A 72,089-nucleotide genomic window follows, 5' to 3' on the forward strand; every position below is an offset into this window, starting at 1 on the left:
TTAATACAAGTTCTCAATATTTATATAAGTGGAAATTATCAATATTCTGGTAGAAGTCATCATTAATGATGTCCTCGTTGTTACCCTACTTCTCTAATTGGAGATATAAATATGTAACAGTTGTGCAACGGCAATAGATGCAGGCCTGTGCCCAGTGACAGCGTAGCACACTGAGCTATAATAAAGGCTACATTTGAACCTAGAGACCTAAGACATATGGTTCATGAAGTAAAGCCTTCAGTGACATATTGTTTTCAGTCTTCTTGCCATCAGATCCAATAATTTAGAAACAAGAATTTATTTGAAAATAACAGGGAAACAGGAACAAAATTTCTTTTTGCCATTTGGAAACAAAGTGACATTGAGCATACTTAACTATTTTTTAATATTGCTCATAAGCAGTTAGTATCCAGCAACAAACAAAAATGTGGGCTAGGTTTTATTTAACCTACACATTCCATTTATCATTTATTCATTTAATTTACCTTCTAAAAGCAGCAGTTTTATTTATCAATGAAACGATTAGGCATTAAACCACTTGATTATGTGACTTGATTAAATAGTGGACTATTTTTTCCAATGGAATTATTTTGGCTTTTGTTCCGTGATGAAGATGCGACTTCTAAACTAAGCAAGGACTGTAAAATCCTTGGCTTCCTATAAGACATTCTTTTTAGGAATGTAAGTTGATACACAAATTTCTTCCCACATCACTGAAGTCTATTACAGGAAACAATGTATGAAATATTTCACTTTATATACTTTAGGTTGGTATTTTTAAAACCCTTGTTATATAAGTAGTTTTCCAACTCTTTGCCAATTATCCCAAAGCAAGTAGCATGTGTTTCATTATAATCCATGTGATAGTAGCATGACTACTTAAATACTGATACTTGTATGAATATTACAGTCAGAAGAACCTGAAATTGCTCTTTATCCTTTTATGTCTTGTAAACAGGGTAATTTCTAGGTCAAGGTTTTTGTGGGGTGGGGGGGGGGATTAGTGTTTTCCTTCTTCCACTAGGAGTCCTGTCTGTTTAGAATGTGGCCTCTAAGGTCTCCCTGACCCTTACTACTAAGAGTCTCATCTAGAGTCATCTTCATATCCTCCCGGAAGCTTGCCCTGTTGTAGTTCTGCATCTTGTCTCAGAGATGCCCCTGCCTATGGTTTCTTTTCTCTCTGGAAGCCCTCTGTCCTCCTGCCCCTGCTTTCCCCACATCTAATCACCGCTCTCCTTTCCTTCTGCATTCTGTCTCCTACCCTGTCCTCTCTCTTCAGCCACTTCTGCTGCCTATTCAGTTTCCCTTTACAAGTGAAAGTCAAGCATCTTCCCTTGGGCTTTCCTTGTTACTTAGCTTCTTTGAGTCTGAGGATTTTAGTATGGTTATCCTGTACTTTATGGCTATTATCTACTTATAGGCAAATACATACCATGTGTGTCTTTCTGGGTCTGGGTTACTTCACACAAGAAGTTCTTTTCTAGTTCCATCTATTTGCTTGCAAAGTTCATGATTTCCTTGTTTTTAACAGCTGAGTAGTATTCCATTGTGAAAATGTTCCACATTTTCTTTATCTATTCTTTAGTTAAAGGACATCAACCTTTTTTACCAGTTTCTGCAGGGGTAAAAATAGAGCAGAGATTGAGGGAATTTCCCTTCCATGCCTGGCACAGCATGACACTCATGCCATGGGAGAGAGCCAGCTCCTGACACTATTATTAACAATACTCTGCTGTGCTTTCAGACAAAAGCCTAGCATAGCTGTCCTCTAGAAGGCTATACCCAGCAGTGAATGAAAACAGATCCTGAGCCAAGCATGAGGTGGGGTGAAAAAAAGTCTTATGAAAGAGTAGGGGGAAGGATAGAAGGAGCCAGGAGGCAGAAAAGGAGCTCCACAAGACCAAGAGAGACAACTATTGAGGTCACAAGGGGGTGGGGGCTTGTGGAGACTGAAGCACCAGCAAATGACCATGCATGGACTGGAGTTAGATCCTTTACATGTATGCAGCTTGGTCTTCATGTGTGTCTTCTAGTTAAGGGTACTGGGGGCTTTCTCTAGCATGGACTCTGTTGCCTGCTTTTACATCACTTCCCCATGGTGAGATGCTTTGCCAGACCACCATGGAAGAGGATGCCCTTAGCCCTGGTGCCACATGCTGTGTTGGGGTGGGTTGGCAGGGAGGCTCCCCTTTTATGAAGGGTATGGGCTATAAGTGGGAGAGGGAGGGAGGATCGAACCAGGAGGAGAAGAGGGCAAGATCAAGGCTAGGATTGAGATTTAAAGTTAGTAATAATAATAATAATAATAATAATAATAATAATAATAATAATGATAATAATAATAATGAGCCTGAAATTGTCAGCACTTTTTTATTAATTAAACATTTTTTATTTTTTACATATACATTTATATTATTACACATATATGCAATAAACTACCTATAGCAAGAAGAACCATGACAGAATAAGGAATTATATGAATGCTACATTCTTAATGTGTTGGCTATTGGTATTTGACAGCCTTGAAAAAAACATCTTTCCTATCTTGGTGCACCTAAAATTCTGAATGTAAATCAATCTCCATCACATCTTGTCATTATCAACTTAAAACACCTATCTGGACCTAAAAACATCTTAACCCCTAAACAGCTAAGCTTCATTGTAAAACTAAGCTACTTGGTCTTCAACTCTATGAGAGATTGACAAAGAATAAACTTGTTTACCTGAGTGTGCCGGGAGTGCAGTTTAGTAGATTTCCAAATGAGAAGATGACAGAGACAGTTCTACCTAAATAGTCACCCAAAGGTCAGCACTTTCAATAGTTATACCTCAGTCATGTTACATTTAGCATTAGGCCAAGCTATAAGCAATGCACCTCATCTTTGCTCTCCGTGTCTTCTCATTTGGGAATCAAAACAAGCAAGAGCAGTCTGGGATATGAAGTTTTATCTAGAAGGGGACAGTGCCTGAGATGGATGATACAGTCATATTTAAAGTTCTCTTGTAAGATAAATCTCAATTTCTTTTTCTTTTCCTTGATCAAGTGGGGCTTCACATTAAAAAGCTAAAATCCAGTGATGTAAGTGTATAAAAAGTCCTACAATAATGAATGTGTGTGTAGAAAGCTATTATGATAAAGACTAGGTAGGATAATAAGCTCTTTTGCAGCCATTTGCTTCCACAATCTTTTTCATCATGTTCTACATTTCATACTCTCTTCAGCTACAAACTGTAATTGTAGGTAGTAAATATTAGTTTTTGAAAAATATTCAATTTTAACTGTATCTCTCTCAGCTTATACTACCTTCTTGAGGACAGAACTCATATTGACCATGAGAATTTATCAGTCTTCATTGGGGCATGTTTTGGGGGTGAAATGGGTCCCCCAACTGTATTTCTTTTTACACATTGAAGCCACATATGTTTATAAAAAATTTATCTTGTTAGTTCTATAGGAGTGGGGGTGAAGTAAATGATTTTACTCTGTGTGTAATTTTATATATATATAAAATCAATCTCTATCTATTTACCATATATCTATGCATTATTAAGAAAATTATGTATAACTAAAGATAGGTTTTTTAATTAGGAAACTTAAAACACATGTAGTAATGAAATTTAAAATGTTAATATCAGGAAAAATAAGCACAAAAAGTATGAAGATAAACATAAAATGCATCTTGTGCCCCAGATATTTTCTAATCATGCCAACTTTTTACATTCCTGAGGGAACTTTACATCAAGGGATGATAAGTTCAAAATTAAAGAAAAACTTAGAGAAAGCAATGCCTTTGGCAATTTCTTGAACTCCTGAAATTTCTGTTTGGAATGTTGCATAGATCTTTTTTATACAACATAACTTTGCTCTAGTTCCATAAATATATAGATTTTTCAATCGCTGTAAGTTCTTATGGTTCAATTGTACTTGTGGCACAGAGAACTTACATTTCTGTTCATGCTATAGTGCAAACCAAGTTAACTGATATCTTGATATATATGAAACTTTATCTCAGTAAAATTCTTGTCAGCTGGTAAAAATATATGTAGAATCTGAAAAGCAATCATCAAATTGCCTGCGGTTTAGATATAATTTGAAGGAGTCCCCCAAGCCCACCTGTGCTTAAAGTTCATCCTAGTGATACTGAATATATTAGAGGTGCCAAGTTCTTCAGGACCATAGAGGAATTTTAATCCAGATATGTGGCTGCTCAGCAGGGGATCACATCTGAAGACATAGTTCTATGAGTTAATTGGTTCTAAGGAAACCACCATAAAATCTTAGCTCTTTCTACAGAAGGATATTTCTGATTTCCTATCGTGATGTAATTCTTCCACTGGGTCTATTTCCAATGTCAAAATAGCAAGGCTGTCTTGTGAGCCAAACACTGACATCCCTTCATGTATTCAGATTGAATTATATCAAAATATATTTCTTATTGTTTTATTTGTTTATTGATTGATAGATTATGTAGGTTGAGGCCAGTGGCTTGCATATAAGCACTTAACACCACGCCAGCCCTAAGCACTTCTATGTCTTTGCAAAATTCTCCACATGCAATATTGAACCTGACTTACAAATGTAGTGTACAAGGTTTTTTAAAGAAGGAACACAGTGGAACCTTGATCAAGATAACCTAGTGAATTGCAATTTCTCTTGCACTTTAGATGCCTCATTTGATCTGCTTTGAAATCTAGGACAACAGATTTACATTCCTTTCAGGTAGTCTAAAATCTGCCTTATTAACTCTACCAACCTATCAACCAATCATATACTTTTTAGAAAGAGGAAGCTCATGGATTTTTGTGACAATGCATATTGAGTTTGCTAAATAATTACCTATCAATTTCACCTAGGTCTTCAAAGTGTAAAGAAGAGAAGTTGCCCAGTAAATGTTGATGCCAGAAGAATCTTTCTGTTTGTTGAATGTTACAATAGTACAGAAAGTGACTTGAATACATTAGTTCTTTGGAAGGAAGGATAACTGCTAGTTTTGGAATAGTACTTTAGAAATGTGCTCTTAACATTCCTTTCTTCATATTGGTAAAACATGTACTTTTACGTCACTTACAAAGATGATTTCTAGCTTTTAATGTAAAAATACTACCCTTCTGCACCAAGGTTATAAACCATGTTTATCTTAGTTTCTTAGTACAAAATCTTTTATTTACAGATTTGACATTTTAATTTATTTGGTAAAGTGTTGCTAGCACACCTCTGTATAAACATTTAGTAATTCAAGCTTAGAGGAACAGTCAGGTAATCAATAGAGATTTTATCTTATTAAAAGTGAAGATCCTGAAACTTACATTTTAAATTATAGGAAACAAAAACAGATAAACAAGCAAGGAAAAATGAAAAAAAAAAAAGAAAGAAGGAAGGAAAAAAGATATGTAATAAATTAAGTGGTTATTATTTTGCTATTTCCTAAAGCCATTTAGTTGGTCAGAAACCAATTGTGTCACCATCTTTTCAATAGCATTTTATTCTAATCTGTTGGTTGAATAGATCTCTTTTTTTAAAAAATAATTACCTATTCAACAATTCAGCTAGATAAAATACAAAGGCAAAAAGCTCATCAATGTAACAAATTTTTAGTAATGAAATCATATACACAATTCCAAAAATTTCTATAGCCCAATACCTAATTATGTACTTACCCATTACGTAGTTGACAGAAGTGAATGTCAGGTTCATTAGGACTTTTATTGGGCTCTCTATCTGCAATGAAAACAGCATGTTTGGGGTTTCTAGTAAAAAAAAAAAAGAGAGAGAGAGAGAGAGAGCACAGTGAATAGACTCTAAGGTTCTATAGTTTAAAGCTGCTGTTCTCATAGCACAAATCTTTCTTTAAAGAATTGTCAGGATTTTCCTAAATTTCTTTCATTTTCCTGAATTCTACTACATAGTTGGTTGGTAAAGTTGGTGCATATTAAAAGAAGACCATACTTTTTCTGCTTCTGGCATGGACCTTTTTCTTCTCTCAGAATGCCATAGCACATTCTGTGTCAGGGAGCACAAAGACAATTATCACTGCAATATTTGTATTGTTTCCAACATCTGAAGACTCTGAGAAAACCAAGGCTACACCCTCTACCTGTATGGACCTGAACATCGATTTATTTGATCATATCAGCTACTTACCATGGCTCCTAAAACCCTTCACTGTGTTATCTAAGCCACTAGAACACACCACCTTCTAGTCCCAATTATCTCTCTTCACAACTTTCATCTTTGGGTGTCGCCTTTTTGAGTGTGAGAATTGAATTTCCTTTTTTCCCCCATTCATTTATTTGTTTAATCACTTCACATCTTGATCCCAGCACATACATCCTCTCCTCCCAATACTACCTTCATGCCCTATCCCTGGCCCCATTACCCGGAATAAGAGGTCCCCCAATCGGTAGCAACCCTCTCTGGCACCTCTAGTGGCAGCAGGATTAAGCACAGCACATTAGTAGGTTTCTAGGACCCTCTGGATCCTTCTACTTGGCCATTCTCCCATGCTTCTCTCATCTAGAGTCCCAATAGAATGTCCTCCCCTCTGTCTCAGTTTCCTGGTACGTGAAGGCTTTCATGGGACACGCCCCTTGGGCTAATATGCAGGAGGACTATTCCCCTCAGGAATAGTCATAGGGGAGGGGAATAAGGGGAAAATGGGAGGGAGGGAAGAATGGGAGGATACAAGGGATGGGATAACCATTGAGATGTAACAAAGAATAAATTAATTTAAAAAAGGAAAAAAAATTAAAAAAGCACAGCACACTCCACTGAGGCCAGACAAGGAAGAGAGCCAACCCCTAGTACTTTTGATATTCCACTACACTTGCAGAGAGGCACCTAACATAACTGTGCTCTGAGAAGCTACACCCAGCAGCTTATTGAAACAGATGCAGAGACCCACAGCCAAATACTAGGCTGATTTCTGAGTTCTGCATGATTGACTTTCTTTCCTTTTAAAATTTTAATTAATTTATTCAGCTTACATCTCAATTGTTATCCCATCCCTTGTACCTTGCATCCTCCTGTTCCTCCCTCCCTCCTGCTTTCTAATCCTAAGAAAATGAACATGGTTATATTTTTTATTTATTTGCATTTTTTCAGAGTATTGGCTTTCCTCTTGTCTTGGTTTGCTTCTCACCATCATTTTTTCTATACCTCTCTGATCAAATTACACCTCCTGCTATCATCTCTTTTGTTTTCCCTAATTTACTGGTAACTGATACCCTCCACTCATTAAAACTGAGACGTATTCCACCAAGTTTCTTTTTAAAATATATTTTATTAATTTACTCATATTACATCTAAATTGTAATGCCATTCCTTGCATCCTCCCATTTCTCCCTTCCTTCCATTTCCCCTTACCTCCCTCCTCTATGACTGTGACTGAGGGGGACGTCCTCCTCCTGTATATGCTCATAGGGTATCAAGTCTCTTCTTGGTAGCCTGCTGTCCTTCCTCTGAGTGGCATGGGGGGACATGGTTAAATATGGGGCACCAGAGTTCATGTGAAAGTCAGTCCTCACTCTCCACTCAACTGTGGAGAATGTGCTGTCCATTGGCTAGATCTGGGTAGAGGTTAAGTTTACTGCATGTATTGTCCTTGGCTGGTGCCATAGTTTGAGCAGGACCCCTGGGCCCAAATCTTCCCATCATAATATTCTAGTAGATTTCTAGGACCCTCTGGATCTTTCTATTTCCACAATCTCCCTTGCTTCTCTCACCTAGAATCCCCCCTAGGAAGTCTTCCCTCTCTTCCACTTTCCAGGTAAGTGAAGACTTTCACCACCAAGCTTCTTTTATGTTTCCAGTGGACATTGCTGTATTCATAAATAATCCTTCTTCTTTTAAGAGTCAGCAAGCATCAATGTGGTTATTAAATACTTGATTTTCTCTCTATCATGGGTGAGTACAATTCTTGGTTGTTTTTCTGGGCAATAGTCATCTGTCTTGTTCTGTTATGTGCATTGTGAGTGGAAGTGATTTAATTATGACTGAAATTCCTGTGATGAATGCAGAGTCAAAATGCACCCAACATTTCCTTAAGTTTAGTAACTGGTTTTATCTAATGAGTATTACTCATTTATATCCACGTACCCCACAATATAACAAAGTTCTTTTAGTGGCTCTGGCTACTCAACTCGTGGAAAAACTATATCCTTGTAGCCTTTACCTGCTTTGTCTTAAGATATAGATCTGCTCTTTCCATTCCTCACACCTTCAAAATAAAACCTAATTTTGGCTAAAGACTATTTTCTTTTACATCTTTAAGCATGCAGTTGAACATAACTGAAAAAAAAATGCTCTGATGACAGTTGAACTTTAAAATCTGAACTGCCAACAGCATGCAGCCTCTTAGTACTGCCAAACAGCTTAGTTTTGATTTTCTAGAACATTGAACTTCCAAGTAAAATCCTGATCTATCTCCCAGCATCTTTTTTTTCTGTGTTTTATAATAATTGATGCATAGAAGTACATAACCAATTGAGGTTAGGTATTTAACTCTGCTCTACAATCTGTAATGTATTTTAGTAAACATATTTGGTATTTAAATATGTATTTTATATATTTAGCATATTCCCTGGTCCCTTCTGGAATTTGTCTAGGTACTCACACTGTATGGTTTTTAATGTAAAAAGCTCGTATTCATTAAGTATCTCTTAATGCCAAAATGTATTATATCATGTAACATACAATACTAATATGTATGACTATTATATCCATTTTTGACAAGAAAGAAAAGTTCTAAGAGCAGCCTTATCATCACACAGCCAATCATAGTAGGTGTCGGACTTGGAGAAAAATTGTTTATGGATTACAGAGATCAAGACGATGAGATACACTTTGCTCTATTCAGCGTGGTGAAGAGTATGAGCAGTTATGCTATGCGCCAGGAGTAAGGACAGTCATATCACCTCCTGGTGACCAAAAGAAGAGAGTTTTTATGTTGATTCCCACCTGGGAAAGATGTGACACCAAATGCAGTTGATAATGTTAGCCTGTATCATGAAGACGCATAGAAAATCCACTATAAACTCACAGTGTTAGTTTTGGTAAAAAAAAAAAATGAACAATTCTGATATTCCTACAGAATGTTGTATAGCAGTTTGTATTATTTATTCTTCTCTCTAAGGAGACAAAGATGTGAAAACAGCTCTTGAGGTGGGAAGGCTTTACTTTGGCTGAGATTGTGAGGGTGTGGTTTATCATATCAGGACATTTACTTTGGCAGGAGCTTGAGACATTGGTCAGATTGCAGCTTAACTCAGTTTATTTAAGCCCATTGAATGAAGCCATCTAAAGTTAGTGTAAGCCTTCGCACTTAAAGTAACCCAATTTAGAAACTTCTTCAAAGCTATTCCTGTTATGGTTTATCTTCTAGGTGACTAACGTACCACAAAATGACCATATACATGACTTTGTTACATAGGATTTAAATATAACATGTTTATTTGAAACTAAATACATTTTATTTGATTATGATTTAGCTCTCTCCATATATATAGATATAGATAGTGATAGTGAATTTAGCTACTAAGCTACAGTGAAGATTTAACAATAAATGAATTTTTTTCTTTTAAAACTTCCCTTCTATAGATTACTTTGCTCAATTTGGCAGTAATAGATCATCCTGTTTACCTGCTTCTAAGTTATCATAAAGTGTTCTCTGGACAAGTGTGAATTGCCATATTATCAATTTTGTAAAACTGTTTAAAGTTTGTGTTCACCTGTTGCTTCCTATTTACAGGTGAGGTTCCCATTAAATAAAGAAACATTCAAAATACATTTATGTAGATGAATGTTAGTACTAGAATGCCTTTAAAGTCAGGTAATGATAACAGATAATGAATAGTCTTTTATTAATTAAAAAAAAAAAAGATGCTGGTATGCTGAACCAGATTCAGCCTGAATCTACATCCAGAACAGAGCAGCCATTTAGGTTCATGGTAAGGCTGTTCATTAGTTGATCATCTTCCTCATTTGTAGTGCCCCAGAAGATTGCATGATAAGGCCTCTCAGGACTGCGTGTTGTGTGAGAAGAGCTGTATCATTAGATGGACAAAGAACTTGACCTTAAAATCTTTTATATGTTTCCTACAAGAGTTTGTAGTGACGAATGGGATTTATTTCTCATCTGCCACAGTATGGGCTCCAAACTAAATAGTTGAACGTTTCCACGAGAGCAGACACTTCTCCGCTGATTGCTGAGTTCGGCGCATCACCACCATTTCTGTTTGTTGCTGTCTCTGACACTGTACCTCTGAATTTAGTTATCTCGATTCATTTTGGAAGCCACTGGAGGATGGGTAGACAATCCACTTCTTCCTCTCAGGCCGGGGGTCCGAGGACACTCTGGATACCCCTCAGCAGGAAGTCAAATGTGGCACTCTGTCTCTGGTCCTAATGACTGCGAAACGGATGCTCTTGCCTGATAGATCTCGGTTACCGGACAGGCCACCCTCAGCATTCTGCTTTCTTTTTGGGTCCCCCAGGAGTCTAGTTCTGTCTCTGTGTCTGTGTTCTGTTTCTTTTCTGATTGTCTTTGTACTTTCTTTTGGGAAATCATCATGAGTCAGATGGCATGCTCTAAGCTCTAAAAGGCCTGATTGCTCTGTGCAAGCCACCTTGGGCTCTTGAGGCCCATACTGGCTTTAGTCTGCTCAGCACAGCCTACAAAGATTTATTTATGGGCCCACTGTCCACCTTGGTGGCTGCTGGGGCCACATATGTGCTAGGGGGCTCCTTACTGTGCCACTGCCTTCCCTGACACCGATGGGTTGGCTCCTGGCCGCTGGCTTTAGTTAGTTTTCAGGCTCTGCTCTGTGCAGCTCCAAGCTAAGAGCTGCGGCAAGGGCATCAAAAGGCAGTTGCAGGATTGTGGAGCCCCGGGTTTGGCTCCACTCCACTGCTGTGGTCCCCTGTACCTACTGCTGGGAAAAAACACTGCTGGGAAGCAAGCCTTAGTTCCTGCTTGGAGTCAGCAGGTAGCAAGGTATGACAGCTTTTGTTCATTTGTTTTGAGTGTATGGATGGATGTGTGGCCACTATATGTTTATTTCTGACTGGTCTTATAGGTATAGGTTTACAATGTTCTGTAGGTCTTTGTTATAGATTATTGGTTATTGGGTATACTTAAAATATGTAACATACGTAGCAAAATTCTAGCTTAAAACAAGTAACTCAGGGTAGGAGCTACTCTAGGCAATAACACATGCATGAGGGGACCAAGAAAACAGGTCTCTAAAGATACTTTAGAGTGTGATAAGATTTTCATGTATTTCCTTTCCTGTGTTGAAAACTAGACTTATAAAAGATAGGATTTAAAGCAATGTTTCTTTAATGAGGTAGTAAAGCTGTACCTCCGGTTTATATATCTTAAGATATGTGTGCATATGTGTTTGCAACATCTATAGAAACACAGATATTTTTAAATAGCAACTATGTGGACCATCTGGTCTGTAGTCTGCCATGCTCTGAAGCCACTATCTTGAGATAGCCACATGGAATAAGTAAACAATTATAGAGCCTCTTGGTCCTAATGAGCCCTCTGCTTGCTGGTTTATCCCATTGTGGACTAAGGAAATAAACAGTCTCATTTAAATTGTTGTGGATTTTAAAATTCAGTTATATTCTTACAACATATTGTATATATGAATCAATCCTGGTTTAAAGTATTCTTTATATGATGGTAAAGTCATAAGGTTACAAAAGTTGATTCAGAATAAGAAACTTCTGTATTGTTGACCCTGGAAAGGGTTGGTTCAAAAGATACATTTAATTTTGGATACAGTGTTAGAGCTTGGTTATTATGCTGTACCTTCACTCTGAAAAAGGTTAAAAATCCTTGCCTTAGGAATATTTTAACCTTGTTTTCTGAATATGGGTATCTTTTTAAGGTATCCCCCATAGCCTCCAACAAAAATGACTGGCCACCATGTTGATAAAAAGGGTGGATCCATAGCTTCAGGACCAGTTAGACTAAAGAGAATCACATGACTAGCCACCATATTTGTATGGGAAAATCATGGCTCTGCTGCCATCTTTACTGCGGGCTGCCAGGCCCGTTCAAATCCTGTCTAAACTCCAAATGCAACTTATGTCTTTTAAGCTTTTGCTGTTCAGTTGGTAAAGATCAGTAGGATTGCCACTCTCTTAACTGTACCTATGATTGAGAGTTTTGATTTGATATTAGTTCAGAAATATATTTAAAGTTATGCTAAGAACTGATACAGTTAATTACAAGATTAGGCTTTATGTAGCATCCTGCATATGTTTTCAAAGTTAAACAAATAGTGACTATAAGCAAAGTTGGCCTATTATATCTACTTGAGATAGATGTAGTCCTCAAATGCTTATTTGCAGAATATAGATTCATAACATTCTGTTTTATGTTTTCAAGGTGTGGTTTAGAGCAGATAACTAAAGACAGACAAAGATTAATTCAGATATGCTGGCTCTCAAGCATGTCAGAGATCTGCTAATATGGCATTTAACATGTATAAATTTATTGTCATAGAAAGGGTCCCAGATCCTGATAGTTTATCCTTAAGGTCTCCAAGAAGACTTGGGCATAACAGATGACATTAACTCTGGATTGTGGAATTCTAACTACTGGGCAAGATTGCTCCCAAAGCTTTGCCTGCTGCTAGGGTCCTATGTGAACTCTGGACAAACTGTATACCCAGAGAGTTACTGTCTCACATTCCTGAGAAAAAGAAAGGTAGCTCTACCTCATGGTCTTCTTCCACAGTCATCAGCCCCACATCTTCTGTGTCTGATGGCCACACTGCTTCTGCCCATGTTGCCATGGAAACCATAGGAGCCTGAGACAGCTCTCTAGGTTGTCAAATAGTCATCTATGTCATTTTAATTGATACACAAATGATAAATTAATCTAGGTTAAAATTTATCCTTTCGCTGGTCTCTCATCACACCTAGGATAATGGTAGATTGGCAGCTAGATGACAATTAGATCCACTGTTAATTCATTACTTAAGTAATTAGCTAGTTAAAATTACTAGGTACTATGTCTCTTATTTAAAAAGGCAAACAGGTTTGCCTTGCAAGCAGACTTCATGTAAAAGACAAACAGACTGCAATATAACGTTTTACTATTCCTTAATTTCAGCCAATGTTCCCAGCAATCATTTGCATGTGTCTTCTGGTGAATAACTGGATAGAAAATAATGTAAAGTTTATATAAGGTCTGAAGATATTAAATTTTAAATTATGAGGATCTTATGAAATGTTTGAGGATCTAAGAACATGTTTGAAGATTGGTAAATACTAGTTAATAAGATTGGAGGATCTAAGAAGATGATGTAACGTATATAAATGCAAGTTATAGAGCTATAAGAAAATGATATAAGACATATGAGAAAATGTTTCAAATTTCTTTCCCTGTTATATACTAGTGTTATACTTTTATAAGATTTCCAAAAGTTCAGAATTTTAATGTTTATTAATAAAGTTCTGATAACCTGGAGGATCACTGACTGCTTATTGTTCAGTCACAAGTTCAAGATTTTAATTTCCCTTTGGTTGTCTTCTAAATACAGACTTAAGGGTGCTTCTCATCATGCAGAAACCAAACATGTTTGGCCAATATGTGTATCTAGCCTTCTGGACTGAGGGAAAAAAATCTCATTCTTTTTAACCCAAAGCTATAGCTTTTACTAGATCTCAAAGGTGTCTTAGAGTCAATTTTAACTCTATTCCCTAGTCTATATTTGTCCTAGCAGATGTTCACCTGGCTAACAAACTCTATCAAAAGATCACCAATGGACTGAAAGCTGCTGAGATCTGGAGTTGCTGAGAGCTTATGTAAACCAGTCTAGATCATGTGATAGCTCTCTGTCTCTTGAACTGGATTGGCTAATCAGATGCTTCTGATAAGTGCCACATTGCCTAGACTGACTAGCTTTTCAGCCTTCCTGGCTCTGATAACATCCTAATGTCAGCTAGAAGTAGTTACAGAAGAGACTACATCACCCATCATCCATTGTCCCACCTAACAAGGTGTTATGCTAAGTCAAAACAACCAACCAACCAACCAAACAAACAACCCAACCTCTCTGGCATAGGGTCAACTGCTACCAATTGATATACCAGAAAATAGGCCCTTACTTCTTTTTCTCCTAATCATGATTTATGTATGCTCTGTACATGACAGACTTTATTTCATGTTTGTCCAAGATACCATCAATGCTGTCAAACTTATAGTTTTAAGGGCACAATGCAATACCTTGTATACTGGATAGAAGTTACAACTTCAAAGATTAGATTCACGTACATAAAGACACGGAGGAATGAAGGGTCAGAGTGAGCCTGATTGAATCTCTCATGTTCATCTCATGGTATTAAAATCCCAAAACCAGCCCTTAGACCTCACTCAAGAATTTGAGATGATATAGTAGTTGAGGTAAGAATGTGAGGACTGAACATTGCTAAAAGGCTCCTGCCTAGAATCGTATAGCCTCCACTAGCTCTGGCCAATCCCAGTTATTTAGAGTCATGTAGCCACAGATAGGATTCCCCTATAAGCCTTTAAAAGAGCCTGTGAACTTTGCCTCCTGTTTGCCATCATTTTTTTATGGATGGTTGACCCTTGCAAGCAAGCTACTCTTGCAGAATGAGTGCTTTATGTTTTTATATTCTATTTGAGTCTGGGGTCTTCCTTCAGTGATTTTCAGCCAACCCTTACACAACAAAAAGAGGATCAGAGAGGAACTTAGGTTCAAGAGAATCCTTGCTCAAAAGGGCAGATGTTTAAAGGGAAGAGAAGCTAAGGAAAGGAAAGTGACCCCACCCCTCCTGAGCTGGGGAAGTTTAGGGTAGAGGGCTAAGAGAAGCCACACTTATTGAGTCTTGTTTAGGATTTCATTGTGACCTGAATGATGCAAGGTAGAGCATGTTGTACAGATGTTTTTTAAGGCAAGAGTTGCTATACTATCTGTAATTTCGCTCTTATATTTTTGGATCCAGATTAAATATGGGTGCTTACTGAAAGCTTTAGCTCTTTTTTCTCCCCTAAAATCCAACTAAGTTAGTTAAGTGCTCATAATCCTTTTGTAAATTGTTTTTGCTTATAGTTATCTAAAATATTATTTAAAAATAACTGCCAGCTTCCCACCTTCTATGGTAGCAAGTGAATTTTTTTTCTTAGAAAGTGAATTTAAAGATTATTCTACTTTTTTGTTTATTTTTTATTCCTGGCTGTTTGTGTAAACCTTTCTAGATTCTCAAAATAAAGACTTTGTTGAAGGACTGTGAAATGGAAAGGAACTAAAAAAAAAAATACACTTTATGGATTACCTCAGTATTTCCCAGCAGAATATTTTAGTCTCTTCTGTTTCATCCTTTCTTATCTCAGTGGACTACACCTTCAGTTTTTATCAATTACCTCCGGGCACTTCTCTACAAATGCTTGCAATTCTATGGACTGTTCTGGCTGACCTTGCCTTTACCTTTGGCTCTTTATCTTTGAAGTCTATCAGAAGCTTTCTAGGGAACTATTGTGCTGCCAGCTCTGGGAACCTGAGCACCAGAGTGTTTCAGATCTTCTTCATTCCCCTGCTGATCTTAGGATAGCTATTTTCAAAGCAAGGACTATTTTGTGAAGGAAGAAAAGACTCTTTGACTCATGCAAGAGAAGGAAGGTACTCTAGACAATTAGTTTAGATTTATTTATATTCTTCTGTACAGTTGATAGAACTATACAGTGTAAACACGCAATGAATTTTACACATATATATCATAGAAACTATTACTGACGTAATTGTGATGATGATGGTATTTTTTAGTATTACACATAAATATCATTTGAAAGATATTTGTTTTATTTCAGTCCAGGGTCTCAATTAAGGATTTCATGGACTTTAGTGAATAAATTTATGCTTTTGCTTTTCTAGCCTGTATCAACCATGTTTCCAGCCACAAAGCAGGTTCATTTACTCATCAAAGCTGACCCATTGAATAGAAGTTTAGGATTCTGAACCACTAGAATGTTAGAAATCCAGAGTGAAGTTATCTTTGCCTCTTTTATTCCCTTTAAAAGCCATTCATTATATTTTTCAGTGCTTCATTTACCATCCTTTCAGCATCTAGAAAACTTTTGGAATATACTCCATTTTGTTTTGTTTTGTTTTTTGTTTTTTGAGGCAGAGTTTATTTGTGTAACAGCCCCAGCTGTCCTGGACTCATTTTGTAGACCCGGCTGGCCTCACTGAGATCCTCCTGTTTCTGCCTCCCAAGTGCTGGGATTAAAGACATGTGCCATGCCCAGCTTAGACTATTCCCCACACATACTTTGTAGCTACCTACATTATTCTTTCTCTAGGGAAAAAAAAGATAAAATGTCTTTTCTTATGCTTTTCTTTTTTTCTGTGGCTTTATAAATTCTATGTCTTTGCTTCCATGTTGGGCTGGTACATTTTCACTAAAATTTAACTAAGAGTAAACCTCTAATTCCCTTTGAAATAAGAGTTATGTTTGTATAGACACTTCTACTGAAATTTAGCCCTTTTCCTTATAGTAATTATGAATGACAAATCACAAAAATATGCTATGTTTTATACATATACATGTGAAAAGCATATATTATATATATATTCACTTTTTATTCGGTTAGAGATCTTGTATATATGTTGAATTTTGCTTGTATTCTTATTATACTTATACACATATTCAGCTCCTGTTTAAGCAAAACTGCCTGTGGATTTCCTTTACCACACACCTTCTCGTTTTAACATAGATCAGGTGTCTTACTGTTGTATAAGCCCCAGTCATTGGTTTATACTCTTTGTACACTACTAGAAAGAGAAATACCTCAGCGTAAGGCTTCAGCCCCTATTACATTTTATTAATTAATTTGTTTGTTTATTTTTGTTTTTCAAGACAGAGTTTTTTTGTGTAGCTTTGGCTATCCCAGAAGCACTTTTTAGGCCAGGCTGGTTTTGAACTCACAGTTGTCCACCTGCCTCTGCCTCCCTGAGGGCTGGGATCCTCTCTAACTTTTAAAAAGCATTGGCCAGATGTCGTGTAGGCTGTCGCCTACACATGTTCTAAAGTTTAAAATTTACGAAAGGTTAAATGAATTAAGATATGAACAAAAAAGTTTTGAAAGATAGCATATTTTATAAAGTCATTGCCACAGAGTCTGTAAACCAGAATTTGATTCTCTAAGCCTGCATAGAAAAACTAACATAGTTCCATGAAAGCAATTCTCATACAAGAAATCAGAGATTATGTGGGAGTAAGAAAATAAGCAGCATACTGCACACCCTACAGGCTGATCAACAGATTACACAGTGTTCTTTCCAGGTAGTTTAATTGGCTGGAGCCTTTTCTGAGCACCTCAGTGATTTCTGCTTTCTCAAGACACTTTGGTTGGTCTGAGTATTTTAGCTGTCTTCACTGTCCTTAAAGAGTTTTGTTCTTCCTTCAGTTTCAGTACTTTCTGAAGTAAACAGGTTGTTTATTTATTTAATTTAATAGTTTGCGTGCAGCCTTGAATGTTTTCACTTTCCCTTAGAACAGTGGATCTCAACCTCCCTAATCTTATGACCCTGTAATAAAGTTTTTCATGCTGTTGAGATCCTGAACTGTAGAGGAGTTTTAATCAAGCACCATGCAGCTCTAGCAAGGGATCACATCAAAAGACCTTCTAGGTCTCTGAGATCTGTCCTAAAACAGATTCTGGATTACAGCATGATCTGGCTGGAATACAGAAACATCCTTAGTACACACATTTAATATTCAACAATGTAGGTAAGCTTGTTTGTAGAAGGAAGCAGCTATGTTTGAAAGTGATGTCTAATTAAGACACAGACAAAGTAAGAAATGTGAGTAAATTTGATAGAACAGGATATGCCCAACTATCAGGAGAACAGATAAAGAAAAGTGACTTAAGAGAGAGCAATACAGAGGGAGAGCGACACGAGGCAGTTTTATGGGGAGAGCTTTATAGAGAAAGGTTGAAGAGAGAACAAGCTAGACACAGATGAAGAAGACAGAGAATGAGAGGGAGCCAGATGATTATAACGGATTGCTAGAATTAATTTGAGGCCATGCTAAACAATTCAGTAAGATGTTGAAAAAGCCAGATTGAATCAGTCAGGTTGGAAAGGAGTTTGATCCAGAACAGCTGAGTTGAGACAGTTAGCCAGAGTTCAGAACGAGCTCTTTTTATAGGATTCTAGAAAAGATAAACTTACTCAGCATGCAGTCTCAGAGGATAAAAACATTCAGGGCCTATATTAGATTGTATTGATGTTAGAAATGTCTGGCCTAAATCTAGAGCCTACTGGAGGCAGTAAGGCTCTGAAACAACCATTACATCTGGTGATTAAGAGTTAATTTTAAACCTAACCATAAATAATGTTGTTGTTACTTCATAACTGCAATTTATGTACAGGTATGAGTTATAACATAAATATTCTGGGGGATAGAGGTTTGCCAAAGTGGTTGCCACCCACATGTTGAGAAAGACTGCCTTAGAACAACTGAGTTTTCACAAGATTATCATCTCTCCTAGACTGAAGATTTTATCTTGGAGGAAATTGCTATAGAACATCTCTTTTTCCTGCCTTTCTCTCCTTTGGAATTTATATTGCATGGATGCATACATGTACTGTGTTCTCTTGTGCCAATGTTCCTTTACTGTTTTGATACTATGTATTATGTCTTAGTTTTGGTAGTTTAACTTTCTTTGTCTTTCAGTTAAGTAGTTGTGTCTGTGAGAATGTTTGTATTTATATGCAGTATCTAACCACAAATGTACTTTTTAATGTTCAACTCCAAAATTAAAAATTGTAAAAAGTATATGCTCTTATTTTGTTTTTCCTCAATACTTAGTTTTTATTATTCTTTATAATTATCTTAATATTAAGATCTTAACACTAACTTTTACCTAAGAAAGTTTATACAATGAAATATACAATCATTATATAATTCTCTCATCGAAATTCATTTAATGGATTTCTTGGTCTATAACAACTTTAATTTCAAGTAACTCATATTCAACTTTCAGTCATTCTGGTGTCTTTGCAAAAAATATTTCATTCAATGTTTCATAAAAAATTGAACCCTCTGAACTACATTTAATTATTTTCAACTATTATTTAGCCATTCCACTATTATCAATTATATTGAATTATTCAACTATTTTCTAAAGTCGTATTTTATTTGCATTTTGCTTCTTGAAATAAAAGATTTACTTTAAGATTTGGAGCAACTTTGTTGAACTCATAGTGTGTGAATCATAGATGAGAATTTACAAAGGTACTAGGGTAAATATTTCAGGATAAAAATCTATTTATAAAATTAATAAAGAGTGGACCATAAGTGAGAATAAGGACATATTTTGATGTTTGTCTTGAAGACACTGAAAAATAAAGCTGAAAAAGATAACAGAAAATAGAAAATAACCAACCTACTAAAAAAATCTACACATGCAATGTGATTCTCTGCAAAATTTAAATGCAATTCTTCATAGAAATTAAATATATCCTTAAATCTTATATGGAAGCACCATAAAGACACAAGATGATATTACCTTAATAAATAGCATTAGTCTTAAATTGCCTCCTAATTATTTTTTGTACCCAGAATTCAGTGAATCTTTCTACCCCACCAGAAAAGCTTTTGTTTTATACTATATGTGATTAATACAAAGACTCTCAACTGATCAGATTAGAGAATAAGAGACTGTAGAATGTTCATTCATAAAAGTGGCACCAATATGACACGGAATCCCTGAAAACAAGAAGAAAATCTGTAAGATATAGAGACAATGACTCAATACCGGTAACCATGTTTTTTGGGGAGTAGAGTTCAGTAGTGAAACTATAGGCAACACCTGGCCAATCTTAAGGCCAAAAATATTATAGCATGGAGAGATAGATGGACAAACGTTTAACCTGTAGTTAAATTTTGCAAATTATAGTGCCTAGAAGAGGGAGACTCAGTTTTATATAAACTAGTGTTGATGATCAGGTCAACCATGCTCTACTGAAAGGGCACAAGTCAAAGATAGATAGACTTTACAAATTGTACTTCATATTTTTTTAAAAGATCAGAGAGAGAGAGAGAGAGAGAGAGAGAGAGAGAGAGAGAGAGAGAGAGAGAGAGAGGGAACAATGTTGCCTGTGTCAAAAGGGACAGTGAGTCTGGGAGGAGATCTGGGAGGAATATATTCAAAATATATTATATGAAATTCTCAAAGATCAAATAAAATGAGAAAATGAAAGAACAGAAAAGGAAGAGACAAAGTTTTAAGGTTTTTCTTACATGAATGAATTTGACTAAATAAATTGCAGATCACTTAGAATATGAATGGACTTTAATCAAAGTATTAGTAGTTACATATGTGTTGGTCAGCACTATATTGAAAGAAACTTGTCATTTGTGCATGAGTGTATCTGTATGTGTGTGTGTGTGTGTGTGTGTGTGTGTGTGTGTGTGTGTTATAAGCAAGGAAGTATAAACATGGTATGTATTGGAAATTTCTTTCTGGAAAGAAAGATTAGTTGAAAACATTCAAAAACATCTAGATGTTTTGGTTAAAAAACGGTTATTTTTCTGTCTGAAAATTCTGATGAAAGAATCAAAGATAAATTACCAAGTGACATTGACAATGATATTTTAGTGCTTGAAAGCCAGGATATCTTCTTTTATGTATACACCAAATTAAAACTTAGGTTTTTTTTTCTATTGCTTATAATATATAGCCAGTATAGTAAAAAAAATGCTGTGCAGGAAAGTGTTGTAATATATCGCTCATATAAACCACATATTATAAAAATTAGCATACTGACCTCCTAGCAGCCATAGGTAGTTTGTATTGATGAAAAGAATAATCAGAGCTCCTTCAATTAACCAAATGTTACAAGTGTTGTACTGTAGTTCCATGTTCCGTGGAGAGGCCTCCAGGCACCCATCTGGAAGCACGCACTTCTTCACAGGAAGGTCTGAACACCATTGGTCTCTGGACAGATATGATAAAGTTCAACTTCCCTCAGGAGTGTCGAAGAACGAGATCAATGCTACAGGATTTCCAGTCCAGCCAGAGTGCAGGAAAAGAAGATTTTCTCTGTAATAAGTTTTACAGCTCTCAGGTAAGCATGCAGTGAAGAAGACCCTCTCTGCAATAGCTTAGTATCACAGCTCTTTTAACGGGTCTTCTGGCATCAGGCCAAACGACTGAGGAGAACTGAGGGCTCCCAGACTGTCAAGTGGAGGTGCAGATCTGACCTGACTCAGGTGAATAGAATTGCTACATCGGGAACAGCAGAATTACAGCTTTTGGGCTAAACAGCTGCCTTAGTGGCAGAGCATGTGAGTGAACTGTATCTGACCAGGTTACAGCTAGAATGTGGAGGTTCAGAGCTGAGCCAAGAAGTGGGAAAGCCAGACTCAGCACAGGAAGACAAAATGGCTGCATCAGGAACAGTGGACAGTTTACTGCCTCAGATGGTAGATGGACACTGCTGAGCAGAGGTACTGGAAAGACTGCAGTGGCAATCTCTACTGACTCTATGATGAACAGCAGATGCTTGCGGTAATCTGGTGAGCTTCTACCGTGGCCCTGAAGGTCTTTGGCAACAGTCTGACCGGAAGTCAAGTCCAGGGGTCCAGCAATGAATTCTTCAGGGAAAAGTAGGGTCCTTCTTTCCAGTGTTACAGCTCAGAACAAATAGCAACTCTCAGATAATCTGTGATCCATGGAGAAATAGATGGTGGGCATGCTTTATTTAATGTGAAACAGGGACTTGTACACCATGGTCAGTGAGAAAGGGTTTTGACCATGAATGCCTTTCCCTGGCTGGTACTAGGATGCTAGTGATGCTCTGTTTACATGGAGAGAGATAACAGGTGACAAGCTCACACAGCAGATGACTTGTAACCACACTGAGGTTTTGTCACGTGCTCCTAAGGCACGCTTGGAAACAAGGAGAGAGCTTTGTCCTATACCTTCCGTTATTGAGATGAGATTTTAAATCTCAAGGTTGAGATTTCTGAGGTTTGAACATGTTCTGTCTCATTAGTTCCGTGCCAATTCTCCTGGAGGCTCAGTCCATGAACACTACACCTCACAGTTGTCCTGCAATGCCTAAACAAGCCATCTAAATGAATTCTTTTAAAGAAAATTTCAAACAATTTAAGTTTAAGAGATTGTACTATGTGTGTGTTCTTTCATACCCATAGTCATTGAATACATAATTGTGTATCTATGCAAATATACAAACACGCATATTTATACTTACATGTATAAAAAATCAAAAATATATTATTTTCACAAGTATCAAAGGTCAGTTGTCATTTGATGAAATTGTTCCATTTCTGTAAATTAAAATAGTCATTAAAACCAGGGCTGAAATAAGCAGAGATTCTGTCTGATTTGCATAAGTGCACTTACCAGACGTTATCAATGTGAAAAGAGGTGTTGCTGAGCAAACACAGTATTTATTTACTATTAGAAGACAAGACTTTTCTGACACTTTTACTTTACAAATCAGTGCTTCGAGACGACCTTTTCAGACCTCGTCTTTCCCCCTCTTTGGTGCTGAGATTTGAGCACAGAGCCTCGCATATGAGAGGAATGGTCTACCGCTGAGCTGTTCTTCAAATTTAATTGTGAAAAATGTGAACTGCTTTGAAGATCAGCTTTATAATTGTCCAGTATATATGCAGGCCAGCCATGTAGTAAAAATCATCTGGAAAAATATTGTCTGAATTTTTACTGACAAATTTATTCTGTATTTAGCTGATGCCTGAAATTCTTCTATACCTTTCCAGCATCTGTTCCTTCATAAAATGATAATGAATTATTTCTCTGGTTACCCTTGGATAATTGGTAGAATTCATTTCCATCTGTCTATTAGTACGCACTTATGTATGAATGAGCAAGTTTGGATTCCTGGGAGTGGTTATGTGTAAACATTCATTTCAATAATCTACTTATGAATATATGTTTATTACTACAAAATTCAAATTCTATAAAATAATCAAATATTAGACAGCTTCAAGTAGGTCAAATAGCTCACAAGGACTTGCACTTGAATTGTAAATAAAAATATTGTTATTCTTCTAATTATTTTCTTTTTTCTATCATATATATTTTTCTAATGGATGTATGTGCATGTGCATGCACTTGTGTGTGTGTCTTTGTGTGTATCTGTATCTGTATGTTGTTTATAAGTAATTTTCTGAATTAGGCCATTATCTTAGGTAAGAAGAAAGTTCATGAAAGTAAAATCTGCTGTGGATTCAGGAAAATGTAATACAGTTTACTGCATCTTCAAAACTGTCACTATCTTTGCATTTGCAAATTGATTAAGGCTGATTATTATATTTAGGGAACATTTATTTCTTGTGAAAAATTTGAGTTGGCTATTTTATGCTTAGAAAAAAAATATTGTCCACTTATTTTAATTCAGCTAGATGTTCAGGTTTATGTGTGTTATACTTGGTGATTTTGCTTTCGCTATAGTCTTATATTTCATGGATTTACACCTATATTTTTAGCAGTATCTGAATATCCATCTTATGGATAAATACGCCTCATGGAAGACTTATGTGGTTATTTAAAATTATTATCATCAACAACAGCAAAAATCTTCTTCTGGGTACAACAATTTCCATATCACATTAACCTTGTTCAAGGTGTTACGTAGCATGGTAAATTTTGTCTCTTTGTTGAACTGAGATGTGTTGAAAAACCTTTTTCGTGATTCTCAGTTTTTTAAATTTATGCCGGTGCTGTATTGCATGAGAAAACCTGCATTTAGTATGCAAATTGGAATTGGCTAAGGATGATGGTAGCTCAACTCACTTTAAATGTGTTATGTCAAAAACTGCATGTACAATGCATAAAATATTAACATTAAAGATACATAAACAAGTCACTGCTACTGGTATCCTCAGAAAGGACATTCCTATGCTATTCTTTCTCAACTGAATAAAACTAAAAAGAAAAAGGGTTCAGTTTCAATAAGAAGGTTTATAAAATATTTTCAACATATTTGCCCAGTTTTTAGGAAATTGCCTCAAACAGTACATATGAAAGGTTGTTTATATTAGATATCCTCTCAGATTTGATTCATTCTTAGTATGAAATAGCAAGCCTTCAGATATAACCATATTTTCTCATTTTAAAATAGTAATGATATAGATACCACTTTTCACTCTCATTTGAAACTTAATGTTTCTTTCTCAGAAATGATCCTTGTTTCTGAACTAAATAATTAAACTTACATGGACAGAAAAATTGTGTTTATAAAAGTCTAGTTTGTTTTCCATGGATATATAGATTACTTTTAAAGAAAATTCCATTTAAAGAATGAAACATGTAGTGGCAGATTTAGTGGTATTTGTTTGTTATCCATAACACAAAGAAAAGTTTCCAAGCAAAGTAGACAATAAGTAGTAGTCTGAATATGGTAGCCATATAAAAGTGAGAAAATTTATAATAAACTATCTTGTAATTGACATCTGAGATATACAAACTAAAAATGTAGAGGAATGATAAAAGGAGAGAGGAAACTTTTGTTAGTATAAATATTTTTAATTTATCCCAGCTCATTTACAGCTACAATTAGATTAATGAAAATAGATATACATAGATTACTAAATAGATATTTAATCTAAAATTGACATATATTTAACCTACTATATTCTCAGTTCTAACAGAGATACAAATAAAATTAGCATATATTTTGTGCTTAAGGGAATACTCTACAGTCATGAAGGGAAGCTCTTCTTTTAGGCACTCACATAATGGATTATGCAGGAGTTTTGTCAAAGAGACCTGCCAGTTTCAATTTGATTCTGCAGATAATAGTAGTGACCAGCTTTGATGAAGTCAGTATCTTGATACTGCAGCCGTTTCAAGACTCACCAATAGCAGACTGAAACATCTACAAGACACATGAGGTTGGCAAGTGGCAGAATGCGTTTCCATACTGGCTACTTGTGCCAAAGTGCAGGAATTTCTCATTCACGGCAAGTGGTTTTAGCTGCAGTTATTGATCCAGGAGAGACAGAGTTAAAGGACATGATGGATAAACAAGTTACTTTATAAACCCCAGGTCTAGTATTATATTTCATCACTCTCCTCCAATCTATTTTTAGAAGTGAGTCAATAGATTTGCTTATATTTGGGTATGGAGGAACAAACAGGATGTAAATGTCACGGATCCAATCTATCATTATGGAGCAGGACTTGTAGACATCTTGGCATGTTTCTTTCTGCTAAGATATTCGGGATTGTCTTTTATAGTTGCAGCTCTTTGGTGCTGAGTAGTCCACTATGCAAACATTGATTGTTTTTAATTCTTCTATCTCTCTGTGTCCTTTTAAAAAATCAACTCAGGTATCCAGGTTAAAAATCCTGAATTAAGATTCGGCAGATGTTTTATTTTGATTAATGTCATTGTTATAGTATGAGAAAGGTTATTTAAATGTAGGAAACACATACTTTGGCTTACAATTTCAGACAGTCTCTGAGCAGTTGACTTGATGGATCTGAGATGAAACAGAGCACATTCGTGGAGAGGTAACATTGGAACAGGCTCTCTCCTCAATGTATCCAGGCAGCAAAGACAGTAGGCAATAAGCAGCACTCACAATGTACAGAGACCCCAAAGTCAGTCCATGGGAGCCTCGTAGTGGAAAGAGGGAAGCTGCTCTTTTAAGTTGGTCTCTGGCATCCACCTGTGCACCAGGACATGCAATGTCTCCTCCTCACACATGTGTATATACATACAGAATTAATAAGTATACATAATAAAAAATTACAGACTGACAATTACCAATAATACAAAAAACAAAGTACAGAGCCAATTGCAACTATCTCATAAGATATGGTTCATGAAGTCAAACAATCCAATACTTATACAGCTTTTTTTATATGCCAAGTTACCATAGATGCAAAAGAAAGATAAGGATTAGAAGAATGCAAAGGACATAATACAGTCCAAATTTTAAAAATAATTATTTCTGTGTATGTGCTTCTGTGCACATGTGTACACTTGTATGTACACATGGGTCAGAAGGTTTATGAATCTTTTTTTTTCTGGAGTTATAGGCAAATATCTCCAGGACTGCCAGACTTGTAATATGGAAGCTCTTGTGGGTACTGCAATGTGAGTTCTAGTAACAAAAATTAATAACAATATTGTTTCAACTGCACTTAAACATTTAAAAATGCTTGATCCTTCATTAGAAATTCCACTTATTGCTCATTCATATTTGAATATAATCTGTGAATACATTTTGGGGGACTTTGTTGTCATTTGGGGTGAATTTGCACTCCCAGGCCCTACTTCTTGGTATTGCTTAAACATTCAATTTATTACTGGAGAATGCAGAATAAAAATGGACACCACTTTATTCTTAGGATTTCCTGTTTTATCTTTAGAAACTGTTAATGTTATTCAACTATGCATCCAGATTTTTGTACTATTTGGCATTTTCTTTCTAGAGTTATAAAAATCTGCTTTTTGCATAATGAGACTTCCTTTACTATCCATTTAAAAACCCGAGTTCATATTCTTTAAATAGGTGAGTGAATGCACATAAACACTTTTACTTTTGGGTGCCTGCTAGACAACCTCTAGGTATTTACTTTAATAGTTTGCAGTCAGAACATCATTCATATCTTCCTCATTTGTTTCATTGGTAGAGTTCTTAGGGTTACCACCAGAGTTATAAGCAACTGTATGCAACATCTATATCCACATATTGATGTTAATGTTTACATAATTATATGGAAAATATTCTTTACATCAATGTGTATATGTGCATATTTTGTTATGTGTGATATGTGAGGTGTGTAGGCATCTGTATGTGCCAGTGTACATGAGAAAGTGTGTATTTTGGTGAAAATACATGTGTGTACATGTGTGTGATGTACTTGGAGGCTGAAAGTTAAATTAGTGAGTGTTTCCTTGATCATTTTATCACTCTTCACATCCATTTACACACACGATTATTAGCTCTTTAAGAATTTCCTATAACATGTTTTAATAATATTTATCTCCAGCTCCTCCAATACACAACCCTTACTTATCTATTCAAGCCTGTGGCCTAAGACTATCTGGTACATTTTTATTGCCCATATATCCATGACAGTGTGGCCATCCATTGGATCCTGGTCAGCATATCCTTGTCCGCATATACATCCAACAAAGAAAACTGTCTCCTCCAGTAGCTATCAATTGCCAAAAGCACCTCAGGTAGTGGTAGAACTTTTTAGCCACCTTCCTTCTCCATGCTGTGATTTAAATTGGGGTTGTTGGTATACCTTTTATGAGTTCATATATGAATCTGCCTTGCTGTTTCTACAAGGCATTGTTCATATATATCTATATCAGTTCTGATTCTTACAGACTTTCCCTTTCTCCTGTGCAATGATCCATGATCTTTGGAAAAGGAGGCATAATATAGATGTTCCACTGAGGATCGAACATTTCACAATGTTATTCTTTGGTAGATCTCTGTGTTTGTTGTCATCTACTGTACACAGAATATCTTTAACATCTGAAGTATATATATCTCATGGAAAACAAAGCCTAACTAGATTAGATGGCCAGTAAGATTCATGTGTGATTTATGGGGTTCTAAATTAAAGTCTCCATATTTGGTAAGACTTTTCTCCTGAGTCATCTACAAACCCATGTCTTTTCTTTAAAGTCATCCTTTTTAGATAATTGCTTTTTTTCTATTCTTTTTTACTTCCACGTGGTGAAAGCAATAGATGGCAGATTTACTTAAAGAAATTATACAGCTTGTATTTTAATTATTTTTTGTGTATACAGGTCTCACTATGTACTTCTGTTTGGCCTGTATTAGAACATGATAGCCTTGTGCTAGTAAAGAGCAACTGTCTATGCCTCCTGAGTCTGGATTTCAACACACGTACAGCTATACCCAGTGGAAAAATGTTTTTTAAAATACTTCTTGTATATATCAGAATTAGAGTTAATAAAGAAAATTTGTTGACCAATTTCAAAACATTAAAAATTATTTGAAAGTCGTTTCTTAAACTTTTCTTTCTCCTTCCATCATCTCTCTTTATTTCTTATATTCCAATAATTTATTAATTTTGGATTCTCAATGCTCTGTTTCCATCTTACATCCCTATACTGAAATTTCTAAGATATCTTGATCCCATTATGGACTATAAGGATTTTTTTTGGCAGAGTTTGCTAAAAGAGTGAGCTGCAAAACTAGACTTTAATTGAATTAGAATGTCTTCATAGGAAAGTTTTCATACATTATCTGTTGGGGGCATATATAGTCAGAATTCCTGGATTCTTCTTTGATAGAAATTTATAGTGATAAAATGATGCTTAGTCCAACCAATGCTGCAGAAAAGATGATGATATTTTTCCTGAGAAGATAATACATCAATAATTTTAAGAATTGTGCTATAGATGTATTCACTGGGTCTGGGCATCCCAGGAACTTTTATCTCAACAATTTTTCCAGTTGTGGGCTCTGTGTGTGTGTGTGTGTGTGTGTGTGTGTGTGTGTGTGTGTGTGTGTGTGATGGTTTCTATTTGCTCTAAAGTCAAGTTTTTATTTCATAAGTAGTGGTAGCTACAATTTTTCTGTGATGATAAAGGTAAGATTTAGCATGCAATTGGAAATTATGCTGGCCTAGCAAAGAGCGAGTAATAGATTATCTTCTAAGATCTATGATGTCATAAGGAGGGTTGGAAGATTGTAAGAGTTAGAATACCAAGAAGTCGGCTGTGACGCCATCTTCATAGGAACAGTTACATTAATAAGATCTAAACAGTGGCTATATATATATATGTTAAAAATGAAGGGGAGGAAATCTCAGAGGCTCTTATGCTTAAACAACAGAACTGCAGGTACCTAGTGAATGCTAAGCGAGGGAGAATTAGCCTGTTCCAATAAGGAGCCACTAATTGGTTATCAAATACAAATCAGTAATCATTGAAATTATATACACACAAACTAAAGCAGACTCAGCAGGCTATATAAGTTTATGCATGTGTTTATGTATCTATATGTATGCTTGTGTGTACATGTGTGCATGTGTGCATATATGCATGAATGTTTTTTGTGCATGTGCACACACATGTGTTTGTGTGTGTTTGTATGTGATTAGGCTATCCATTGGAGAATGAAAGGCACATAAAAGGAATTGGAGGGAAGGTTGCATAGAGGAAAGGAGAGAGGACAATGATGTAGTTATATTTAATTAAATGTACAAAAATAACTAAAATATAAAAAAGAGACAACACACTCAGGCTTGAGATTTTAAACAGCTGACAAGAAAGAAGATAAAGGAAAATGCAAGCTCTGACAAGAAATACTGGAATATCCGTCTGGTAAATTATTTTTCATTAACATTGTAGTAAACACACACATGCAAATTCAAATTTAAATACTTAAAAATAAATTTATAGACATATTCCATATATCCTTCCATGAAGATAATAAAATGTAATTAGTAAATATATTCAAATAACATTGCCAATTAATATACTCAAAGTATATTATTACATTTTAATAATGTTATTAAATTATATTATTTAATTTACATGTAGGTATGTATTTGCTGAATTATATATTAATTGTGAATGGTTCATTTGTTATATATTCTTTTCCTTTGGACTCAGGGACAGATAAGTAGGATAGAGACAAATTGGCTATATTATCATGCTACTATGTAAAATTGACAAACCTGGGTCAATAATGATATAGAAAATATCCAAGATCAAAGTTATAGTCTCCATAAGCCACTCTCCTAAAAGCAGAGCTGCTATTTTTTTTTTTTTGCACTATACCATAGTGTACTTCTAAACAGTACTGGGAAGAGTAGAGATAAAATCTCAGGAAGCCTTGATATCACTCTTCATTCTAATTTCATTGTACCTCTTCTCATCCGAGTTAACAGCAAATGATGGAATCACTGTGAGATCTCACTTGGAAATTTGCCTACCATTGATAAAGGAAACATAAAACCTTTATCTGGAACATAAAAAGGAGTAAGGCATAGCCACTTTTCCCTCATCACTTGAGACTGTTCAATTAACATTCAGCTCCACATAACTGTCTTAGACGAGGGATTTGAGGGCAACTTAGTCTTGTTTTCAGAATAAGAATGATCCTCAAAATAGCACAATATTCACTCTGCATCTATTCTAAGCTCTGAGCTTTGATAGACTTACTTACATTGTTTTCTTCCCTAGAGTCTTGGTCATTTAAGATAACTGTAATATTATTACCATCTAAGAATACACATATGGCTCATTATTATTAAACATACTTTAAAAATGTCTTCTATTTCTATAAACTTTTCTGACAACTTTATGGAAATTATATGTATCTATTTTCAAAAGTAATAATTGTTCTTTATTTTCTCAACTGCTGTCAATAAAATTTTTTTTTACTAATTATTGAATATAATAGTTTTTATATTACTCTGACATGCTCTTAACTACATGCAGATTGTCTGTCTTGGGATCTTCAGTTATCAAGAATCAATAACTAAAAGCAAATTTTATACTTATTTTCTAAGTATTTGTCATACAGAAAGCAAGTGCCAGTATACCTACCTCTAGAGAAACAGAATACAAGGGAATATAAGTAAATGGAAAAGAACATTCAACAGAATATTCACATATCTAACTAAACCTGGGTTCAGTGTAGTGGCTTATTAGGTTAACTGTAGCACCTGATTTCATCATGTAACAAGTTATGTTGCAAAATTTCCTGTAGAACATGCATACTTCTAAATCATGAATCTAAACAGAGTAGAGAGTTGACAGAGCAAAAATACATTGGAGATCAGGATTTGGCAGACAAGTGGGGCCTAGATATGTGATATTTTAGGCTTTAGCAGCCATATGGTGTCTATCTCTACCACTGAACTGATATTGTGGACCGAAAGAATAAGCAAGGAAATGGATATGCTGTATTCTAATCAAATTACACTGGCAAGCTGATGATTGAACTGTGTTGGGAAATATATTAGCATACTAAAGGAAGTACCTATACTCTAGAAGTATTTCAGAAGCACACCAATCTAGAAACAGTTGGTAATTAATGGTCAGCAAAGTAAAAGTTTGGGGAATGATGAAATTTAAAATGAGAGATGTGAAGACGGAAGAGCAGAATGAACGTAAGATAATAATAACTTTAACCCCTAAATCAGAGTTTGGACAGATAAGCAAAGACTTTGGTAGTAATATGGGATCACATTGTTCTGGAAGGACTTTTAGGTGAATACAATTTTAGATTATACCTTACAACAAAATTAGGGATTAAAATTTTATGTAATAAATGTTTAATCACAGTTGGGTCAATGATTCAGTCTATAAAGAGTTTGTCACACAAGCATGAAGCCCTGAGTTTAGACTCCCATGACTGGAGCCTGGAGTGATAAGTTTATAACCTTAGTGCTGAGCGGGTGGAGAGACAAGGACAGAGGAGCTGTATGACCAGCTACAGTGGGTGATTTGATAACCTTCAGGTCCAGTCAGAGATCTCATCTCAGGGCATAACATGGAAACTGACTGATAAACTCTCTCAACTTTGCCTTCACACACACATATAAAATTAGATAATAGATGATAAATAGATAAATGATAGGTTGTCGACATAGATTATAGACAGATCAATAGAGGGAATGGTAGATATATAGAAACAGATAAATAAGTAATAAATAAATATATAAAAATTGTTTGTCCCATGAAGCCTTTCTGTTTATTAGTAACCCAAATATGTGTATGAATGGCAGGAAAATTTTTGAATGAGTCACTTGGCCAGGCTATAGTTCAAATTTCAATCTATCATTGTTGAGCCTCAATGAAAATTTGTTTAATGGATTCAAATAAAGAGAGAACAATTTAGAGATGCTCATATAGACAGTGATGTGAAATTTTTAAAGGGTGTAGCAGTTAGGAACAGGCAAAAATGAATGTTTTGGAGGAAACTTGCTGTATTACTTGATAAATGCCAGCTATTTATACTGTGATGCCTCTCAGTGTTGTAAACTGACTTTAAGCTGTGTGTATGTACGTGCAGGGAAGTTAACTGCTTCATTGTTGACACTAACATGCTTTTACATATTAGATAAACACAAAGAGAAATAACAAAATGTATTATATGTGATAGTGCAGATTTCTAGAGGGGTCAGAGTATTAAGTTTCTTATGAATTTATAATCCCATAGGAAGAATAAAGTTTGGTCACCTGGATGCATGTTGTATTCATCATAGAACTTTTTAAAAGAGAAATTGCACCTGTCACTCATGGTGATGTCAATGTTGAATTATTTTTTCTTGTAAATACTAGCATTACATTCCATCTTCCAAATTATGTTGAAAATTGTTTGTGTGAAGAGACGAGAAAGAAGTGGCGAGAGACAACGACCAACGAACTTAAGGTCCTATGCGGCTAATTGTAAATTCTCAGGGACAGAAATCTGACAACGCCTTTCATAAATCACGTGGCTTTGTTCACATCTCTTTTGACATATGGCTCTAGGTCGATGCCACTAACATTTTTGGTTTCTTCCTTCCTCTGCAGCCCTGATCTATTCAGCACTAATGATGACAAGAGTGATTGGTGGAGGTCTTTCAATGGATTTAGAGCCATCACTGGAGGAAGAGTAGGGATGGAATACCATTTATAAGGCCCAAAGAAGAACAAAGTCCACATTAAGAGCTGTGACTTGACCATCACTTTAAGGAGTGTCATATAAAGTCTCAGGTGTCACTTGAAATATATTGACACTTCAAGCCTAAAGTGGTCCAGAGAGAGAATAAAAGGTCTGAAAACCTTAGCATTCTTTTTTTTTTTGCAATGAGTTTCTAGGGAGGATAGCAATATCATGATTCATCTTGATGTGTTCTTTGTAGTTATTGTTTTGTGAGCGTATATGTCAAAAAGTCATTACATCTGTCTTATTATTTGCAGGATCCATGTTGATAATTTCAAACTATTTATAGAAAAAAATGGGGATTAATAGTATAAAATTGTAGGCAGGGTTACAGCTTAAGTTTCTTATCCTTTCCTCTTTCTTGAATGCAGACAGACAGTGAGACAGGTTCTACATTTGGTGACTACTGCTTAAGTTTGTTCTTTATCAGGCCAATAAAATGTTTATTACTTCACATTTATATTAATTTTTATTAATAATATTTCACCTTAAAGATTCAAAAAAGTGTCATCTATCATGGTAATGAAGATGTTTAAATAACCAGTGGTTCTTATTTCTGTTAACTGCCAATAATAAAATACTCCCATAATGTTTAACGTTTGTTAAACAATGTTAAAAAGTACTTTTCTTATAACAATATAATATTAATTAAAAATTAAGAATATAAGTATAATACGGATTGATTAAAAAATATAAATATAGAGAAAGATGAACAATTTTAAGGCAACAAAATATGATATATAAAGCTGGGTACATGTTTTAATTTAGTTAGAGTGTCAGAGTTTGTATTTTCCTTTTGCCAGATAAGTTCTGAAGTCAGAGAAAGTTATTTCACAACTTCCTATACAGATTTATAAAAATCTATTGCTTCTCTTAAATATAGTGCAGATTTTATTAGGAAGGGTTCATTTTGACTTATAGTTGGAAGGACCAGTCCATAATAGTGGGGGAATCATGGTAGGAGTGTGCCTCAATTGGTCACCTATTATTGGCAATCTGGAAGCAGAAAGTAATGAACCCACTCAACTTAGCATCTCATATTTACTCATTCCAGTATACAATCTATGTTGGTGCCCACATTTTGTGTGTATTCTCAAATAACATAACTTAGAAATTTCCTTACAAACATACTGGGGGAAAAAGCTCCTCTTATTCTGTGTCTCATCCTGTTGAAAGTATTACCTACATCATCATGTTGAGCTTTTCTAGGCACTAAAGGAACCAGGAACAACACTGATCTACACGAGCCTGAACCTCTTGTAACAGAGTACAACTTAGAAATATTATTGAGGATGTTCTAGCCAGGGGTCTAGAGAGAAGGCTAACAATTGACCATAATAAATAAATAAATAAATAAATAAATAAAATTATAACAAATAAAACTATAGTGTTTGTTTTGTTTTGTTTTTCTCTCAGATTAAGTTAGGAAGAATGATGCTAAGTCTCTCATATATCTTTTCAGCAGTCTGCATGCTCAAGCTACATTCCAGCGTAGCTCAGTTACTTAGGGAAAGTAAAGGCATTTTTGCTCCCATAGAAGAATTGGATGGCTACAGTTTAGTAGTGAATTTACAATTATTAATATTTATGCCAATAAGAGCTTAATGGTGCATCTGTTAATATATGAGGAAAGAAAATGTTTATAGACAGATGCATAAAAGTGAAAAATAAACATATAACAAAGGAGGATCCTTTATTGAACAGACAATATAAACCCATATTGAGTAAAGGACCATTTTTAGTGACCATAATATTTATTTCTCATTTGTATATGATTCCATTAGTGGCAACTGAGAATAGCATTTGGCACTGCAGCAAACAGGCAAACAGTATAAAAGTATAAAAATAAAGACCATGCGAAGAATATTTTTTTTCTTTTGTAATCTTCAGTTGCAGAAATTTACACATTTAAGTAACCATCTGTTTTCTTCAGGAAGAAATCATTTTCATTTCTCTCTCTCATCTTGCAAACAGCTGTCAGGCAGGAGGGTGGAGAGGATATTTATTGCTCACATCACATGAAGCCTGGGACAGACTCCAGTAATCCTGAAGTTTCAAAGCGTCCTCTATCAGTAAGCTGACATTCTTTTTCTCATTCATCACTCTTCTTTTCTGTTGTATGTTCTCTTTTTGGAGTTTTTACTACTGACGATCGTATCTTTGAGAATGCTGTTGGGTACCTACACTCATTGCAATTATTTCTGCCAATGTTTCATATGGAGCCTAACTTTTCATAATCCTTAGGTATATTTGAATTCCTGATTAAAATTTGTACTTTTCAATGCTTTTTACAAATCGATGAATGCAAATGAAGAACTTCAGCATTACATAAGTTTCTGTGTATTCAATTCAGAGTGCTTTTTGAACAGGTCATCATTAGTTAGGGTTGTGTTAGGGCTAATGATTTTGTCTTCTCTTATCATTAAATATTTCCATCTTAGGAATGGGGAAGACACCTCATATATTTCCTAAATTGAGTTAAAAATAGCATCCCAAAATATATAGATATTAATAGAACAATTAGATGTTTTTAAACATGTATATGTGTCTGTATAATCAATACTTCTGTTAACATGGCTTTATTCAAGAAAACCTTCATGTAAACTTTTCTAGTCACTCACATTTCAAAAAAAGTAAGTGATTGCTACTACTCTGAATGTATCTTTACTAAAATTATCATTTTATATGACTGAAATTATTCATGTTTCCTTATAACTCATAGGTGCCAAGTAGACAGATGATCACATGGTTTATAGATTTCTTAGTATAGCAGTGAAAATTACAGAAACATCAACTTTAATTACAGGTATTATAGTCTAATAACTTTCACAGGTCAAGAGTTATGTATAGATGTCATTGTGGTCATTGATAATGCATTGTCAAGAAAGTAAGGCTGGAACAGAAAGGTTAACAAAGAGATATTCTATTCCATAAGATTACTTATAACTAAGGAACTGTGATACAAAGAGCCAGAAATTAGCTGAGAAAATATTAGCAGGGTTAAAATGTAAATCTGAGACAATAAATAAGAGTCCTTTGAAGAACTCAAGTAACTATGAAAATAATAAGAGAGCTAGAGAGTTAAATACTTATGCAGTGGCATACCGTCAGCTTAAGAGACAGACTCTTTGTTCACATTCCAACTCTAATGTCTAATCCAGAGACCCAAATCTCTGCTAACTGGAAAACCAGACAGATATCATTATTGTGAACATTTTATAGAGATGGACAAGACTTTTATACTGCTACTCACAATTTTAAAGTCCTTTGGAGATTGCAATTCTGAAAAAAAAATCAATGCAGCATGGAGTCAGAAAGACTGAAAGTAGTGTGTAAGTGTATAATATTGCAACCTAGAAACAATTTCATCCAAAATAAAGCACTTTCTGCAGGGTGGATATACGAAAATTCCTGGAAATAGTAAGCTCTCTGCATCATGCTGTCATTTATTTTATATTATCTGAAAATCAAAACTGGTCCTATGAGGAGGTGACCATAAGAAACCTGTGTTCTATAAATGCAATTGGCTTGTGATAAAAAGCACAGAGCACTGTATCCTAAAAATTATTTGGTTTAGCTAGTGTAGGTAAGGCTTTCAACAGCTGCTGTGGGCAAAGAGTATACAATGAGCAAGAGAAATGACAGACAGTGTCCTGTCTTCTTGATTAACCAAGTGATGATACAAATAAATGTCAGTAAAGAAAAAGAAGTAAGAATCTAAATAAGGACAAAATGAATCATGACAACATAACAAGCTGCATATTTTTAAATGAAGTTTAGTGTAAAGTCATGTGAAGGAAATATCACCATGAAGGCTTACTAGGAAAGCAACTCCTCTCATTTCTGCATCACAACAGTGAAACCCTACAATTTTCGTTCCAGGTTTTATAACTGTTAATTACATGTGAGAAGTCCACTCTAATGACACACAGTTTAGATGGTATCTAAAAATCTATCAACACTTCTTAACCTTAAAACAGGCAGATTTGCATAAACCTCATGATTTTGTATGGATAAAATGTGCTAATATAAACAACCAAGATGCTTTTTAAGGTTGGTGCCATCTTCTCTAATAAACTTGACCTGAAGCTCCCTTAGTACCTGTTTTTATACTGCTTTATTCAAGAGGCTGCTAAGGATCTTCAATTTTGCCTGTAAATATATATATATATTTGCCTGTAAATATATATGTGTGTGTGTGTGCGTGTGTTTGTGTCTGTGTGTGTATATATATAATTTGATATTTCTTTGTCATTAATCAATTTTTGTGAATGCAATGTGAAGATAAGAGGACAGAGATGAAAATTAAAGGTACAGTAAGTTTAGTGCCATGTATTAGAATGAAGACAGACTAAATGCCCCAACTCCTCAGGTTTGTCATGGTAGTGCAGGATCTGTAACTTCACATGCTTGGGAGGCTGAAGTGGGAATATAGAAATATAGGAACTTTATTTGGGGTGGGGTGGGTTAAACCGAGTTCAAGGCCAACTCAAATAACATCTCATGACCCAATCTCAAAATAAAAAGTAACTTGATAGCTGTGGATGTAACTAGTGATGTTGCCCTTGAGTAACACATGTAAAGGCTAGATTCAAACTCCTCTACTACAAACTGAGTGTATGACTGAAACAATAAATACACAAACAGACCAATAAATGCTTATTTCAGCAGATACGAATTCTTCAAGAGATCTTTGAAGAGAATAATTGTGACCTGAGTAATAATTATTACTGAGTAATGAGTCATCATAATATAAGCCTTTTTTCTTTATTTTCATTGCACAAAAGTTTCCATGACTATTCAAGGGCATTTGATTTTTGTTTTTTCTTTTTATTTCAAAGTAGAAAAAAATTCCAAGCTAACACTCTTTTTACTTTGTAAGTATATAAAAGTTTTATTTGAAAGTGCTTTGAATTATGAGGGAGAAGAAAATAAAATTAGATTTTTAGTTTGTTAGAAACTACAAATGCTTAAGAATGACTTCTGAGGCAGACTATCACCACCCTTCTAAACTGTGTTGGATCTATTCCCCAGGGGGTCTAAGCACAGAAAAAGATACTTCACCCAAGTGATGAAGTTGAAGATCTGGAGATGAAAATTTATTCAGGAATATCACTGTTATCAGAGGCCTTATGTGAGAAAGATGACAAAAAAAAAAAAAAAAAAAAAAAAAAAGAAAAACCAGACTGATATCAGTGCCCTTTCCACAGTGGAGAGGCAGATGGTGATGGGAGGACAATTACTTCTGATTTTGATGGTGGAGAAAAGAACCCAGATCCAAGGGTTGTTGACACCTTCTGGAAACTGGAGTGGTACAGGAAATACATCCTTTCCTTGTGCTCCAGAAAACATAACCCTGATGATCCAAGTCAGACTTGGACCTGCAGATCAATAAACTGCTGAAAATATAGTATGTGCTTGTTTCAGCCATTAAATTCATGGCAACTTATTATAATGGCAATGGGAATTCAATTCACTATCTTATTGGTTTTTTAAATATTTATTTCACTATTTTAGGGTAGGCATGTATCTGTTTGTATACTTTTGCACACGCATGCCGAAGGAGGCCAAAGGAAGGTGTCATATCATCCGGAGCTGGAGTTACAGGCATTTTTGAGCTCCCAACATGGGTGCTACGAACCACACTGGTCTCCTATCAGAGCAGCCAGTACTTAGAGGCACTCAGCTGCTTCGCATTCTCAGTGTATGCTCACTGTTGTGTTTCTTTTTGTTTGATGCATTCTTAAGTACTGTTTAAAGTAAATAAATATGTAAGAATATGCTTTGATTTTCCTGCATAGTTTCAGCATTTTTGCTACTAAAGTGTGTAGAGAATTCCATCCTATGGATGCAGAAAAGTACAAAAGCAATTATTCTAAAGTGAAAGGACTATGCTGTTTCTATATATAAGGAAATAATTCAACACACATAGAAACCCTGTACATTTCTTTATAATCCATATATGTATGACTAGATAATGTGCAACACTATTCTTGTAATGCTAATGGACATGCACATTTTTAAAAAAGAAGAGTAAAATGAAAAGACGGCATAATACTTATGACTTGAGTAGCCACTATTGTCCACAAATGCTCATTGGATCATATTCCAGGTCTGTTGGATTTTCATATCTCCCCTGGAAAACTGCTGTATAAGATGGTCAAAACAGATTTTTCTCATTTTGAATAATATTCTCCTTTTTCTATTGTGAGCTTGTTTTGCTGTTAATGACAAATACATCACAGAATCAGTTAGATGTTATGGAGTATGATGTTGAATAAGCAATGGGACTAACCCTCATTGTGTATTCCCAACCTGATTCTATGTGCTCCATTTTCATGTCTCCTGAGCATTAGGGCTTATTAAAATTGTCTGCTTCTGTAGTGTTTCAGTTAAAGGTATTATGATGGGATGTATTTTTCTTCTTAGCTTGCCAAGGTGATGAACTAAAATTATATGATCATTTGGTTAATGACATTAATTTATCTGCGTGAATATGTATTTTACAAAATCACATGCTGTTATGGCAGAAGAGAAGATTAAGTTTCTCACACTTTCAAAAATCAGATAATATACATGACACAACTAAGGACTCATTTTATTGAATGAGTCTATTTTAATCTCAGTGTGATGATACTGGTCTTGTGAATTTTCCTATTAGAGTGAAATGTAAAACAGAGCCATTCTATTTGTTAAAATGGCTGCTTCTTTTTCAGTTTATTGCTTTCAGACATTCCAAGTGACCTACCCTATCACTTCAATATGTTGAAATTTGCATGAGAACAGAGGAGAAAAAAACCATAGATACTATCATTAATAGGATACCAATACTGAAAAATGTGCATGCAAAATATCTTTTAAAAGACTATGGTTTTTTGAAGCTAAAAATATCTATGTGTTTCTCTCTCTCTCTCTCTCTCTCTCTCTCTCTCTCTCTCTCTCTCTCTCTCTCTCTCTGTGTGTGTGTGTGTGTGTGTGTGTGTGTGTGTGTTTATTTTATATGATAGCAAAGAACCTTGGAACCACTGATAGCATGACCAGAATTTTTGTTCATGACATCATGGTTAAGAGATCAGAGGAAAATGTAGGCTAAACCCTATGAATGCATCTTTGTCTTCTTACCTACACTTGATTTTTTTCTTGTAATTCATTTTCCTGTGACCTTATGATGAAATTATTCTTATAAAATATTTAAAGTCCCTTTTGGAATTCAATACAATGCTAAGAAACAATTTCTCTTGCATCTGTTTCAGGTGGATGTTGCTTTATTATTAGCTGTTGATTTGCAATCTTTGAAAAAAGAGAACGCTTTTCTGTGAATTATCTGCCCTTTCAATCTGGGCTGCATGAGCGGTAAGCCATGGGGACCTATAAAGGAAAGGAATCACTGTGCCATAGTGACCATTCATGTATCTAGAAATGTGATATGGTCCAAAGGTTGAAGCCCTGCTATTTGAGTCTTATCACAATTCCTAGTCTTCTTCCATGAATAGCAGACCATGGGAATATCCACTGTTCTACTCCAAATAAACTCTCAGTATCCTGAGAGCTGGAAGCACACTCCTTCTTCCCTATTCTACTTAAGACAGTGAAATTTGCATATGAATGAAACCTTCATAGTCTCTAAGAGATGGCCAAGCAAATTGGCAGAAGGAGAATAGACATCTGCAAATCAAGGAGAAAAGTGTCAGAAGCTAGCAAATCCTACATTTAAGCCTCCAGAGCTGTGAGAAAAATAATGTCTGTGATATTTTGTTTTGACAGCCCTATCAAATTAAGTCATTTGCATAATGGGAAGAGCATGTTTCAGTCTGGAATGATGAATGATGAATGAATTGGAAAGGGTGAATTAATATTAGCTCACAGGAGTTTTTATGTTCACATATCAGCTTTAAATTGCTTGAAAATCACAAGACTGTACATACATAGTGTAAGAGACTTCAGGTTCTGAGTAGCATCATAGACCAAAGGAAATATTAGGAATTTAGACCTACTTCTAAATCATTGCCTAGATTCTGTGTGAGATTTACATCATAAAGATGATCATGAGTCATCTGGATATAACACATTGTGCAATGTAGAGCAAAGAAGTAGATGTAATAGATCTCTGTAAGTTCATAAAAATATCTGTGGCCATCATAACCTTACACTTTGAGACAAATATATCAAGCACAAACATGACTAATGAGTTGGTAAAGTATGTTATGTTTTTACTTTTTGACAGTCTCAACTCTGCTGGGTTGATTTGTGACTCTCTATGTAGATCAGGTTAGTCTAGAAATCACAGATATATAGCTTCCTCTGCTTTGTAAGCACTGGGATTAATGGTGACTCTCATTGATGATGATGTTGATGATGATGATGATGATTTTTTCTTTTGTTGCTACTTAATTTTAGGATACTTGAGCACGATCATTGAAATCTACAGGTAGGGTTTACTGTGATGCTTGGGAACAGCAGTATTACTTCAGTTACATGCTAAAAGAGGCAAACTGTACATAGTCGGTCCAACTTAAAATTGTAAGATTAACCAGAGTAGCCACAGGAATAATGAATTCAGCTTAAAGTTTTTTTTCTGATGTCAAAGGTGGCAAAGAAATTAGCAGATATTATTCCTATGACCAAATTTATTTCCAAATATGCTGGTCTGGAATCCTCAATGGTGTTTTTCTGGTAAGCTGTCTTGGAAGTTGTAGATAATGTCATCCTTCAGCACAAATGACAGCTTTGATTACTGCCCAGTGAAATAAAATGTCACTCTATGGACCAAAAAGTTTGTTCAAGAACCATTACAGAAGAACCACTTTTGGTAAACTTAGAGTTTTCCTTCTATTAGTACAACTCCTTTCATTGGCCTGCCATGTAAAGAATGAAGTCTGAGGAACTTTCTCAAAGAAATGATTGTATTTGGGAATCTGGAACTCTGGTGAGTAATTATGACATGTGCACCTGATTTAAAAGTGTCATATCACCTACACTTATCCATGAATGAAATATACTGCTAAAAATATAATCTAAGAAACTAAACAGAATTTGACATGTTTGAGACTTTTATGAAAGTCTAATAAAAATACAGAAAGGGAATAAAGGGGGGGAAATAATTCCTGATTGTGTCATGGTTCTTCTTGTTATAGGTAGTTTATTGTATATATGTGTAATAATATAAATATATATGTAGAAATAAAAATTCAATGAAAATAAAAATAAATAAAATAAATATAAAGAAATCAATAAAGATGGTGTTTATTATTCATTATGTGTATCAATTTACTTTGAGATAAAACTATCCATCTTGGATATAAGACATAGGATGTTATAAAGAGACATAAAACCCTTTAACGTGCTAGGAAGCTTATCAAGCTAAAACAACAAACAACCCAAAGGCTTCGGGATGTGAAACTGATCAGATTCTCTAGGCTCTTCTGTCTCAGTGCACATACAAACAGTAAGAACTGCTGAGAGACACTCTCAGAGGAGTCAAGATGTCATATAAAGGACAGAGATAAGCCAAGCTGCCTGGAATAAGCATAGAGCAGATTTGATACATGCAAAAGTGTCATACAAACTGAAATACCTAATAAGAACACTCCTCAACCTGTTTAGCTGTCTGCAGGTTGTGTAATTTCCAGTTTTGTTACCTTCCATTTTTGCTGGGTTGGGCTTTGGAAGTGTAACTGTCTTTGAGTCATTTCTGCTTCTGTAAGTAATGCAATAAAAGTCAACGGTTCACCATGTTGTGGTATTTTGGTCTGTCATTGGTTCCCTATGTCATGAGCAGACTTCTTATGCCTCCACAGAAATAGGGCCACACAACAACTTATCAGCATCTTAAACAGAAAATTAAGTCAGTCTTATTTAAAATGACTTAACAACAGTCTTTTAAAATTATTTTTTCAATAATGTTATATAAGAATCACTAAATTGCTTTATCATGGGGATAAAGAATAATTTCCAGTTCTTAGGGAATATCACTGCAAGAAACCGAGTGAAAGCATAAATGAATAATGCTATGGAAATGGCAAGGAGTCTTCCTAATGGACTTGTGAGTCGATGTCACTGCAAGAGTCTGCCTCATCTCTTTACAGCAGATTGTACTCCTCATATGTGGGTTCACATGATCATGGTTGATATTGTGATTCCCTAGTCTGATTATGAACATATGTTGCACATACTGTGTAACCCTGTTAAGGCTACCATCAAGCAATCACCCTTCCCAACAAGAACAATCTCTTTAGACTGTGATTCCTGTTCTAACATCAATGCAAAGGGTGTTCCCATTATAACCCATAAAGTCAAGGCCCCTTGTCCTTTGCTGCTGCTTGGCACTGTGTTAAGAAGCCTCTGCCACCCTTCTTTTTCTAGGGAGATTGTCAACATCCTTCTAATTATTTTTCTTTTATTCCTTATGGTAATTACAACTAAACTCAATCCATATACTCCACAAAGTAGTACTTTTATTAGGAACCTATTATCGACCATTACTATGCAATCTCTTCCTTTTTGTCTACGCTTTCATTGTGTAGTTTCTCTTACAATATTGTTCCCATCAATCTATTAATTCTGAGAATTGGTGTTGGGATAAACTTTCTAAAATACAGTCTTAGCTGGTTTCTTTCAGTAGCTTCAGGGTAACATGCTCACCAAGCCTTCTGAGAACTGCTCTCAGATGGTCTCTAGTTAGCTTAGGTATCACAACTCAGCGCCTTATTCTTTCCTTCAGCCACAGCATAGTACATGCTATTCTCTTTAGCTTTCCATTCCCCTAACACTTTTATGTCATAATCACCAGAAATTCTTTCTCCCTCCAACTATTGTATTACACTTCCAAAACTCTTCAAGCATCTTGAGGAAGTATTTCCATATGAATTTATTTCTTATAATAATAATTTTGGAGTTATTTTCTAGCATTTCCAGTTGCTTCCATTACTGTATGAGCTATAATGTTAGAATACATATCTGTATAATAATTATATGAATACTTATTAAAAATATTACATATTGCCCATGAGCACATACTAATTTACAGTAGCATTGTGTGACATAAGACCCTTAAATATCAATGAAGGAATCATCCATCATATTTTCAATATGTCAAAAAATCATGCTTTTACTTCAAATGGAATGTAATTATAAAAAGGAACGTAGATATGGAAAATATAAGAAGATATAATATTTATAGTTATATTTTTAATATTCACTTACAAAGTCCCCTTGAAATTAACTTAAACTTTATATAAAAATTAATAATATTGTATATCAATAATTTTAGTTAATGTTAGGTTGTGCTAATGCTCACTCATACTTGTTTACTTTTGTTATTTGTTAAGTAATAATAATACTAAGGTGATCAGAGGGATAATTGTCATATGATAAAAAAATACTTTAGAAAAAATAGATCACTGATAATTTTTCTTATCTTCCTAAAACTTTGTCCTTTGCCTTCTAGGCATAATTTTAGATTTCTGCCTATATTCTATTTAATGGGTTAGAAATAAATATGTAAATTATGTTACAGATAGCAGCCCTCTCTACCCTCAAGCAGAACAATTTCTTTCTTTCAGTGAGAAAATGGAATTTTTCAATCATGTACTATGTTTTGGGGCCATTTGTATAATATTTTTACAATAGTTTTTCGTGAAGATATGTTTCAAAGATCAAGGTACATGAAGACTAAAATACAAGAATCCGTAAAAGTTTTCACTACTACATCCAGAGAAATCTCTGCAGCAGCAAGCACAAAGTAGAAAGACTAGGAAATCCTTCCCCAGCCAAATGTATTTGTCCATTAAATGAAACTGAGCTGTAAGAAATCCGTATTCAAGTGAAAATTTAAGCTGCCTCAAAGTTTTATATAAAGAATTGCTGCAGATGTTTAAAAATGTTGTACAGGGCATTTAAAATTATTTATTTCTTCTCAATTGAAGTAAACTTTACTTTGTTAAGAAAAAAATCTTTCTAATACAAACTCTCATAAGGAATCACAGCAATCAGATAATTCTTTGCTGCCCTGTGACCCTGACACTCTGATCTCAGAAGCTACATAGTTATAGACATGGTTAGTGATTGAATAGAGGACATGTTTTACTTCTCCTACTTCAATGCAAAAGTATGTAAAAATTCTGTAGTTTTTAATAGTTTCTGCATATAAAAAGTAAATGAAATTTCTCCTATTCTTTCACAGCAATTGCTTTCCTTCAGGTTAAAATATAATGTAAATATTTACTGTAACAGAGCTACAGAACAGCTTAAGTCTCTCTCTCTCTCTCTGCAGATGCATCTACCATTGATTCCTGAAATAGCAGTGCTTTTAGGCCAAGTGGTGTCATAACCTCTGATTTCATAACACTCTGAGACATGAATAAATCAGCATTTGTACAGATTCTCTCTAAATTAATATTCTGGCTCCAGCAAATGACACATCTTTCTGACAGTTGACATCCCAACATTACATGCTGTTATTTTGAACTGACCCGCGATCTTGAACTCTAGGGCTCTTTTAAGAAACCCACACAATGTGCATATCTGCTGCTCTCTGGTTGATGATAGGCATTCTCAGTTACTTCTGTTTCAAAACCTTGGACATGAGAAAAGGAACGGCTCTGGTAAGGAGTAAAGGGCACTCAGTGCCTTCCACTTGGATAAATTCCCATTACTACTCTTGGTCTTGATACTATGTTACCACTTGTTAAGACTTATTATGAACTCTTTTAAACAGAAACGTTCTTTGATTTAACTTCCACCAAGAAAATATTCCACCCATAGCTCTGATATAAATATCACCAGTGATCTTACTTTACTAATTTTATGCATATCTCTTCACACACTTATCAATTACTCCATGCCAAGTTCTAAAAACACCCACCAGTAAACTGTGTTGAATGAATAATTATTAGTTAGGAAGGACAAGAAGGCATATGAGATTTCTCTGGTATTAAAGATGCTGGTTATCAGTCTGATGACATGAGTTTTATCCATGGGACCCCATAATGGGAGGAGAAAGCTCACTCTTGACATTTTCTCCTTCTCTACTTGTACAGTTTCTCACATGCACACACACACACACACACACACACACACACACGCACGCACACACACACACACACACACACACACACATTATGAAACTTACCACAAAGTTAGTAATTCCTTGTCACAGGGCATGTACAATTAGGGGATCTACTAGTTGCAGCTGCTCCTTTCAACATAGAAGTCTGTCAGGTGTTGATAAAATTATGCTTACCCTTTTGGTATATTTTTACTGGTTCCTTGAGAACTTCTTTTTTTTCTATTTTATTTATTTATTTTAAAATTATATATATAATTGATTTATTCATATTGCATCTTAATTGTCATCCCATCCCTTGTATCCTCCCATTCCTCCCTCCCTCCCACTTTCCCTTTACTCTACTCTCCTATGACTGTGACTGAGGGGGACCTCCTCCCCCTGTATATGCTCATAGGGTATCGAGACTTTTTACAATATATTTTGATCATATTAGCCTTCCTTTCACAAGTCCTCCAAGATCTATGTCTACCTCTTACCAATCCAAGTTTGTGAATTCTCTTTTAATTTGGTATTTAAAACACATCAAGCCCAATTTGTGTTGCCCATATATTCTTGCATAGGGAAATGTCCACTGGGGCACAATCAACAACCAGTGGCCATGAGCTTCAAGAAAACGGACTCTCTATCACCTAGGCTCTATCAGTTGTCAATCGCTTCTTCTCAGCTAAGGATGAGCTTCATGCCCACATCCCTTTTCTGACTGAGTTTTGTCTGGTTTGAGATGGCATTGGCACAAGCCTTGTGTGCATTGTCTCAACCACTCTGACCTCATATGTGCCACCACTCTCCTGTGTCTAGGAAGCATTGTTTCCTTATTATCTCTCATCACCTACAATAGTTAGAACCTTTCCTCTCCCAATGAGCTGCCATCAGTGAATATTGAGATTCAGCAAAAGAGGATTTAATATACATGTCTCATTCAGGTTTGAACATTCTTCAGTCCTTTATTCTTTGCACAGTGATAGTTAAGGGTCTCCAGTTTATATCTCTACTGCATAAAGAAGCTTCTCCATGCAGGATTTATAGATGCATTAATTTATAGGTATACTGATAAGTCATTGCAAGTTGGTTTTACACTGTGGCCATTTAACAGAATAATATTACTTTTTTCTCACCTGGACCTGATGCTCTCTCTAACCATAGATTTTGGGCCTTAACAATGGTGAAGATGGATTTCATCTTATGAAGTGTATCTTAAATCTAATCATAAAGTAGTTGCTTATTCACGTGAAATTCTTTGAATTTTTATACAAGGAGATACGGCTTGTCAAACTAATGATCACTGTAGCTTTTAGAGTTCACAGCTGGGTAGGAGTGATGATTACTTTTGCCTTCCAGTAGCACAGATAACACCTTCCAGCACTATGAAAGTTAGCTGGTGGGGAAAGTGCATCCAGATAAAAAACAACTTGCTTTTTTCATGTTATATGTATCCAAGTACGTGGCTTCTTCAATATCTCTTACTGTTAAGATCTGTATTCCTCAGAAACAGTCATAGGGGAGGAGAATAAGGGGAAAATGGGAGGGAGGGAAGAATGGGAGGATACAAGGGATGGGATAACCATTGAGATGTAACAAGAATAAATTAATAAAAAATTTTTAAAAAGATCTGTATTCCTCAACAGCCTGTGATATTGTAGGGTAAGGGCTATACGGAACCTCACCTGTCACAACTCTGATGAATTGAATGAAAAAGACCCATATAGGCTCATAACTGAACACTTATTCCCCAGTTGGTGGCTCTACTTGTGGAGGTTTAAGGGATGGAGGTAGAGGTATAGCCTTGTTGAAGAAAGTGTGATAGTTGAGTGGAGTGTGGGATCTGACTTTCACACGAACTCTGGTGTCTCATATTTGACCATGTCCTCTGGATGCGGAGGCCTGGTGGCACTCAGAGGAAGGATAACAGGCTACCAAGAAGAGATTTGATACCGTATGAGCATATACAGGGGGAAGAGGTCTCCCTCTGTCACAGTCATAGGGGAGGGAAGTAAGGAGAAAATAGGAGGGAGGGAGGAATGGGAGAATACAAGAGATGGGATAACAATTGAGATGTAATATGAAAAAATTAATAAAATATATTAAAAAAGAATGTGTGGCAGTTTGAATAGTTGTTTAGTGTTTGTTGTCCAGACATGTGAGCTCTCAGCTGCTGCTCATGTGCCATACCTGCCTACCTTCTGTCATGCTCCTTGACATGACGGCCATAGCCTCTACTATGCTCTGGAACCTTGATCCCCAAATTAAATGTTTTATCTTATAAATTGCCTTGGTCATGGTGTCTCTTAATAGCAATCGAAAGGTAACTAAGGAAGAAAATTTTTCACTAGAGCTGACTAAGAGATTTAAGCACTTTCACCATTTCTAGTTTGCTCTCAGTGCTTTGTTTGTGGTACCCCATAAGACTGCTTAATGTGCTTCTCCAGTTTCTGTGCTTTCCTGGCTGTGATGATGATGGACCATTTTCCCTCTGCAATCATAACCCCAAATAAATCCTGTCTTCTATAAGTTGCCTTGGCCATGATGTTTTGTCATATTCATAGCAAAGTAATGAAACTCCAAAAGAGGAAATCCATCCCTGCACTGGACTTTTTATTTGGTAGTCTGTAGGTGTCTAGTGGAGGATTTGTGGGCCCATTAGTGGGTAAGTTCCTTTAAACTCATTTTATATGTGTGCATTTTATATATGTGTATATATTTTGGGAAGCTTCTATGGTATTATGACTCTCTATAACATTTTGAAAAGTCTTTATTGTTAGTAATAGCTTCTCTGTTATCCTTCCTCTACCTTACCGTTCCACATCTTATGTCAATTTAACATATCCTGTTCCACCATTCCCTTTTTTAATCTTTCATACCACTTATTTCTATCTCTTCTCCTTGAATATTTTAAAATATTTGATAAATTCAATTTCATATAACATCTCAATTTAAATATTATTACTTAATATTTTTAAAATGTCAACTATAGAAAAGTATTAATACCCACATTTTCTTTTAAACACTGAGTTTGCCATTTCTAATCGGGGATTAAGAATTTGACTAAGTTTGTTTTCTTATCTTCTAATGATTCAGTATTCCATATTCAACCTAAATATGCCTAATGAAAGTAATATTATGAGAAAATTGTTTTGTGCTTCATTAGATAGAAATACAGAATATTTGACATATTGTCAAGATGTATCTCTTTCTTTCCTTTCATTGCTTCCATCAGTGGCTAAAATCATGTTCCATCAAGCCTGAGCAGCTAAATTCAATCTCCGGGATCTATATGTTGGAAGGAAAACACTGACTTTCACAAGTTCTTCTCTAACCTCTACATGGAAAACACCTACATGTGCATGTGCACGCACACACACACACACACACACACACACACACACACACACACACACACACAAGCAATTTTGGTGATTTTACTCACTGATTCAAAATGTTGTTCAGGAAGGTACATTTTATGAAAGTATTGTGCTTCTTATTATGTTAATCATTCTGAGATACGGCAATGGTAAAATGAAAATAGTATTTTTTCATGAGAAATATCTTTACCTAATTACATTTACTGGAAAAACTATACTTAAAGTAGTTAACCAGTTAATCTTTACAGCATCCTGAAATGTATGTTTAGTATTACTGTGTGCATTAGGCAGATTGCTGATCCATCTAAGGATTACTTCAGTGATGAAGTTAGGATCTCTCAGCTGAAGCCTCTAAAAGCTGGCTGAAAATTGGAGTCACTTGAGGCAATGTTAAAACATCTGTTTGCTCACAATTCGCTTGAGGGTTATAGCTTTAATTACCTGAGTTTTTCCTCCCTAACTGACATAAATTCAGATAATATAAATAAAAATAAAAATACCCCAGAACAACAAAATGATAGCTCATTTATTACTTGGTATGTAAATCTATGTGAAATTTAGCATTGATAATGCAAAGTATTGAATAGTAGTATACAAAATATATCATTAGTAAAGACAGCTATATAATTTATCTTTCCAAATGTATGGAATAACTTAGTCATGTCAACCATATGATTCATTATAATAAAATCTCTGAAAATTTAAAACAATTAAATAATACAGAAAATTTTCTCTAACAATGGGATTAATATTGAAATAAGCTACAAATTTATAGGAAAGGAAATATAAATCATGAAAAGAAAATAATATACATGTAAGTAATGTAAATGATATCAGCAAGGGAATGAGAAAACTATTTAACTTAATTATATCAAAAATGGAAAAACAAAACTTAGAGGATGAGGTTTCAGTAATAATTTAAGAAAATTCTCTAGCTTTACATACATGATGAAGAATAAGGAATAAAAAATAATTATTTTATTTTCTATTTCAGAAAACATAAATATAGTAAGATAAATTCATAATAAAGATAATGGAGTGATGGATGAAATAAATAATTTAGAAATCAGTGACTAAAAAAGATAAAATAATTAAAATATAAAGATGATTTCATAAATGTTGATGAAAGCTAATCATATATTAGAAAATAAAAAAATAGAAAAAGCAAAAGGAGCATTAGCTGAACCTATACACACTTAAAATATTCAAACAACTTTTCATGTCAGTGATAATTTGTTTGAAATATTCATATTTATCCAAAAATATAGTTTACCAAAGTTAAGGCATTATGTACATATTATTTCTGTAATGATTCATCTGTCAAAAGTTAAATTTGTTATCTTGCAAAAGTTCCCACATGAAAACTTCAGGGACAGATGGCTATTAATGTGCATTTTTCCAAGTATTTAGGATCTTGTTTAAATAGTCTGAAATACAGCAGAAAAGGAAAAAAACTTTTTCTTACCACCTTTGTGGGTCTAGTCAAGAAATGATTCAAATTTACGTTGAGGATATTCAAGAGTGAAAACAAACAAAAATGTTACAAAAATGCAGCATCCTTCAAGAAAAATCTTTCAACAAACAGTAGTAAAATAAAACTAATTGAACATTTAAGGGGTATATTCAATTTTTTTTTAAATCTGAAATAAGAGAGATCTCCTTTCAATGCATCTGGCCAGGGCCACAGTGATACACTTCTGTTAGTATCTCCAAATGGCTATAGAAAGCAGGAAGACTATAGGTGACATGTAATGGAAAAATCAGTCTTTTCACATGGAGTTTGAGGATTGAACTCTGTTCATATGTCTGAAAGGCAAGCCTTTTACCAACTGAGGCCTTTTCTCAGCACCACAATATTACAAAGAGAGTATAAATTAAATATTTTAAAAGTTCACATCTGTGTGGCTCAAGGAGGTTAGTAAGATAAGATAATACTTTATATGTCTGTTAACCCCACTAGTGTTATTAATTAGTATAGGATAATAAATTATGTCTCCCAGGAATGTTACAACTGAGTAAAATATTAATAGCATGGAGTTTGTCAATGTAGTGCGTAGAGGTTATTTAAACTGCATGCTGAAAAGACAAATGATATTGTGGATACATAATGAATACTGAGGTATCAAGTTCAATAAATGTTATGCTCCTCTTAGCCTTGACTTATTTTGTTAATGATAGGCAATAAGTTAAGAAACATACAAACTAAAAAAAAAATTCTGAAATAAACATCCCTTCTAAAGGTGAATAAGGACAGTTGATGTACGCTTACTATTGTAATGATGGTCAGAGACACACACAGAGTCCATGTGCTATTAGAGGAAAGAAAAAACATATTCTTTTGGATTTAGCAGGCTAACTAGAAACTGTAAAACATTTCATCACGTATTTGCATAAATTAACTTATTTACAACTAACAACGGCTTCAAGATAAATTATGAAAACCAAATAGCATTTTATTTCCCTGAGAATAAAACATTACATCTGAAAATTGGAGAAAAGGTATCACTCACAGTGTAACAGGACTCTCATTTATTCTGATTTATTGAGCAGCCTTTTGATTTTATAATAGTGTACACATCATGGGTATTCAGATGAAGTTGTGCTTCATTAAGTTTACTGACAATCTATAGTAGTCTAGGTTTCTTTTTTTTTTTTTATTCTTTTCTTCTTAATTTATTTTTTAATACATTTTTATTAATTTATACATATTACATCTCAGTTGTTAGCCCATCCCATGTATCCTCCCATTCCTCTCTTCCTCCCACTTCCCCCCTACTCCCCTCCCCTCCCCTAAGTCTGTGTCTGAGGGGGACCTCCTCCCCCTGAATATGCTCATACGGTATCAAGTCTAAACTCTGTGTTTGATGGGTTTGTAAATGTATTTTTTATTTGCTCTTCAATGCATATATGTGTGTGTGTGTGTGTGTGTGTGTGAAACAAATGTTCATAAATATCCCATATTAAAATTTTTATATTAAAATTTATTTGATGAAATTTATGAGCAAAATAAAATTTTGAGATATAATTTCTGGAGTTTCTATGGTAGAAATGCCATTTCTTTTAAACATTACCTGTATATTGACAATGCCTTTCAAAATACCCACACTTAATATATCTGGTCCTTAGAAATTATAATCTTCAAATGAGGGACAAATGTAGGGACATTACAAGAGATAAAATCCTACCATGAAAATATGAAAAATACCAAAGCCAGACATTTCCACCAATTCTTTGATAGTAGTGTTACTTTGTAAAGTAGAGAAGTAAAAGTGAAAATCTCATAGTTGACATAAGATGTCAACTAGAAATTGGCTAACAGAAATCTAAATTTTATTGAATTATCAAATAAAACCGGTGAGTTGTGGCTATCAATGGCATTGGATTTAGTGGATTTAGTGGAAGTGAATCACAGCTTGTTTGGGAAGTCCTCTGGCCTTAGTATCTCACATCAAAACACACTTGTGTGACTCAATGGTGAAACAAGGAGAAAATCCTGATGGTTTTACATCTAACAGTAACAAAAATACTAAATGCTGGAAGGGAAATAATTATTGTTACGTTGAAGCATACACGTGAGAATTTATTTATCCCCTTCGCTAAAGCAAATAAGATATACAGCCTAACTACCCATAAAGGAAAACAAAAATTTAAGGCTGAATAAAGAAAAAAATTGAGTCTCAAAATTGGCAGCATTATTTTTAATGAGGATTCAAAACTTTTTTTAAAGCTAATTTATACTACATTAAAATTATGAACTTTGTTTCCAGATCCTGGCTATTTTGAGTAAAGCTGATATGTACATAATTGAATAAGTACACTTGTTGTATGATGGCATGCCTTTGAGATATATATAGACCCATAGTGGTATAGATAGATATCAAGGTACAGTTATTTCCAATTTTCTGAAAAAGAGCCGCATCGATTTTCAAAGTGGTTGTACAAGTTTGCACTCCCACCAGCAATGGAAGAGTGTTCGTCTTTCTCCATAACCTTTCAGCATGTGGGGTCACATGGTTTTTTTACCTTAGCCTCAGAGTCATTTTGATTTGCATTACCCTAGAGAACGTTCAACATTTCTTTAAGTGCTTCTAGGCCATTCTAATTCCTTTGTTGAGAAGTCTCTGCTTAGCTTTCTGCTGCATTTTTAAAATTGGGTTATTTTTTTGTTGGTACAATCCACAGACCCGAAGATAAGTAGCAAGAAGGATCCAAGGGACAAAGCTTAAATTTCACTCAAAAGAAAAAATAGAATAAACAGAGATAGTGGATGAAAAGAAGGGACAGGGTAGGAGAGGAAACTCCATGGGAACCAAAGTTTAAGGGAATACACCTTAAAGAAAACAACCGTTTTCATTTACAAATCTATTTTCCATATAATGTCAGGAAGATACTTTTCCTGGAAAAAAATGGTTTTTTTTTGAAAAAATGTTTTATTCTGGTATTTTATGTAAAACTTAAAAGAATCAATAAAATTCAAATGCTTCTTATATTTTCTCCAAGAGAATAACATGATCATCTACTTCATTTTACATATTATGTGTAGCCATTCCAACTAAAATTATAAAACACATTTTTACTTATTGAGTTCAGTTTAGGTTCTACTTATGCCCTATATTATATTTATTTCAATGTCTGTATATTGGGGGATAGGGTTCCTGAAAATTCAGACTTTTCCAGTTAAACAACAATGCTGTTACCTGCTTTGTTTCATTTAGGTGTCTTAAATGTGTCATAACTTGATCTTTATGCCTTCAATACAAGTTGTAGAAAGGACTTACTAATTATAAAGTTGAATTGTACAATACACATATTTTTCCTCAAGCATTCCCAACACTTGCCACCTCCATTTACTTGAAATAGGACACCTGAATACAATCTGTGTAAATTGCAGCAGTTGCTGTTCTGACCACATCTGTCAACTTATATAGGCTAAGACCTATGCAGGTCTCTTAGAGGCAGGATCATATTTGTCTGATAATAGTAATTAATTCAAGCTCCAGAAATTACTCTGGTTGTAGTCAAGGTTTTAGTTTTAATATATTGTTCTATTAAGATTTAATAGAATAATAAAAGATTTATGTCTATAGTACATAAAAAGTGATCTTGTTTGAAGACTTTAGTTTGCATCTACTTGTAAATATCTGTTTGGTTATATAAAGCTTTGTATTTCATGATATATAATAACCTACCTCTGTATCATTTCCTATCTCTGCCTATCTATCTATCTACCTATTTATCTATCATCTATTTATCTATCTATCATGTATTTATCAATCTTCCTATTTATCTACCATCCATCCTTCTACATATACTCATCTATCATCTATATTTTTCAATATATCTATTTTTCTATCTATCTATCTATCTATCACCTATCTCTTAAGTCTATCATTTTTATATCTATAAATATATATCACCTATTGATCTATTTATCTATCATATATCAATCTACTTACTTGTCATCTACTTGTAGATATTATGTTACATATAGATATATAAAAGAGTAGATTATTTATAATTATGCAATATTCTTAATCTATCATGAATGCAATTTGAATATGTTTTATAAATTTGTCATTCACTCCTACTTCCATAGTAGGACCCTGTTATTCTTGTACCTCAAGAGACTGGTATAACATTACAGTCTTCATAATTTGTCATGATGAAATTAAAATATATAAGATGGCTTCAACTATCGGACTAAATATTCCTTTTTATTAAATTTCTGTTGAATATCTTTAAAATCTCAAGAAAAAAACCTCCATGTTGTGTTCCTTGTTGAGTGCAGCAGGGTAGCAGTGATCTTGCTCTGCTGAGATCAGGGTCACTATGCCAAGTGTCAGCTCTACACCAGCTGCAGTGCATGTCTACCAGTGTAGTTCCTGAAATGCAATGAGTGAGATAATAATGATGCATGAAGTCTGAAGTGTGTTTGTATGTTGTCTCTTTCTTTTGTTTAACCAAAATTAATTGTGACAATAAGAGGAGCACTGTCAGGAAGGTTGCAGACTGTGACTGAGACTAAATAACCCGATGGTATGTGAGTGAGGCACACCTATAAGCCATTGTCCAGGTTTCTCAGCCACACTGAGTATTCCTCTGTCCTGTTTTCTGCAAATCAATGTTTTTTTATTATTATTACCAAACTGTAATTCTGTTCACTTTTCTTATGCCAGATGGTCTCACACTCTGCACATGTTTCCTTGTCAGTTTCTCGGCTGTCACGTTCTTTAGCTGATGCCAATTTTCAGTCAAGGACAGGTAGCATGGCTGTCTGGCTTTCACACCAAGTACCACTGCAATGTTACTGCTCTACAGCTTACAGATCTTTCTTTCTGAGGCTATATGTCATTGTTTTTCAATTTACATTTGAAATGTTTCACCCTCTATCACTTGGTGCACAGCTTTTCCGATTAAAAATAATTGCTTATGAGCTGGGAGCCCTTACGAGCATCTCCTTTCCTAGGGGTATAAGGTTTTAGATCATCCTGTGCCAAAGATTTTTTCATAAATACACTCCAAGTAAAATCCTATGTCCCAATTCTGTATTGAGCTTCTCAAGGAGGTAGTGTGTTGTACAAATATGTATCATTGGTGCAGGTATTGTGTATACCATGTGTGACTCAGGTGTGAGATGGTTGGTCCAAGTTTTGTGCCTGCTTTCTTCTGGATACATACTAGTTAGTTAGTTTACATAGATACTCTAATAGAAAAACAGACTTGTATATTTTAAATTGTGTAAATTAATTTTCGCATACTGCTAGGTATTTTAATATCAGAAATGAGTGTGCCAGGATGTGAAGCATCTGGTGGGAGCTTTCTTTGTCTATTGCAGATGGTTCGTTTTGTGGGGCCCTGTAAAGAGCCATGAAAACTACAAGAGGAATTCCAAGGGATAGATACATTTGATCGTTTACTGTAAGGACTCTATCCATACCAATACCTCAGTTCAATGGAAGAACCATGTCTGGAGACTGGCCTGGTGACCTACTGTATAGGAACACTTGTTATGTAAACATCAGGACGTGCATTCAGATTCTCAGCACCTACATAATAAGCCAAGCATTGTCCCATCTGTAACTCTAGCAAGTGGGGGTGGACTGATTACTGAGTATGGAGATCGTGTCAGGCCAACTCCAGAATCATTGAATGTTCATGTTTCCAGATAATAAAGAAAAGAGTGACAGAAAAGAACACATCCTTTTCTGGTCTCCATGTGTGTCTGAGCATGCATAGCCACACAAACATGCTCAACACCTCAACACACACACACACACACACACACACACACACACACACATACACACACACACACACACACACACACACACACACACACACACAAGTCAAAACTAGGTTTCAGGAGATTATATTTGTGCTTCAGAAAATAGAAATTGAAGGGTTAATATTATTTCAGATTCTTCACAGAAGCACAACCAACTCCAAGTTTTTTTCATCTCCAAGTTTCCATTGACCAGGTTATGACTAGTATAATTTATACACTGTTTATTTATCCCCATGAGAATCTTTCTTACACGACCTTATCGTGTGTTGCATGTGTACTTGATATCTGCTTGGTTAAGAATGCACCTCAAATTGTACATACTACAAATTAAAATTATGATCTTTGATATTATACAATATATTCTGATTCACTCAACCACCACCATAAATAATCTGGAATGCAAAAAAATTTTTGCTCTCTATCCTTCCGTCATCGGATGCCTCACTAATCAGGTCTTGATCAAACCTTGCCAATTGAACACCAGAGATCACCATCCCAGCTTATCTTCTCCACGTCTACAGCACCATGATTTCCTGTACTTGGTATATCAAAATCTCCTCTTGAATATGGGTTTTTTTTTTTAAATTAAATCTTGTCTCAGGAAATCTATTCTCCACACATCTCAAGAGAGATTTTTCACCTTAAGATATAAATCTGATAGTGTCACCAGCCTTAGCAGGATATTCTTCTTCAATTTCCTCCTACCTATTTTCAACATTTCAAATACTTCATCTCTGTCTGAGTCATGGCCTTTACAGATGGATCTACACTAGAACAACTTTCCCCAACTCCCTTTGCAGTGCTCATCTTCTATCGAGGCTTGTAGCAGGGTTGCAGCTAAATCCTACAATTAAGAATCAAGTCACATTTCATATGCATTATACATTTATAATTAGGTTCTAACTCTGTACCTATTTTCTTCGGATTTCCTGAGTGCTGTTCAATAAACTCGGTTACTGAGAAAGTAAAACGTATCTGAGTTTATGCACTGTGAAATTTGTTACCCTGTGCATGCCCATTTACAATGGTTTCTCATTAAGTATTTGGTGAATTGATAAGCAGCTTCATGATGTTATTTTAAAAGTTTTCCTTTTGTCATTTGGAGTTTTCTAACTTTTTGCTATATTAATACAATAGCTGGAATTTTTGGACTCCAGATATAAATATAATATTCTATTTCTAATTATATATATATTTAAATATATAATTATATAATTACACACATATATATGTATATATATGAATATATGATAGACAGAGAGAGTGAGAATTTCTAAAATCCATAAATCAGAATTAACTTCACAGTAGAATAAATTTGATATTAGAATGAGAAATTTCTAGAACCCATGAAAACTCTAAAATGTGATTTTGATGACTTCTATTAGCTGTCTGGTAACAGTACATATTTTTTCCCTGTTTTGGTCAGATAATATATATTTTTCCTACATAATTCTTATTGTGGGTCCAGTAGTATCATTCAGCAGTTAAAATGTTTTCCAATGAAATTGATCAATCTGATCCTGACACTTGGAACCAAAGGTAGGAGAAACTTGAATTCTGCAGGTTGTCTGTTGACAACATTTACACCAGTGTGTACTCTCCATCTCTCTAGTCTCCTTCTGTCTTTATCTCTCTGTCACTGTTTCTTTCTCCATCTCTCACTCCCCCACACACTAAATAAAATATAAATTTTAAAGTAAATACTTGGCTTCCCTTCACACCCAGTATTTAGAATGGAATGAATGGTACTTGCTGTTATTATGTTAGGAATAAAAATCTCAAGAGCCAATAGAGTCAATCAACACCAGTGTAATACTTTTGTACTGTACTTTCTCTTAATTTGCTGAATTTTCTGAAGTTCTAATTCTAGCTTCATATAGATGCTCTTCTTCTTTAGTCTCAACTGACTTCTCTTCCATTTCTATGCCTGTTACCCTCATTATTTATGTCAACATCACTAAACTTTGTCTTAATACTGACTTTCTATTCATTCTACAGAGGGGACTAATGTAGGTTCTAGTCTCTGAAATTCTGGTACAGAAATGTACATACATTGCCTAATTGCAGATTTTTTCCTGCAGTTTCAGTTGCCCTTGGGCAACTGCCATTCTCATATCTCCATACGATTTGGTGTATCATCCATAGGCCAATAGCATCCTAATATGACATCACAATGGCTGAGTTTCTCACTACTCTTATCTCATGATGCACTGTATGATGCCATAGCCTCACAGAAGCCTCATTGTAGAGCTATAACCTATCTTGAAAGAGAAACTATCTCTAATTTTTATTACAATTACTTTTTATAACTATTTTCTTTAACTTACTGTTGCAAAACTCTTATGGAGTCTAATCTGTACATTTAAATTGATCATAGTTATCTAAGACATGTATCTGTCATATATACTTGATTTGTTATTATTAGATTTGGCTTCAGAGAATTACACATGTACCCAAGTGCTTGTAATTTATGCCCAGCAGTGTTTAGATAAAATTAAGAAAGTATACCTGTCTGTCTGTCTTTCTGTCTGTCTGTCTATCTATCTATCTATCTATCTATCTATCAGCTATCCATCTGTCTATCTCTCCAATTCTCTCTAATCCCCTATCTCTGTGTGTGATGTGTATGTGTGTTGTTGTTGTTGTTGTTGTTGTTGTTGTTTTGTGTGTGTTGCCGAGTTGTATGCACACATGTCTGGGCATATGAGTGAGTTATTAGAAGATTGTACTAAAAGATCCTCATCAACCATAAATCTCTGCTTCATCATACTTTAGTCAGGCTAGTGTCTGAGCCTTCTAGGCAAACTTGCTGTTAAAAACCTGTCACATTTCCACTAAAATCCATTGTTATCAACAATACCATGAAAATACCAAATCTGTTTAGTAAGGTTCTTATGGCTCTCAGTCTCACTTCCTTTTTAGTAGCTTGTTGGATTTAGCACCATCTACTATGAGTGAGGTGACATCTGATTTTCCTGGTCTAAAGAAACGCTATTTATCAAGCTTTGCAACATTCCTCCCTCTATCAGATGTTTCTTTGTAATTTTTCATACACTAATCTTTTCTTCCCTTTCTCCTGTCTGATAAATTCTCATTCCTTTATCAAATTATAGAGGTTGGTCCTAATCTCTTTCCCTGGTTAAAAAAAAAAAAGCATTGTCTCAGACCCACTCTCCATCATAACTATCCTAAATAAACTGCACCTTGTAAAGCTGCATATGTCACTGAAATTTGTTTTTATTTAACAGGAGTTCATATATTGCTATGGAAGAAGAGAAGAATAAATATGAAAAAATTGAGACACAATTGGAATGAACAATTAGAACATCTAGAATGTTCTTTGAATTTTTACAACAAATATTTAATGGCGAGAAGCTGCGTGAGACCCCCAAGGATCAGAAGACAGTCTGGTTCTCAGGCTGCAGCATCGGCACAATTATTTCATAGTTTTGTTTTTGAAACATGGAGTGTTTATCGACTTACAATGATGTTGAAGAAGGAAACTGGTGTAGCTGTTCCAAAACGACTACATGTGAAAGTGAAGGAATTTCAAAAGAATAAAAAGATTGTTATAATGTTCTAAATACGAACATCTTGATTCCCCTAAGTATGCCTTATCCTGAGGTCTAGGATAACTACTTGGCATTAAAAAGGTATGCTGTGTAAATTACTTTTAACATCATTATAATAATACCTGAAAAAAAAAAACAATTTAACGAGGGAAGAGTTTGTTCTCCTCTAGTGGTGATACACGTCTATAACCTCAGCACTTAGGAGGTACAACCAGGATGATGGAGAGTGCAAGGTTGTCTTCAGCCACACAGAAAGCTCAAGGAAATCAGACTGTGTCATGGGCTTTTTCTCAAAACAAAACAAAAATATAGAAAAATAAAAAGGAATCGATAAAATATATTAAAGTATGTTAGGATCATCTGATGTGGATTATTAATCCAATATCATTTTATGATGTATGAAGCATTAGTTAATGGAGTAAAGATGACAATATTTAAAATATATTCCTTAGAGTTAAAACTCTTGGTCTGAAAGTACATTAGTTCAGAAAACAGCCACAAAAATATTATTATGCTGAATATATCTCCTTTTTATATCTTATAATTTCCTGTAAAATTTGCCTTTTCTGTAAATACTTAAACATTTAGCATTTAATATTTTAACTCCAGGGTTTATTTAAAGTCAGACATGCCATTTGCCTTCCTCTGTCTCCCAAATCCCCTTTTGCCCCCACAATATTACTTGGTGATACATGAAGGAGCTAGGAGCTCTTGTTTAAACCAAGAGAGGATCTCTTGGGAGATTAAGCTAAGGCAGTAGAACAGGGAAGGTCAGTCAGTTATTATAGGAATGTTACAAAAGCCAATGTTATCAAAATAAAATAAAATTTCCCTGGGGTCTGGACACACAGCCCTAACTTCATACTAAATTACTAATGGTGACTTAAAGTCAGGAAATTTAGCTTGCCACATAACACAGTCAACAGAGGTGAAGCTACCTTAATATGTGGCAGTGTTTGCTGAAGTATAGACGTTGGAACTCCCATTGATTTTGGCCATACAATAAAATTGTCTAGAGATGAATCTCTGGACAGGTGAACTTCCTCATTACTTTCTATGTCAAGTTTGAGAGGAATGACATTGCAAGCCTAGTTCAGTAGCTTACCTCTCGTAGAACTGAGGATGAAGGTGTCTTCTCACTATTGGAGTTGAGGGAAAAGTATAAGCCTGACATCACCAATGCATTGGCTACATTTGGGCTTCTAACAATTGGAAGGAAATCCATTACTCTGAGAGAGAGTTTACAAAACCTCACCACCCCTACCCAGAACTAGCCAATGGACAGTACATTCTCCACAGTTGAGTGGAGAGTGGGGTCTGACTTTTATACGAACTCTGGTGCCTCATATTTGACCACAGCCCCTGGATGAGGAGGCCTGGTGGCACTCAAAGGAAGGACAGCAGGCTACCAAGAAGAGACTTGATACCCTATGAGCATATACAGGGGGAGGTAATCCCCCTCAGGAACAGTCATAGGGGAGGGGAATAAGGGGAAAATGGGAGGGAGGGAAGAATGGGAGGATACAAGGGATGGGATAACCACTGAGATGTAACAAGAATAAGTTAATAAAAATTTAAAAAATAACAAATTAATAAAATATATTAAAAATAAAAAATAAAAACTCACCAGTCAAAGTAGAGGACGTACAGTTGTTTGTGGGCTCCATGGACCATATCCTGTAGGATCTATGTGAATCATGCTTCAGTGGGATGGACCATATCCTGTAGGATCTATGTGAATCACGCTTCAGTGGGATGGACATTGTGGTGAACTTGGGGAGGAAATGAGATTGAAAATTCTTCCAATTTCTTTCTTACATGTATACAATTCAGGAAATTTTTGCATGTATATTTGTCTTAACTTCCTTCTTTTCAAAGAGGACTAACAGGTCCCAAATTTCATGGTAGTAATATATATAGGAAAATAATTGCTGGAACATGGGCAATGGTGATATGTTGTTTTACATACCTATTCTATTTTACATGTACTGTATGCTTGTATAAACATGTGTACATGTGTATATGTATTCATAGATATACATAATGATATCCTTAACAAAAAAGTGCAAGGTAAAGGTTGCATTTTAAGAGACTTTAAAGGAAAAGATTAGTAACTGTGTTTGTGAATATCTAGATGAAAAAGTGGAAGCCATGTGAGTGCAGATGGTTTGATTAGCTACACATGCGCACACACACACACACACACACACACACACACACACACACACACAAACACTATATATATATATGTATGTATATATATACATACACACTACATATATTTACATACAAACACTACATATATTTACACACATACTAAAAATATTTACACACATATATACATTATGTGTATATATATACACACATACAAGAATGCATCATTCTAATTTATCTATATGCTTTTCCTCTCAGAGACTCTCAGTTTGACATCAATATTTCTCTAAATCGTATAACAAATCGGAGAGAAAGAAATTTATCCTCTTTAATATCCTAATATAAATTTTGGATTGAAAAATATTTAAAATGATTAGTTGTGTTTAAAATTTTTAAAGAATATTTGATTAAAATATCAACAAACTACAGATACTAATAAAAAGAAAATAAAATTACTTTTTTGGAATCCTCTTCATTGAGATAACTGGTGTATTTTTCCTTGCTTACAACTGGACTAGTTAAAAGCATAATATCAGTGGCATAATAAGGTTGAAATGGGCACAGTGGTGTATGTGTTTAATTTTAGCATTCAGGAGGTAGAGACAGACAGAGCTTGGGGAGTACAAGGCCAGCCTGGTCTACATCATAGTGAATTCAGTCAGGCCAGAACTGTATAAGGATACCTGTCAACAAACAAACAAACAAGCAAGAACTGAACAAAAAAAGTGGATATCCTGAGGCAGTATAGTATGTATTCTCTTATGTTTTCTATTTCCAAGAAAAGGAAAAGCCACTGTTCTAGCTTGTTTTATGTCAACCTGACACAAAAAAGAGTCATCAGGACCCTCAGTTGAAAAAATACTTCCATAAGATGTGCTGTAGGCAAGGCTTTTAGACATTTTCTTAACTAGTGACTGATGGGGGAGGGTCCAGCCAATTATGAGTGGTGTCATTCTTGGGCTTGTGATCCTGGCTTCTTTAAGAAAGTGTACTGACCTGGGAAGTGGTAGCACATGCCTTTAATCGCACACTCAGGAGGCAGAGGCAGGTGGATTACAGTGAGTTCGAGGCCAGCCTGGTCTACAAAGTGAGTCCAGGACAGCCAAGGCTACACAGAGATACCCTGTCTCAAGCAAAACAAAACAAAACAACAACAAAAAAAGTGGACTGAAAAAGTCATGGGGAACCTGCTGTCCTTCCTCTGAGTGCCACCAGGTCTCCCCCTCTAGGGGACATGGTCAAATGTGAGGCACCAGAGTATGTGAGAAAGTCATATCCCACTCTCCACTCAACTGTGGAGAATGTTCTGACCATTGGCAAGAGACTTGATACCCTATGAACATATACAGGGGGAGGTAGTCCCCCTCAGTCACAGTCATAGGGGAGGGGAATAAGGGGAAAATGGGAGGGAGGGAAGAATGGGAGGATACAAGGGATAGGATAACCATTGAGATATAACAAGAATAAATTAATAAAAAAAAAAAAAAAGAAAGAAAAAAGCATGGGGAGCAAGCTAGCACCTTCAGGTGCCTGCCCAGCGTGAGTTCATGTCCACACTGCTTTTGATGATAAACTACTATATAAAGCCATGAGCTAAATAAATCCTTAACTCGTCTTGCTTTTGGTCATTGTGTTTCATCACAACAACAGCAACCCTAAGACAGGCAGCATTAGGAAATTTACTTTGCATACTTACTGCTCTTCCGAGTTAATAGGATGGAGGCAGTGTATTGTACACAGCTGAATCTAGTGCTCAATTACTATGAAGTCTAGAGTGATTGCCTGGAGTCTTTTCTTTAGCAGTTTATTTCACTTCACTTGAATGACTGAAAAGCAGTATCTAAAGAACTCCCAAGTTTTTTCTACTTTTTAAAACTATTTTTGATGGGTGGGCTGTGAGTGTGAGCATACATGTGCCTTACTGCTCACTTTGTGGCATTCCTTTCTGACATTTGCAAAGGTTCTGGGGGTAGACCACAAATTGTCCGGGGTATGTGAAAAGTGCTTTGTCCACAAAGCCATCTTAGTAATCAGAAAGCAATGGAATAACTCTTGACAGGTTATCTATAATGCCTTCTATTTGAATCACAGTAAGAACAACTGAAGTCAGTCAGCCAAAAGTGAGATTCTCTCTGAAGGAGAAATGAAACTAAGATGAAGTTTTAAGCTTTCATGCCTCGAGGGTTTCTTGAGAACCTCGAAGCAATAAATCCCTGACATATAAATGGGGGGATTAGAGAGAATTTTCATTTTGGATACAATAAAGAAGTAACCATGAAACAGTGTCAGAGAAAAACAATCAAGATATTACTAAAATGAAGAGCACAAAGGAAGGGAAGGTTTTATTCTGGCCATGTTCTAGGACTGATGGAATTATATTGCAGATGACGTTAGCGGGGCTCATCATAAAAGAGGACACAAGAAAATCTAGTTGTGCTGCGTGAATCATATGGAACAGTTTGGAATTATTGGCTTCCAAAATTAGATTAATCATAATTCATTTGGTCTTTGCCCTTCCAGCTAGCTGCCAGAGAAAAATGAATAACTATATCCTTGACTTGTTCTTAGATATGATTATGATGGGGTGATTTAAGGAGGATCATAAGGCTGAGGTTTTTTTTAACTTGTCAGTTATATTTTGATTTGAGCTGTGGAGTCTAGTTTTGCAAAACCTTAATAACAACATGTGACTTACCATTTGTGTGACAATTACAGACGAAGAACTTTTGTAAATGATGCATGAAACACACGCATTTTTAAAAGTTCACTATAGCGTTTGTGTCTCTGTGAGATACTGAAGACTGTAACTGTAAACAACTCCATACAACCTCACTTTAAGGTTAATAGGAGAGCATAAAGATTTGAGAAGCAAAGACAGATATGAGGGTGGAGATAAAACCTGGGGGGAGTGGGTGCATGAGGACACAGTCCTGCAGAGAAAAAAAGAAACTAATGGTTGTGACATCTCTGTGACAAGGTGGAGAACTAAGAGCAGGCTCCTCGGTGAATGCACAGGGCAGGAGGGAACTCTAGCAGAGGCTACTAGCATCAGGGGTCATGGAGACTGAAGAGGATATCCTATAAATCGACAAGTCTTCTTAGTTGAGTGAAGAGAATACCGACACACCAACAAAAACTTTGACCCAAAATTTATCATGCATACAAGATGTGTGGGGATAAAGATAAACCAGATACACCAGAGATTGTGGGAATGTCCAACCAGTACCTGGCCCAACTCACGACCCACTGCAGAGAAGAAAGCCAACCCCTGACAATTTTTTTCCTTTTTTTTTTAAATTAATTTATTCTTGTTACATCTCAATGGTTATCCCATCCCCTGTATCCTCCCATTCTTCCCTCCCTCCCATTTTCCCCTTATTCCCCTCCTCTATGACTGTTTCTGAGGGGGATTACCTCCCCCTCTATATGTTCATAGGGTATCAAGTCTCTTCTTGGTAACCTGCTGTCCTTCCTCTGAGTGCCACCAGGTCTCCCCCTCCAGGGGACATGGTCAAAGGTGAGGCACCAGAGTATGTGAGAAAGTAATATCCCACTCTCCACTCTACTGTTACTGTGCAATGCTTGCAGACAGGAGCCTTGCATAGTTGTCCTCTGAGAGATTCCAACCAAGAGTGCTGGACACAGATACTGAGTCTCACAGCAAACCACTGAGAGATGCATAGGGCGTCATGTGGAAAAGTGGGGGAAAGGAGCAAAGGAGCTCAAGGTGACAGGAGCTCTACAAGAAGATCAACACAGCCAACTAACCAGGGCCAAGAGCAGTTTTCTGAAACTGAAGCAACAATCAAGATCCATGCACAGACTGAACCTAGACCCCATACAAAGGGCAGCTTGGGCTTCCTTTGTATCCTTTAGTAAGGGGAGTGGGGGCTGTCTCTGACTTGGAAGTTTTTGCCAGGTTTTTTCTTATCACTTCCACATAGCAGGAATGTCTTGATAGGCCACAATAGAAGATGATATGCTCAGTACTGATTCAGTTGATGAGCTGGCATGGATGGTATGGGAAACCTCTTTTCTGAGGAATAGGGATAGAGGAATTGGAGGAAGGTTGGAGGCTAGGATTGTGAGGTGACAAGAGATGGGGCTATGACCAAGATGTAAAGTGAATAATAAAAGAAGCTGGAACTTAGAAATGCTACTTCTGAAACTCTTATGACCTAAAGAGCAGCATAGTCAATTCTTATGATAAACATGGACTAACAGTTTGACTCTAAGTTGTAGTATATTTTAAGAGTACCTTAACCAATTAATTTTAATTATTTTTAATTTATATACATGTGATATTGATGGCTGGTTAATACAATCAGTGTCTACTTTTCCTGAAAATTATTAAAAACCTGAAAATTGTATCTGGTTTATTGATAGGTATTTTATTCCTGTCACTTTAAAATTGAAAGAAAAAGCCTTATGCTTTAAGAAAAACTAATATTATGGTGGTTTGAATGAGACTGGGTAATATAGCATTATACTTTATTTATTGTTAAAGGATTGTTTTATAATGACCCACATTTTACATATACAACAAATTTAAAAGTATTTCTTCATTAGAGAAATTCAAAGGAAGAAAACCAAGTAGGCTTGGTCATTGGAAACAAGCAACAAGAGACAGAATATGATCATTTATTCTACTTGTTGATTCAGTTTTGATTTGTACATAGGTAGAACTGTGTATAGCGTTTTTCCCCATAACAACTTCTTTGTCAAAGCATAAGTGGTAAAAATCCACTAGCCACACTACTATTCCCCCGAGTTCATATGAGGTTCCTTTGTGCTTTACCCTTCCTCTTCTGGCCATTTTACCAGCCAGTTCTTCTGGGAAACTTGGTACATTTGTGAAACAAAGGAATCACAAAAATATCCTCAAGTCCATCAACTATTTTATTCAAAAGACACGTCTATATTATCCTGGTGCTGCCCATCATACATTACCCATCTAGGTTTGTTTAAACAAGTGACAATTAGTTCCAGCTCAGCTTCCCACTGAAGACTGAGCTCTACAAAAACGGTCACAGAGGGTGGAGCAAGCCAAGCCCCATTAAGACTTCTACTTAAAAATCTACGTTTAAACAACCAGAACCACTCTCATGAATACCACTATTTTCTTTTTACAACATTTTCATCTCTTTAGATAATGGAGACCATGATTTTTAAGACTAATCAATTTTATTCTATTTACAGATTTAAATAATAAATCAGGTGTGCTTTCATACTGAAGAAATATGGAGGCTACTAAATATTTATTGGGGAGAACACAGCACTATGTCTTTGTTAATGCGGACTTCTGGGTTTAGTTTGGTGACTTATTTAGCTAAATTCAATTGAGCTTAATTGATTTAGCAAAGCCAGACATAAAGTATAGAGAACTGAAGTGCCTTTGAGAGAACAAAGCAGTTGTGAATTTATAAGTAGAAGCCAATATAAGAATTATAAATAAGATCCAGGATGTAGAGCATAACATTTAAAAGAGATAAACAGAGAAGATTTTATGACGCATCAGCCTCATCTATTGGCAGTGCTCTAAAATATTTAACTTGTGCATTTCAAATGCAGAGGAACTTTAGCTCTTCCCACAACATTCTGCTCCTAATTGTGCACTTTCACTCCTAAAAGTAAAATTACTGATTCATCACACTTACATGGAGGAATAGTTGATTTTTAGTGGGATTACTTTATTCCCAGATAGATGATTTTAATTTATTAACTCAAAAATAAATGTGACTATCTTCCTTGTCAGAGACACATATTGTGTCTAATAAAACATACAGAAAGAACAAAAACAGGAAACATAAGTGATTCTATAATAGAAGATGAAAAACAAAGCTTAGGGAAACATTTTTGAGGGTGTTCAGAAATACAATAAATTGTGGTTATAGAAGTCAAAACTACCTGTAGAATATATATGCACATAAATATATGTATACTTTTCACATATATACATATATATGTATATATAGTTAGTTAGTTAGTTAGTTGGTTGGTTGGTTGGTTAGTTACTTAGTTGGTTTGTTTTATTGATGGGGAGCCTAATTAAATTTTCATTCTTTCATGTAAATTAAAATAAAAAACATGTACTACAATAAGATGCATTATTTTAACAACTTATAAATATAAAACAGTATATTTTGTTGAGACAAACTCTTTACAGGTGCTTACTTTTTATTCTAAACAGCACATGTTAAAGAAAATGAATGAATCAATTCAAGCAAGTACATTTATGTAAAACATGATCATGGAAAACATTAAACTGGTGAAGGATCAGACGGCTCCACCAGTCAACTGAGAGTGAGTTAGTTGTTTTAGAATTGTTGACTACTGAGTTTTCATTGTTTCCTCAAACACTATAAAAGCCATTGTTCTTGTCTACTTTCCAGAATATGAGAATAGACCACCTTGCTGAAGATTCCACATAATTAAATTACATAGCATGGTGAAATCATGCTAGTGTTGAATAGAAGAAAAACCTTCACTAGTTAGATTTCAACCATGGTGAAGGTGATACAAAAGCTATTGGGAGAAAAAGTAATCATCAGTCTTACCAAGCAATGGACATTGTGAGCTATTGTAATGATTGAACTAATAAGACCTGCCCACTGCTGCAATAATGATATATCCTGTCATGTGAGTAACTGATAACTTTTTAATTGGATTGAAACCCAGCTCTGTAAATGAAACTCATACCTGGCGGTATTATTCACCTAAGAACCTGTGGCTAGGTGGGTCCCAGGCCCTAGAGGAGAGTCTACTCTGCTGTTATGACATTAAATGGACATAGTACTAAGCTGACTCCTAATGACTTCTCACTGTGCCCGTAGAGTAGTCACACTCAACCCACATCTGAGTAGATGGTAATTAACAGAGTGATGATGCTTAATCACCTTGCAAAGAGTAAGAGACTGCAAATGCTAAGTCCTCAAAGGAATTCATATACAATGGTGCCTTTCCTACTTATGGGAATCATGATGGAAGAGGGGCACAACACTACTATTCCTAAGGTTAATGGATCATGGTGGAAGAGGGGGAATGAATGATTGTAAGGGCCAAAGATTCAGGGCGTTTACTGTGAGATTGAGTCTACTAGTAACAGCAGAAGCTATACCCATAAAGTCTCACCAAGATGACTACCTAAATGTTAGCTGAGAAAGAACATATATATATATATATGCATAGAATAGCAACTGGTATAGAAAACATAAGAATCTGAAGGAGACTGGGAATGGATATATGGAAGGATATGGAAGGAGGAACGTTTATGTAAACTTAGCCTACTTAACTATTTCAATCCTTTCCAATACATTTTGTCATAATCTTCCTAGGAGATTACAATGATTCTTAGCACTATAGAGTTTAATATAATTTAGATATTTTAGAGAAATATTTCTCTTTCGCCCTGAGGGAAAAAAAAACCTTTGCTTGATTATGTAAAGACAGAATAGTACACAGATAGGTGTAGTTTACATCGTCCGAATTGTGGCTTTACTACATATAAGTTTTATAATTCTGAGCAGATTATTCAGGCTTTCTTCTTTCTTAACAATAAAATGTGAAGAAAACCAATAATAATTTACTTCGGTGTTGTTTGGATTAAGTGAAAGGCAACCCATGGTATTTATAATACATGAAATACATTAAAATAGTGGGGGTTCTTTGTTACTATTATTGTAAATATTAAAATCTGTTGTACTTGAATCAAAACTTTGTTGTATGGTTGCTTTATAGTCTTCTTAAAAATTAAATTAGAAAAATATTTAAAATAAAACATATACCTGTAAAATTATTTGAGTAAGATTTTTCAGATAAAAATATCTTCAGGTATGTACTACTATTTTATTACAACTGGGATACAACACTATGAGTATTTTATAGAAGAAAGTGTTTATTTGGAGTTTCACTTCCACAAGGCTTGAGCCCATGTTTGTGTAGTGGAGGTAATAAGAGGCTGCCATGGTAGCTAGAACAGACTTGAGGGCCCACATATTCAACCAAAGGCAGAAATCAGAAAGAGAGAACTCCAGACAGCACCCTGCTTTAATCTCTCAAATATGACTTCCACTGACAAACCCTCCAAAACAAGGCCACATTTCTTAAGCCTCCCCTAAGCAGCACCACCAACTGGCACAGGCATTATGGGGGACATCTCATTCAGACCACTAAAAGTTATTTACTGAAGAACAATTAAACAAGAGTGTTCCCCTTTCTGCATATCTTCACCAGCATGTGCTGTCACTTGAGCTTTTTGATCTTAGCAATTCTGATGGTTTTAAGATGGATTCTCAGAGTCGTTTTGTTTTGCATTCCCCTGATCAGTAAGGACTTTGAGCCTTTCTTTCAGTACTTCTCGGCCATTTGATATTCTTTTGTTGAAAATTCTCTTTTTAGCTCTGTATCCCATTTTTAATCAGATTATTTGGGTTGGTGATGTTTAATTATTTGAATACAAATTTTGGATATTTGCCCTCTGTCAAATGTAAGGCTGGTGAATATCTCTTCTTAGTATGTAGGCTGTCCTTTGTTCTGTTGGCAGTAGTGTCCTTTGTTCTGTTGCGTTACAGATGCCTTTCAGAGTCATGAGGTCCAATTTACTAATTGTTGATCTTAGAGCCAGAGCTATTGGTGTTCTGTTCAGGAAGTTGTCTCCTGTGCCAATGAGTTCAAGGCTCTTCCCCACTTTTTCTCCTAATATCCTTAGTGTGTCTGGCTTTATGCTGAGGTCTTTAATCCACTAGAATTTTAGTTTTATGAAGGGAGATAAATAAGGGTCTATTGCATTTTTCTACAGTTAGACATCCAGTTAGACCAGCACCATTCGTTGAAGGTGCTTTTTTCCATTGTATGCTTTTGTCTTCTTTGTCAAAATTCAAGTGTCCATAGCTGTATGGGTTTGTTTTTGGATCTTTTATCTGATCCCATGGATTCAACTGTATGTTTCTATGCTGGTACCATACAGTTTTTATTACTGTTGCTCTGTAGTACAGCTTGAGATCAGGGATGGAGATACCTCCAGAAGATCTTTTATTGTATAGGACTGTCTTACCTATTGGTGTCTTTTTTCCTTATGAAGTTGGGAATTGTTCTTTTAAGGTTAGTAAAGAATGGTGTTGGCGTTTCAATGAGAATACATCGAATCCTTAGACTGCTTTTGGTAAAATGGCCATTTTTTTCTATGTTAATCTTACCAATTCATGAGTATGGGACATCTTTTCATCTAATGATATCTTCTTCAATTTCTTTCTTCAGTGACTTGAAGTTTTTTTAATACAAGTTTTTCACTTGCTTGCTTAGTGTCAGGAGCGCAAACTTCTACAAGCACTTTGGAAATCAATCTGGCGCATTTTCAAAAAAAAAAAGTGGGAATAGTTCTATCTCAATACCAGTAATACCACTCCTGACCATATGCACAAAAAGATGCTCCAACATACAAGGACATTTACTCAACTATTTGCTTTATTTGTAGCAAGCTTTTTTTTGCAAATAACCAAGATGCCCCTAAACAGAAGAACAGATAAAGAAGCTGTGATACATATACACAGTGGAATACTGCTCAACTATTAAAAACAAGGTAATCCTGATATTTGCAAGCAAATGTGTACAACTAGAAATAATCATCCCGAGTGACATAACCCATACCCAGAAATATTGGCATGGTATATGCTCACTTTTAAGTAGATATTGGCCACACAATACAAGATAACCCCACTATAATACACAGACATAAAGAAGTTAGTAACAAGAAGGACCCTAGGAAGAATGCCTAATTCTCATTCAGAAGTACAAATAAAATAGACACAGGAAGAGGCTGAAGAGAAGGAACAGGAAGGGAGCCTACCATAGAGATCCTCTGAAAGACTTCACCCAGCAGGGTATAGACGCAGATGCTGAAACTAATACCTAAGCTTTGGGGTGGCACAGGGAGTCTTAAGGAAGAGTTGTAGCATAG

The 72,089-nt window shown here is 35.3% G+C and overlaps 1 long non-coding RNA gene across 1 annotated transcript; it reads left to right on the forward strand.

Annotated features, from left to right (window-relative positions):
* Positions 1-28,831: 28,831 nt before the first annotated feature.
* LOC311608896 lies at positions 28,832-60,055 on the forward strand. Its single transcript, XR_014783175.1, has 4 exons — positions 28,832-28,878; positions 34,673-34,770; positions 39,952-40,051; positions 59,657-60,055. It is a non-coding gene; the product is annotated as an uncharacterized lncRNA (long non-coding RNA).
* The last annotated feature ends 12,034 nt before the right edge of the window (positions 60,056-72,089 follow it).

Source organism: Acomys minous, assembly GCF_964271855.1.
Source record: "Acomys minous genome assembly, chromosome: 11".
NCBI classification, from domain to species: Eukaryota; Metazoa; Chordata; class Mammalia; order Rodentia; family Muridae; genus Acomys; species Acomys minous.